This window comes from Aegilops tauschii, chromosome 3 (assembly GCF_002575655.3).
Source record: "Aegilops tauschii subsp. strangulata cultivar AL8/78 chromosome 3, Aet v6.0, whole genome shotgun sequence".
Classification (NCBI taxonomy): domain Eukaryota; kingdom Viridiplantae; phylum Streptophyta; class Magnoliopsida; order Poales; family Poaceae; genus Aegilops; species Aegilops tauschii.
In genome coordinates this window covers 274,658,399-274,730,487 of record NC_053037.3, presented here as the reverse complement: position 1 = coordinate 274,730,487, position 72,089 = coordinate 274,658,399, and the positions used below count along the sequence as shown (strand labels likewise).

Below are 72,089 nucleotides of genomic sequence, written 5' to 3'. Positions count from 1 at the left end.
ACGCAAATCAACTTTGGAGAATATTGTAGAGCCACTCAATTCATCAAGCATATCATCTAGCCTAGGAATAGGATGACGATAACGAATAGTAATATTATTAATGCCTCTACAATCAACACACATACGCGACGTACCATCCTTTTTAGGCACTAGTATAATAGGAACAGCACAAGGACTAAGAGATTCACGTATATAACCTTTGTCGAGCAGCTCCTGTACTTGACGCATAATGTCCTTCAGCTCCTCTGGATTGGTACGGTATGGTGCACGGTTGGGTAGCGATGCACCGGGAATTAAGTCAATTTGGTGCTCAATCCCTCGAATAGGTGGTAATGCCGGTGGCACGTCTTGTGGGAAGACGTCAGCGAACTCCTGCAAAATGTTAGTGACAGCAGGGGGCAAAGAGGAAGGCACGTCCTCGAATGAAAATAATGCCTCTTTGCACACAAAAGCATAGCAAATAGATTTGCTAAAATCTAGCTCATCGATATCAGATTTGGTGGCAAGTAAACATGCACTTTTCAATTTAATTTCAGAAGCAACACTAGATGGTTTATTATTAGGCTTCATTTGTTGCTCAAATTCTTTTGCCACAATCTGATTTTCACTCTTATTTTTCTCCTGTTTTGCTTTATTAGCTCTATTAATATCATCTTTCAAAATGGAATCAGGAGTCATAGGAAGCAAAGTAATATTTTTATCCTTATGAACAAGAGTATACCGATTGTTTCTACCATGGTGTACATAATTATTATCAAATTGCCATGGTCTACCAAGTAATAAGGAACATGCTTGCATAGGTACCACATCACAATCAACATAATCAGCATATGTAGAGATACTAAAATGCACACGAATAGTACGTGTGACCTTAACCTTGCCGCTGTTGTTGAACCATTGGATGTAGTAAGGATGTGGATGTGGTCTTGTGGTAAGAGATAGCTTCTCCACCATCTCCATGCTAGCCAAGTTGTTGCAGCTCCCTCCATCTATGATGACGCGAATAGAACGTTCCTTCACAACTCCCTTTGTATGGAACAAATTATGCCTCTGATTTTGCTCAGCTTGTGTAACCTGCACACTCAAAACACGTTGAGCAACTAAACATTCATACCTGTCAACATCTTCAGCAGCCATGTATTGCGTCTCATGATCAGAATCATCTCCACCGTGTTCTTCATGTGTAATAAGAGCCAAAGTCTCCTCATCATAGTCAGTAGCGGACTCATACCCACCATCCTCAGTAGCAATCATCACACGCTGAGATTTGCATTCTCTCGCAAAATGTCCTCTTCCCTTACAACGACGACAAATAATATCACTTGTGTGCCCTGTTGACGCCATGGAAGAAGAAGAGCTCTGTGCAGGCCCGGTAGGTGTGCTCTTGGTAGATAGTGGTGGTTGTGCCTGCTTTCTTGTATCACGGTTGGAGGTGGCACCTGAAGGAGGTGATGGTGCAGTGGAAGTAGATGATGCATGTGGTGTCCATGATGAAGGTCGACCTGCAGAAAAGTTAGTTCGCGCCAATGCCTGTCGATCCTGCACTTCACGTTCAGCTTTACAAGCAAGATGGAATAAATGAGTGATATTATTATAATCCTTATACTCTAGAATGGTCTGAATCTCTCTATTTAATCCACCCATAAAACGTGCAAGCATAGCTTCATTCTCCTCAACAATACCACATCTAATCAAGCCAGTTTGTAATTCCTGATAATATTCTTCTACAGAATTTTTTCCTTGTCTTAAGCGCTGCAATTTTTGAAGTAATTCACGTTGATAATATGGTGGAACCCAACGAGTACGCATAGCAGTTTTCAAAGCAGCCCAAGTAGCTGGAACAGGATATAATCTACAATGTTCAGACCACCAAACACATGCAAAGCTAGCGAAAGCACAAACAGCAGCAGGAACACGTCTCTCCTCAGGATATTGTAAACATGTAAATCGTTGTTCAGTTTCTAACTCCCAAGTAAGATATATATCAGGAACATATCTACCCTCAAATGGTGGAATATTCAATTTCAGTTTAGGGAGATGGTCATGATCTCGTACCTGAGGGGGAGCCCTAACATTGCCATTATTTGCATGTGGACGACCTGGTGGTTGTGGTGCTGGTGGTTGCATGTAGTTCTGATTTTGATCAACCTCATCCTCGTAATGTCCCGCAGAATCATCCTCCTCCACATCAGCAGCAGGAGCCACAGAAATATTAATAGCAGCACCAGCAGTTTGGCCAGGCTGAAGAGGGACACGGCTCGCTCGGCGGAGGGCTGTTTCCCGACGTGGAGGTAGTCGTTGTTGTTGTTGTTGTTGTTGTTGTTGCAGAGGTGCGACCGGTGGTGGAAGACGCGCAAGCAGTTCATTAAATTTGTTATCAAGCTTTGTTTCGAACGTCTTATCAAGGCCAGTGATCTTCTCCATGGCCTCTTCAAAATTGTTCAGCACATCTTGCACCTGTTCAGTCATCATTTGCTGAAACTTATCATGAAGCTCCATGTTCGTTAAGTTCTCCCAGTCAATCTCGTCGGCTTGTGATCCTGGCATGGTTAGCAGTAATAGAAACACACACAAATATGATCCTATAGACTACTAACAAGTGGTGGTGGTGGTGGGTGTCACAAATCCGTCAAGAAAATCTCAAATTCTTACCAGTTCATACCCAGCAGCAGGCGGTGATCGGCAACCGATGTAATCAAAACTCTCAAAGCTTGGATAGAGCGATTACCAGGGAGAGTCAAACGCACGATGTAGATGTATGTGGAGCTGGGAAGGCTTATAATATGGTAGCAAAAAGGGTCAGCAATAATCAATTCAGAGATGCAATGTTGAATAAACGCTCAACGACGGTACTGTGCTGGTCCTAGGCTAGACCGTGCTAGAGACGCGAGCCTAGAACACTAATAAAATCACGGCGCTGCACATAAACAAGGGAAAAAGCACACTCTGGAAGAAAAAAAATCGCTCTGTTTTTTTTTTGCGCTCCTCTTTTTTTGCGAAAAATCACTATAATGGCGAGTGTCTCAAAACTCTTCCCAGGTTAAACTGACAGGATGGGCATGAAATTTTTTTGACTATTTTTTCGAAAATCAGGGCAGCGACGACGAAAAAGTGCGACAAAAAAATCACTATGATGACGAGTGTCTCAAAAGACTCAGAAAAGCCTAAAAATAGGATAGGGAAAAAATATTTTTGGTCGCCAAATTTTTGGCCTAAAAACTGCCCGGGGGTCTCCAGACTTTTTTTTGGATTTTTCGTGGACTGTAGGTATGAAGAACAGACTCGATCTAAACTACGAAAAACTGTAAAATCTCACCGAGCAACCTGAAAATCTGATACCACTTGATAGAGGCGAGGTGTCTCGTCTTTCGATGAGATGGTGGCTATCGTTTTGGAGGAAGTCGACTTTGACGATCCGACTACGAACGTATGAGGACATCGCGCCTTAGCAATCCCTAAACCAACTCCGAGAGGTTATTGACCACGCCAGAGCACGATCAACCTGACCACGAAGGTCTGTTTCCTGCAGGCAAATGAAGAACAAGCAAGAAACTAAGATTGCAATCTGGATATTGCGAATATAAGAGGAAAGCTTTATTGATCAAGGTGGGGTGCTGTGATGCCTTTGTCTGGTCGTTGAACACAAACGAAGTACGCGAAGTTGCAGCTATGGCGAACTTTTAATCTAAACAAAACCCAAAGTCTAAACGGTGCCCTAAGGGCTGTATATATGGAGGAAGAGGGGGGAATTTCATGGCCCTTGGGGAAGGGGTCCGAAACCAACCCTATCTCTTGTTTCCCCACACATACAGTCTCTAAAAACAGCCTATACTTATGTATTTCGAAATTACATGGGCCTGGCCCAATAATAAGGTGACGCAGCACCTAGAATAGCCTCTGGACGAAATTTATGAAGTGGCATCTTGTATATTTCGTCCAAGGCTTCATTCACTCCTTATGGTGGCTTCAAAGTCCTGAAATCATCACTTGTAACTCCGTTCTTGTTCTCCTTGCGCATGCCATCAACTCCATGCTTGTTCTTGCTCCAATGTTCATCCTTCTCCAAGCTAGGCCCTTCATTTGTAAGCAAAACAAAAGTATCCAATTTAGGCAGCATCATATTCTCATGAACATTAGAATCATTACCAAGAAACGAAAGTACCTGGTAATTTAATTGGCGTGTGCGAGCTCTAGTAATTGGTCCATTATATGTAACAGTAGGGGCTGTGGGTGTAACAATGGTATTGATGTCCTCATTAGGCATGCACATTGATGAAACCATTGAGCACCTGTTCTTCGAATGTCATTTCAGCCAACTTTGCTAGGCCAGCTTGGGTTTGTCGTGGCAGCAAGGAGGGACCAGGCTACAAAATATTGTTACTACCAAGGATAGGTGGGCACGACCGCTGTTTATGGAAGCTTTCCTGCTGGCAGCCTGGAGCATTTGGAAGGAACGTAATAACAAACACTTCAGAGGGATAGCACCATCCAGAGACTCCTGGTTGTAAGATTCAAAGAGGACTATTCGCTCCTAACTTATAGGGTTGAGGAGAAACACAAGCATCTCATCCCCGCTCTATTAGACACCTTGTATTAACCCCCCCCCCCCCCCACAAAAAAATGGGGTGGTTGTAAATCATCATGTAATTTTGAGACTCATATTATATTAATTTAATTGTAGTAGGAGGTGCTCCTACTGTTTCAGGTTCAAAAAAATGAGTTAGTTGCAGGATGATGTATTACGGAACGAGTAAAGAGATTGCCGATAACGAGATTGAACTAGGTATGTAGATACCGACGATCGAATCTCGGGCAAATAACATACCGATGGACAAAGGGAATAACGTATGTTGTCATAACAGTTCGACCGATAAAGATCTTCGTAGAATATGTAGGAGCCAATATGAGCATCCAGGTTCCGCTATTGGTTATTGATCGGAGAGGTGTCTCGGTTATGTCTACATAGTTCTCGAACCCGTAGGGTCCGCACGCTTAACGTTCGATGACGATATTGTATTATATGAGTTATGTGATTTGGTGACCGGATGTTGTTCGTGAAGGAAATATGACCTAGAGGCAATAATAAAGTTATTATTTTATTTCCTTATATCATGATAAATGTTTATTATTCATGCTAGAATTGTATCAACCGGAAACTTGATACATGTGTGAATACATAGACAAAACAAAGTGTCCCTAGTATGCCTCTACTAGACTAGCTCGTTAATCAAAGATGGTTAAGTTTCCTGACCATAGACATGTGTTCGCATTTGATGAGCGAGGTCACATCATTAGGAGAATGATGTGATGGACAAGACCCATCCGTTAGCTTAGCATAAATGATCGTTTAGTTTTATTGCTATTGCTTTCTTCATGACTTATACATGTTCCACTGACTATGAGATTATGCAACTCCCGAATACCGGAGGAACACCTTGTGTGCTATCGAACGTCACAACGTAACTGGGTGATTATAAAGATTCTCTATAGGTGTCTCCGAAGGTGTTTGTTGGGTTGGCATAGATCAAGATTAGAATTTGTCACTCGTGAATCGGAGAGGTGTCTCTGGGCCCTCTCGGTAATGCACATCACTATAAGCCTTGCAAGCAATGTGACTAATGAGTTAGTTACGGGATGATGCATTACGGAACGAGTAAAGAGACTTGCCGGTAACGAGATTGAACTAGGTATGAGGATACCGACGATCGAATCGCGGGCAAGTAACATACCGATGACAAAGGAAACAACGTATGTTGTTATGCGGTTTGATTGATAAAGATCTTCGTAGAATATGTAGGAGCAAATATGAGCATCTAGGTTCCGCTATTGGTTATTGACCAGAGATGTGTCACGGTCATGTCTACATAGTTCTCGAACCCGTAGGGTCCGCACGCTTAACATTCGATGATGATTTGTATTATGAGTTATGTGATTTGATGGCCGAAGTTTGTTCGGAGTCCCGGATGAGATCACGGACATGAGGAGTCTTGAAATGGTCGAGAGGTAAAGATTCATATATTGGAAGGCTATATTTGGATATCGGAAAGGATCCGAGTGATTTGGGTACTTTTCGGAGTACCGGGGAGATACGAGAATTCGCCGGGAAAAGTAATGGGCCTTATTGGGATTTAGTGGAGAGAGGGGAGAAGGGCCAAGAGGTGGCACGCGCCTCCCCCCTGCCCAAATCGAATTGCACAAGGGGTGGGGGCGCAGCCCGCCTTTCCTTCTCCCTCTCCCTCTCTTTCCTTCTCTCCTACTCCGAATAGGAAAGGGAATCCTACTAGGACTTGGGAGTCCTAGTAGGACTCCCTATGCTTGGCGCGCCCCTAGGCCGGTCGCCTCCTCCCTTCCTCCTTTATATATGAGGGAGGGGAGCACCCCAAAGGGACTCAAGATTTTTCTTAGCCGTGTGCGGTGCCCCCCTCCACAGTTACACACCTCGGTCATATCGTCGTAGTGCTTAGGCGAAGCCGTGCGCCGGTAACTTTATCATCACCGTCACCACGCCGTCGTGCTGACGGAACTCTCCCTCGGCCTCAACTAGATCAAGAGCTCGAGGGACGTCATCGAGCTGAACGTGTGCTGACCGCGGAGGTGCCGTACGTTTGGTGCTTGGATCGGTTGGATCGCGAAGACATTCGACTACATCACCTGCGTTACTAAACGCTTCCGCTTTCGGTCTACGAGGGTACGTGGACACACTCTCCCCTCTCGTTGCTATGCATCTCCTAGATAGATCTTGCGTGATCGTTGGAATTTTTTTGAAATTACTGTGTTCCCCAACAGTGGTATCCGAGCCAGGTCTATGCGTAGATGTTATATGCATGAGTAGAACACAAAGAGTTGTGGGCGATAATAGTCATACTGCTTACCAGCATGTCATACTTTGATTCGGCGGTATTGTTGGATGAAGCGGCCCAAACCGACATTACATGACCGCGTTCATGAGACTGGTTCTACCGTCGTGCTTCGCACACAGGTGGCTAGTGGGTGTCTGTTTCTCCAACTTTAGTTGAATCGAATGTGACTACGCCCGGTCCTTGTTGAAGGTTAAAACAGCACACTTGACAAAAAATGGTTGTGGTTTTGATGCGTAGGTAAGAACGGTTCTTACTAAGCCCGTAGCAGCCACGTAAAACTTGAAACAACAAAGTAGAGGACGTCTAACTTGTTTTTGCAGGGATTGATGTGATGTGATATGGTCAAGACGTGATGATATATAAATTGTTGTATGAGATGATCATGTTTTGTAAAAGTTATCGTCAACTAGCAAGAGCCTTATGTTTGTCGCTTTATTGTATGAAATGCAATCGCCATGTAATTGCTTTACTTTATCACTAAGAGGTAGCGATAGTCGTAGAAGCAATTGTTGGCGAGACGACAACGATGCTTCGATGGAAATCAAGGTGTCAAGCCGGTGACGATGGAGATCATGACGGTGCTTTGGAGATGGAGATCAAAGGCACAAGATGATGATGGCCATATCATATCACTTATATTGATTGCATGTGATATTTATCCTTTATGCATCTTATTTTGCTTAGTACGCTGGTAGCATTATAAGATGATCTCTCACTAAATTTCAAGGTATAAGTGTTCTCCCTGAGTATGCACCGTTGCGACAATTCGTCGTGCCGAGACACCACGTGATGATTGGGTGTGATAAGCTCTACGTTCACATACAACGGGTGCAAGCCAGTTTTGCACACGCAGAATACTCGGCTTAAATTTGAGAAGCCTAACATATACAGATATGGCCTTGGAACACTGAGACCGAAAGGTCGAGCGTGAATCATATAGTAGATATGATCAACATAGTGATGTTCACCATTGAAAGCTACTCCATCTCACGTGATGATCGGACATGGTTTAGTTGATATGGATCACGTGATCATTTAGATGACTAGAGGGATGAATATCTAAGTGGTAGTTCTTAAGTAATATGATTAATTGAACTTAAATTTATCATGAACTTAGTCCTGATAGTATTTGCATATCTATGTTGTAGATCAGTTGCTCGCGTATAGCTTCCCCGTTTTATTTATGATATGGTCCTGGAGAAAAATAAGTTGAAAGATGTTAGTAGCAATGATGCGGACTAGCTCCATGATTTGAGGATTATCCTCATTGTTGCACAGAAGAATTATGTCCTTGATGCACCGCTAGGTGACGGACCTATTGCAGGAGCAGATGCAGATGTTATGAACGTTTGACAAAGCTCAGTATGATGACTACTTGATAGTTTAGTGCACCATGCTTTACGGCTTAGAACCGGGACTTCAAAAACATTGTGAACGCCACAGAGCATATGAGATGTTCCAAGAGCTGAAATTGGTATTTCAGACTCATGCCCGAGTCGAGAGGTATGAGACCTCTGACAAGTACTTTGCCTACAAGATGGAGGAGAATAGCTCAACCAGTGAGCATGTGCTCAGGATGTCTGAGTACTACAATCGCTTGAATCAAGTGGGAGTTAATCTTCTAGATAAGATAGTGATTGACAAAGTTCTCTAGTCACTGTCACCAAGTTATTGGAACTTCGAGATGAACTATAATATGCAAGGGATGACGAAAACGATTCCCGAGCTCTTCGTGATGCTGAAATCAGCGAAGGTAGAAATCAATAAAAGCATCAAGTGTTGATGGTTGACAAGACCACTAGTTTCAAGTAAAAGGGCAAGGGAAAAAAGGGAACTTCAAGAAGAATGGCAAGCAAGTTGCCACTCCCATGAAGAAGCCCAAAGCTAGACCCAAGCCTGAAACTGAGTGCTTCTACTGCAAAGGAAATGGTCATTGGAAGTGGAACTGCCCTAGATACTTGGCGGATAAGAAGGATGGCAAAGTGAACAAAGGTATATTTGATATACATGTTATTGATGTGTACTTTACTAGTGTTTATAGCAACCCCTCGGTATTTGATACTGGTTCAGTTGCTAAGAGTAGTAACTCGAAACGAGAGTTGCAAAATAAACAGAGACTAGTTGAGAGCGAGGTGATGATGTGAGTTGGAAGTGATTCCAAGGATGATAAGATCACCATCGCACACTCCCTTTACCTTCGGGATTAATGTTGAACCTAAAATAAATGTTATTTGGTGTTTGCGTTGAGCATGAATATGATTGGATCATGTTTATTGCAATACAATTATTCATTTAAGTCAAAGAAAAATTGTTGTTCTATTTACATGAATAAAACTTGCGAACCATGCCTCATGGGCAAGATGACTAAGACTCCGTTCTCCGGAACAATGGAGCGAGCAACTGACTTATTGGAAATAATACATACTGATGTATGCGGTCCGATGAGTGTTGAGGCTCGCGGCGGGTATCGTTATTTTCTGACCTTCACGGATGATTTGAGCAGATATGGGTATATCTACTTGATGAAACATAAGTCTGAAACATTTGAAAAGTTCAAAGAATTTCAGAGTGAAGTGGAAAATCGCCGTAACAAGAAAATAAAGTTTCTACGATCTGATCGCGGAGACGAATATTTGAGTTACGAGTTTGGTCTTCATTTGAAACAATGTGGAATAGTTTCGCAACTCACGCCACTTGGAACACCACAGCATAATGGTGTGTCCGAACGTCGTAACCGTACTTTATTAGATATAGTGTGATCTATGATGTCTCTTACCAATTTACCACTATCGTTTTGGGGTTATGCATTAGAGACAGCTGCATTCACGTTAAATAGGGCACCATCTAAATCCGTTGAGACGACACCAAATGAACTGTGGTTTGGCAAGAAACCTAAGCTGTCGTTTCTTAAAGTTTGGGGCTGCAATGCTTATGTGAAATAGCTTCAACCTGATAAGCTTGAATCCAAATCGAAGAAATGTGTCTTCATAGGATACCCAAAGGAGATTGTTGGGTACACCTTCTATCACAGATCCGGAGGCAAGACATTCGTTGCTAAGAATGGATCCTTTCTAGAAAAGGAGTTTCTCTTGATAGAATTGAGTGGGAGGAAAGTAGAACTTGATGAGGTAATTGTACCTGCTCCCGAATTGGAAAGTAGTTCTTCACAGAAATCAGTTCCTGTGATTCCTACACCAATTAGTGTGGAAGCTAATGATGATGATCATGAAACTTCAGATCAAGTTACTACCAAACCTCGTAGGTCAAACAGAATATGTTCCGCACCAGAGTGGTACGGTAATCCTATTCTGGGAATCATGTTACTAGACCATGACGAACCTACGAACTATGAGGAAGCGATGATGAGCCCAGATTCCGCGAAATGGTTTGAGGCCATGAAATCCGAGATGGGATCCATGTATGAGAACAAAGTATGGACTTTGATTGACTTTCCCGATGATCGGTGAGCCATTGAGAATAAATGGATCTTCAAGAGGAAGACGGACGCTGATAGTAGTGTTACTATCTACAAAGCTCGAATTGTCGCAAAAGATTTTCGACAATTTTAAGGTGTTGACTACAATGAGATTTTATCACTCGTATCGATGCTTAGAGTCTATCCGAATCATGTTAACAATTGCCGCATTTTATGAAATTTGGCAAATGGAAGTCAAAACTGCATTCCTTAATGGATATCTCAAAGAAGAGTTGTATCTGATGCAACCAGAAGGTTTTGTCGATCCTAAAGGTGCTAACAAAGTGTGCAAGCTCCAGTGATCCATTTACGGACTGGTGCAAGCCTCTCAGAGTTGGAATATACGCTTTGATAGTGTGATCAAAGCATATGGTTTTATACAGACTTGTGGTGAAGCCTGTATTTACAAGAAAGTGAGTGGGAGCACTATAGCCTTTCTGATAAGTATATGTGAATGACATATTGTTGATCGGAAATGATGTAGAATTTTCTGGAAAGCATAAAGGAATGTTTGAAAGGAGTTTTTCAAAGAAAGGCCTCGGTGAAGCTGCTTACATATTGAGCATCAAGATCTATAGAGATAGATCAAGACGCTTGATAAGATTTTTCAATGAATACATACCTTGACAAGATTTTGAAGTAGTTCAAAATGGAACAGTCAAAGGAGTTCTTGCCTGTGTTGCAAGGTGTGAAGTTGAGTAAGACTCAAAATAGAAAGAGAATGAAAGTCATTCCCTATGCCTCAGCCATAGGTACTATAAAGTATGTTATGCTGCGTACCAGACCTATTTTGTACCTTGCCATAAGTTTGGCAAGAGGGTACAATAGTGATCCAGGAGTGGATCACTGGACAGCGGTCAAAATTATCCTTAGTGGAATAAGGATATGTTTCTCGGTTATGGAGGTGATAAAGAGTTCGTCGTAAAGAGCTACGTCGATGCAAGCTTTGACACCGATCTGGATGACTCTGAGTCTCGATCTAGATACATATTGAAAGTGGGAGCAATTAGCTAGAGTAGCTTCGTGCAGAGCATTGTAAACATAGAAATTTGCAAAATACATACGGCTTTGAATGTGGCAGATCCTTTGACTAAATTTATCTCACAAGCAAAACATGATCACACCTTAGTGCTCTTGGGTGTTAATCACATAGCATTGTGAACTAGATTATTGACTCTAGTAAACCCTTTGAGTGTTGGTCACATGGCGATGTAAACTATGGGTGTTAATCACATGGTGATGTGAACTATTGGTGTTAAATCACATGGCGATGTGAACTAGATTATTGACTCTAGTGCAAGTGTGAGACTGAAGGAAATATGCCCTAGAGGCAATAATAAAGTTATTATTTTATTTCCTTATATCATGATAAATGTTTATTATTCATGCTAGAATTGTATCAACCGGAAACTTGATACATGTGTGAATACATAGACAAAACAAAGTGTCCCTAGTATGCCTCTACTAGACTAGCTCGTTAATCAAAGAAGATTAAGTTTCCTGACTATAGACATGTGTTGTCATTTGATGAACGAGGTCACATCATTAGGAGAATGATGTGATGGACAAGACCCATCTATTAGCTTAGCATAAATGATCGTTTAGTTTTATTGCTATTGCTTTCTTCATGACTTATACATGTTCCTCTAACTATGAGATTATGCAACTCCCGAATACCGGCGGAACACCTTGTGTGCTATCAAATGTCACAACATAACTGGGTGATTATAAAGATGCTCTACAGGTGTCTCCGAAGGTGTTTGTTGGGTTGGATAGATCAAGATTAGGATTTGTCACTCCGTGAATCGGAGAGGTATCTCTAGGCCCTCTCGGTAATGCACATCACTATAAGCCTTGCAAGCAATGTGACTAATGAGTTAGTTACAGGATGATGCATTACGGAACGACTAAAGAGACTTGCCGGTAATGAGATTGAACTAGGTATGAGGATACCGATGATCGAATCTCGGACAAGTAACATACCGATGACAAAGGGAACAACATATGTTGTTATGCGGTTTGACTGATAAAGATCTTCGTAGAATATGTATGAACCAATATGAGCATCCAGGTTCCGCTATTGGTTATTGACCAGAGATGTGTCTCGGTCAGGTCTACATAGTTCTCGAACCCGTAGGGTCGGCACGCTTAACGTTCGATGATGATTTGTATTATGAGTTATGTGATTTGATGACCAAAGTTTGTTCGGAGTCCCGGATGAGATCACGGACATGAGGAGTCTTGAAATGGTCGAGAGGTGAAGATTCATATATTGGAAGGCCATATTCGGACATCGGAAAGGTTCCGAGTGACTCGGGTACTTTTCGGAGTACCGGGGAGTTACGGGAATTCACCGGGAGAAGTAATGGGCCTTATTGGGCTTTAGTGGAGAGAGGGGAGAAGGGCCAAGAGGTGGCACGTGCCTCCGCCCTGCCCAAACCGAATTGGACAAGGGGTGGGGGCGCGGCCCCCCTTTCCTTCTCCCTCTCCCTCTCTTTCCTTCTCTCCTACTTCGAATAGGAAAGGGAATCCTACTAGGACTTGGGAGTCCTAGTAGGCCTCCCTATGCTTGGCGCGCCCCCTAGGCCGGCCGCCTCCTCCCTCCCTCCTTTATATACGAGGGAGGGGAGCACCCCAAAGGGACTCAAGATTTGTCTTAGCCGTGTGCGGTGCCCCCTCCACAGTTACACACCTCGGTCATATCGTCATAGTGCTTAGGCGAAGCCCTGCTCCGGTAACTTCATCATCACCGTCACCACGCCGTCGTGCTGACGAAACTCTCCCTTGGCCTCAACTAGAGCAAGAGCTCGAGGGACGTAATCGAGCTGAACGTGTGCTAAACACGGAGGTGCCGTACGTTCGATGCTTGGATCGGTTGGATCGCGAAGACGTTCGACTACATCAACCGCGTTACTAAACGCTTCCGCTTTCGGTCTACGAGGGCACGTGGACACACTCTCCCCTCTCGTTGCTATGCATCTCCTAGATAGATCTTGCGTGATCGTAGGAATTTTTTTGAAATTACTGCGTTCCCCAATAGTTCGGAGTCCCGGATGAGATCACGGACATGACGAGGAGTCTCGAAATGGTCGAGAGGTAAAGATTGATATATAGGATGATAGTATTCGGACACCGGAAGTGTTCCGGAGTGTATCGGGTATTTATCAAAGTACCGGAGGGGTTATCGGAACCCCCGGGGGAAGTATATGGGCCATAAGAGGGGAGCACACCAGCCCACAAGGGGTGGCGCCCCCCCCCTTGGCATGTGGCCGAATTGGAGAAGGAAAAAGGGGGGTTCGGCCCCCTTCCTTTCTCTCTTCCCCCTGCCTTTCTTCTCCGGTGCAAAAAGAAAAGAGGGGGCGCCACTTGCGGAAACCCCAAGTAGGATTCGGATCCTACTTGGGGAGCCCCTGGCTGCCTCTCCTCCCCTCACACCTATATATATGTGGGGAGGGGGCGCCTAGAACACAAAACATCAATTGTTAGCCGTGTGCGGCGCCGCCCTCCACGGTTTACACCCCCGGTCATATTCTCGCGATGCTTAGGCGAAGCCCTGCGCGGATCACTTCACCATCACCGCCACCACGCCGTCGTGCTGACGGAACTCATCTACTACCTTGACACCTTGCTGGATCAAGAAGGTGAGGGACGTCGCCGAGCTGAACCTGTGGAGAACTCGGAGGTGTCGTACGTTTGGTGCTTGATCGGTCGGAGCTAGAAGAAGTTCGACTACATCAACTGCGTTATCAAAACACTTCCGCTTTCGGTCTACGAGGGTATGTAGACACACTCGCCCCTCGTTGCTATGCATCTCCATGGATAGATCATTGCGCGTGCGTAGATTTTTTTTCCATGCAACGTTTCCCAACAATTTGCCCTTCTCAAGTTCATCTTGTCGGTCGCGTGTTTACAAGGTTCAGGGCTAGGATCCGCGATGAAGAGATGGTGTGTGTAGCTCTTGCTTGTTGAATTTGTGGTATAGTTTTCGTTTTATCCGTACCATATTAATCTTCTTAGTCACCGGATGATTATTATAAGACCTCTATTTTACAATTATGCTTCTTTGTAGTAGTATTACTTGGTGAACACTTGTTACTTTTTGTGAAAGGAGAAGAGCAAAGCTAGTGAGAATGCAGAAACCGGCTCATATGCTGTAGGAACCGCAGACCTAAAAGCACAATGTTGTCATGAGGTAATTTTATTTCTGCCTTTTCAACATTATGAATATCAGTTCTAGCACAAGGTTCATTGTAAGTGTGGATGTATTGTAAATTTGTAATATTATGACCTCTCATGGAATTTGTATTGCCTTCACCTTTGATTCCTTGATGATATACCCGCTGTATTTTAATATTCTGACCTCCCATGGAACTTTTATTGCCTTTGCCTTGATACAGATTCAGTATTTCAGTTTTCCTTTGTTGCATTTGCAGCTTCATGGATCTGGAAGTACTGATATTGATGGTTCCAAGAGATGAAAAGGTGCTAAATATTTTTTTTCTCTATATCGTCCGAGCTAAACAAAACTGATTGTTGAACAGTGCTTTGGAAACGACAATTTAGGGAACTTTGCATACCCTTTCTAACTGAGTTACTAATCTGTGAAAACCAAGTGCAACCACATATGAATCTTGGAAGAAATGATATTCACTGAATTTGTATATTCTCGGATTTTTGGCTTCGTAAATATTTGTTGTTTAATTGGACATCTAAATGTATGTTTTGTTGTTTACATTTTTTGTGTATTCTCTTCTGTTGAACTATAATATAGAGAAAATGTAAAAAAAACATTTATATGAGTAGATATATCAGTTCTACCCTTCAAATATTCCTAATGTTTCTCTGAATATTGCTATTTTTTGGGATGCCATGATGTGATCCTTTGCGAAAGAGTAGACCTATGAAGAAAAGGCTGAACACAGTACATTGGAAACCAATCAGATTCCTCTCTTCAGTTGCATACCATTATTTTGGAAAATGGAGCGTACAAGCACAAGCTGCAAGAAAGCGAAATAGTTCAAAGCACTTGAAACAAATGTATATTATAATAGCCAACACACTTCGTATGCTTAACAATCACAAGAGCTCAAAACGCTGAAAATGTATAAGGATTATTTCATATATCTAACAATTATAAGAGCCAAAATAGACGGGCGTGGCAACGCGCGCCATCAACGATCTAGTATCTTTTAGAGCATGGCGGTGGTTGTATTTTAAAGAAATAGTTGCACTCTCTTGCTTCACTTGTATATTTTTTATAGTCTAATAAATAGTAATGGCAATATGCATGCATGGGTTATGAAATTGGTCCTGATATAATAGGTATTCAAGAGGAATATAATAAAAACTTTCGTGTAGATCACTAAATATGACATGTTTGATTCCTTGCAATAGTTTTGCGATATTGAGATGGTAATATGTGGGAGTTACTAGTGGATGATTGTGTTTTAGTAAGAATATTGGTGTTAAGGTTTGTGATTCCCGAAGCATGCACGTGTAGTCTTTACTTATGCTAAGAAGTTGGAGCATGATTTATTATTGAGTGTCTTCCTATGCATGGAGGTCGGGGGGCGCGATGGTTAACTCCTACCAACCTCCCTCCTAGGGGCATGCGTAGTACTACTTTTGTCGGAATCAGGGCTCCGCGGACCCAAAGAAAGGTTCGAACACAGGGGTGTGCGTGAAGAACTTCACTTGGCTATAGCTCGCTACTCGTTGCCTCATGGACGAACTCCGACGTGTTCGCGCAAGCAGGACGAAGAGTTGGACACGGTGATTTACCCAGGTTTGGGCCACCTTGCGGTGTAAAACCCTACTCCTGCTTTGTGGTGGATTGTCTCGCGAGGAGGATGAGTATGAACTAGTACAAGTGTGAGCGGCCTCGTGAGGGCTCAGGAGGGTGGATCACTCTCTCGCGGTCTCGATCCTTCTCTATGGTGAAGACTAACCTATATTTATACTAGCAGCGGTCCTCTTCCCCCAAAGCTTAGGCGGGAAGGGATACCACAATGGCCAATTTTGAAGGGGGACCAGAGTACACCCTATCCTAACTAAAGGTGGTCTTTGCCTGCAAATCTTCTGGTCGTGATGCGCACGTGGGCTAGGTAATGACCTCCATCTTGCCGAGCATGTGGTCTTGGTCTTGTTGCACTGGAACGGCAACCTTTGGGGGATTCCTTGTGAACCCGCGTACGTCCTTGCCTCCTTACCCCGAAGAGGAAACTGTCCTCGCCTGCGCTCGCTGGCGCCCTTCTGGCTCCGTCATCATGGCTCATGTCACCCGCGCCTGGTGAGGTGGGGTGCGTGCCTAGAGATGTCCGCCCCTCGGGAGGCAGCCTCGAGAGGCCGCTCCTTAGGATGTCTTGATGTAGTTTGCCTCGCGAGGGCCTTGCTTGTGAAGTCTTGATGCTGGGCCGCACCGGGCCGTTCGTGAAGCCACGCACTAGGCCGTAGGCAAAAGGGTCTGGGTACCCCCGGTCCCAGAACCCCGACTGTAGCCCCCGAGCCCACGGCACGCTCGGTCTTGCTTCGAGGCGGAGGCGAAGAAGGGAAGGTGAACCAACGTGGGCCCCAACTGCCTGCGGGCTAGGCTCGACGCTTGGCGCACAGCTGGACATGGGACACCCCCACTTCCCCATGTTGCCTCGGCAACTTCCCAGACTGGCATAAAGCCTGGCGCACGCTGTGAGGCCATCATTGCTCCTCCTCGTCTTCATCTTCCTCATCCTGCTGCGATCCCCTTTCTCTCGCGTGAGGCTCCTCCAGATCCAAACAGAGCGCCGCCTTGCCTCCTTCCTCGTCAGTGTCAACGGTTCCGCGAATGGCGCCCCCCGGGAAAGCGAAGCCCGCCGCCCCGGTTGCGAGCTCCTCCTCCCTCACGCCGGTGCTCTCACCCTTCTCCATCTCTAAGGAGGAGGACCTCAATCCGGTGCTCCCGCTGACGGCCGGCGACCGCAATGAATGGGGCGCGACCCAGATCTGGCCCAGCTCCATGGCGCAAAGCAGCCTGGCGGGGTCTGTCTACCCCTTTTTACTCCACAGTGTCTTCGCCAAGTTGGTTCCGCCCTTCTTCGAGTTCTTCTACGCCATCCTCGAGCACTACCAAATCCGTGCCCTTCACCTTCAGCCCAACTCCATTCTCCTCTAGCCTGTCTTCGCCTTCTACTGCAAGGCTTTTGTGGGCGTGAGGCCCTCGGTGTCGCTCTTCCGCCACTTCTTCAACTTGCGGTTCACCGCCCGAACCCAATGATCCACGTGTGTCTCCTTTGTCAACGTGCTCAGCAAAAACACGCTGCTGAAGGCCGGGAAGTAAGTGGAAGGCTTCCGATAGCGCTAGGTCTTCCTGGACGCTTGCAGCACCGACCAACGCCTGGTGCTTCCGGAGGTGCTGCCCGAGCAGTCCCCTGAATGGGGCTCCGCAAAGCTCACTAACCCCCGAGCAAAACCCGTCCTGAAGAAGATAGCTTCGCATATGAAGCTGAAGCTGCTGACAGGGGCGATGATCATGAAGGAGTTCCTGGCGCAGCGCCTCGCGCTGCTCCAATCGCATTCGAAGCCCTTGTGTGAGTACGAAGGCGCGGGGATGCGATGAGGCTGCACGTCGCCGGCCTGACAGGTGAGGAGCTGGACGTGGCCTTGTTCACCTTGCTTGGCCATATTCCAGGGGACATTCCCGAGGCCGCCGCCCCGCTGTACAGCCGCAACTACATGGAGGAGCTGGTCGCGGCCATGCCCACCTTCAATGAGTGGGGGCTTGAGCCGCATGACCACCACGATTCACCCCGTGGTGCTGTCCTCTGGCCATAGTGATGGTGACGAGGAATCGGAGGAAATGAAGGATGACGACCTCGAGAGGGCATCCCCGCCGTCACAGCGCCAACTCCTCCTCGGCCTCGACGATGATGACGATGCTAACGAGCTCCCGGCCGCGGATTCCCCAGGTCCCGTCAGGGCATCCAGGAGGGCAGAGTCTGCTCCCTCGACTGCGCGAGCGTCTGGCGAGGCGGCCCTAGGTGTGGGGGCGGTAGCACCCCCTCCTGAAGGCTCTCCACACCCCATCGGGGAGGTCAAGGAAACGGGCCTTGTGCCGCAAGATGCGTGGCCGACGATCATGCCGACCTCCGCCAAGACGGCCGTAGTTTCACCAGCCAAGGCCCCTCAGGGGGAGGCCATCGCCCCTACGGACGGTGGTGCCGTAGCGGGGCATGCCGGGGGTCACTCCAACGGCCCCCGAAGCAAGGCCAGGGCCACGTCGAGGAAGGATGGGGGCGCATCGTCCTCCGAGGAGGAGAAGAAGAGGAAGTGGGCTACGCCAGACGAGTAAGTATCCTGGCCTTACCTTTTGGTTGCACACTTGTAGCCTGTATGTTCATATAGCCCCTCATCGCGCTGAACAGGGGCGAAGGCGCGGAGAGGAAGAAGAAGAAGAAGAACATCCTTGCGAATGTGCCTTTCGCCCTGAAGGCGGTTTTGGCGCTTGGTCGCAGCTCTGGCGGGCGCGGGGGCGCGCAACACGGACCCGACGCCATTCTCGGGCACACGGGCACCACTGCAACTGGGCGTGCGGGTGCGCCATCTCCTCTTGGCGCTTCACCAGCGCCGCTAGGAGGGCCGGCCAACAAGGATGTGGTGGCTAGTTACACGGCGCCCCTTGTCACGGTCACGGCAGCTCCAGCCATGGCCCGGGGAGAGACGCCTCACCCCCCGCTGGTCGAACTCGACTCAGGGCGCGCCGCGGCGTAACCTCAAGCGGCGCCAACCCCCGGGACTCAGCTGGCCGAGGCTGTAGTCGCCCTGGTCGTGCCACGGACACTAAGCGCGGGGAAGGACCTAGGGCCCCCGGCGCCCAAAGTAGATCGTGTCGAGACCTCGTTGGCCGCGGTCCCAGCTAGCGCGCCGGCGCCGCTCCCTCATCAGGTCCTCGCGCTTGTGAACTGCGGCGCCCTGATCGGGCACGGGCCCCTGGCCGACGCTTACACCTCGCTCGACCGGTTCAGGGCGGATCTCCAAGATGCCGACAGATGCCTCGCTAGGGAGCGTCTTGGACTCGCCTCAGCGTGGCTCCAGATTGAGAGGTGATGGCTCGTGTTCGCGTCAGTATTTTCCCCGAAGAGGAAGGGATGATGCCGCACAACTATGGTAGGTATTTCCCTCATTGATGAGACCAAGGTTATCGAACCAGTAGGAGAACCACGCAACACTATGTAAACGGTACCTGCACACAAAGAACAAATACTTGCAACCCGACGCGTAAGAGGGGTTGTCAATCCTCCCGGGTAAAAAATAGATTGTTTATAGTACATTGGATAAATAGATCTCGCGGAAACGCGAAATAAAATAAATAACAAAAATTTGCAGCAAGGTATTTTTGGGTTTTTGGAATAAAAGATCTGAAAATAAAAGAGGCAAATAATAGATCAGAAAGCAAATATGATAAAGAATAGACCCGGGGGCCGTAGATTTCACTAGTGGCTTCTCTCGAGAAAAATAGCATATGGCGGGTAAACAAATTACTGTTGGGCAATTGATAGAACTTCAAATAATTATGACGATATCCAGGCAATGATCATTATATAGGCATCACGTCCAAGATAAGTAGACCGAATCCTGCCTGCATCTACTACTATTACTCCACACATCGACCGCTATCCAGCATGCATCTAGTGTATTAAGTTCATGGAGAAATGGAGTAATGCAATAAGAACGATGACATGATGTAGACCAGATCTATTCATGTAGGAATAGACCCCATCTTGTTATCCTTAATAGCAACGATACATACTACGGTAAGTAAACGGACTCCAAAAAATCCGCAAAATATTTTTTGTCAGTTTTGGAATATTTAGAAAATTAGGAAAATAAGAAACTTCCAGGAAGCGTACCCTGGTGGGCACAAGACACCAGGGCGCGCATGGCTTGCCAGGCGCACCCAGGTGGGTTGTTCCCACCTCGGGTACCTTCCGGACTTTGTTTTTCTATAGTTTGCTTGTCTCCCAAGATTAAAAAAATCTTTATATACCCCCCGAACCTATTGACCACCGTATCACGGAGAAATCTTCTGTTTTCTTTTCTTGTTGTTTCCCTAATTGATCTAAAAATATGTCATCCCAAGACTCCGAGGGTGAGAGCTATGTTGTTGATTTCATCGCAAACCCCAAGTCTTATGGGGATGTGGAGCACTATAGTTGGACTTCCAAAGAGGATGAGGACGAATCAGTTCCTCCCCGTTTCAAAAACGAAAGCATGGAGGCATTATGCAAGAGGATAATAAAGCTAGATATGGAGAATGATGAGTTGAGGGTAGATAACTTTATCCTCCGGAGTACGCTAGAGGAAAAGAAGGGCAAACCTTTTACTTCTTCATCACCGCCACCATCTTCTTCATCACCAAAATAAAATTGAGTATCGGGTATGGGCACTCCCCTTGGCTTCCGCCAAGCTTGGGGGAGGTGCCCCGGTATCGTATCATCCCCACTATCTTTTGCATTACATATTTTAGTTTGATCTTTTGCTTTAGATGAATAAAAGTTTAGTTCGATCCTTTCTTTTCGAGAGTTTGCTTAGTGATCTATCCTAGTAATCGTGTGCGAGATATATAATAATGTATAGTTTGAGTTTTTGCTTTCTTTACTTTCATGTTGAAATAAAAAGAAAGGAAATAAATAAATAAAAGGAAAGGAAATAAATTAAAAAGATCATATGCTAATCTTATGGTAGGTGATGACACCACATAAGGAAAAGTATAAGTAGAAAATTTTATTAGAGATTAACAAACATAGCATTAGTCAATGACGCAACTCATGAAAGAATTAATAAGGGAAGAGAAGATTCACATATAAATATACTATCCTAGAAATCTTTTGTGGTTGTGAGCCCCCATCAAAATATTATATGCCAAAATTGTTGACGTTGGACAAGGAAGACAACTTAATGATTTATGTTTGTTCATATCCACATAGAAGTCATATTGTCATAGATCCTTTAACGTGTGGTGCTTGCCCCCCATCTTTGCTAGCCAAAAATTCCGCACCAAGTAGAGATACTACTTGTGCATCCAAAAACCCTTAAACCCAAATCTTATTTACAAGAGTCCACCATACCTACCTAGGGATTGAGCAAGATCCCTCAAGTAAGTTGTCATCGGTGCAATAAGGCAATAAAAATTGCTTCTAAAAGTGTGAGATCATTTAGTGTAAGAGAAAATTGAGCATTGTACGAACTTGTGATGGTGAAGAATAAAAGCGACAAACTGCATAATAAAGGTTGCCATCACAAGGGGCAATACAACGTGATGTTCTTTTGCACTAAGGGGTTGAGCATACAAAAAAATAAGTGCATGGCAACCTCTGCTTCCCTCTGCGAAGGGCCTATTTTTTACTTTTATGTATTTACTTTTATGCAAAGAGTCAAAGTTTTCTCTCTATTCCTTTTTATTTTCTCCTTTGGCAAGCACCATGTGGTGAGGAAAGATCTAGGCACATATGTCCAGCTGAATATGGGTAGCATGAGTTATTATTGTTGACATCACCATTGAGGTGAATACGTTGGGAGGCGAAACTATAAGCCCCTATCTTTCTATGTGTCCGGTTGAAACGTTTTGTTCATGTGTATGCGGTGAGTGTTAGCGATCATAGAAGACTATATGATGGTTGAGTGTGTGGACTTGCCTAAAGGCTTCGATACGTGACCCTTCCTGAAAAGATGATGGATTGTAGTTGCAAAGTTGACTGAGAACATAGTTTGTTGGTTTCTAATAGAGTTTTTGCTTTATACTTCAATTGTGTGATGAATTGTCACTTATTCATGAGAAGTCTATGATAAGAGCCTTATGTTTAAGTTTGTTGCTGTTATAATAATCAACATGATGCTTATATGTCTGTATTTTGTTTTTATCGACACCTCTCTCTCTCTCTAAGCATGTGGACATGTTTTCCGATTCCGGTTTTCGCTTGAGGACAAGCGATGTCTAAGCTTGGGGGAGTTGATACGTCCATTTTGCATCATGTTTTCCTACTGATATTTATGATGTTTTTATGCATAATAATGCTTTTTGGAGTAATTCTAATGCCTTTTCTCTCATAATATGCAAGGTACGCACAAAGAGGGAGAATTTCGGCAGCTGGAAATCTGGACCTGGAAAAGCTACGTCAGGCTACCTATTCTGCACAACTCCAAACAAGTTGAAGCTTTACGGAGAATTTTTATGGAATATATGAATAATATTGGAGCAAATAAGTACCAGAGGGGGCCCACCAGGTGGGCACAACCCACCTGGGCGCGCCAAGGAGCCCAGGTGCGCCCTGGTGGGTTGTGCTCACCCAGGCCCACCTTCGGTGCCCATCTTCTGGTATATAAGTCATTTTGACCTAGAAAAAATGAGGAGAGGACTTTCGGGATGGAGCGCCGCCGTCTCGAGGCGGAACTTGGGCAGGAGCACTTTTGCCCTCCAGCGGAGCGATTCCGCCGTGGGAACTTCCCTCCCGAAGGGGGAAATCATCGTCATCATCAACACCAACAACTCTCCCATCTTGGGGAGGGCAATCTCCATCAACATCTTCAACAGCACCATCTCATCTCAAACCCTAGTTCATCTCTTGTGTTCAATCTTGTTACCGGAACTATAGATTGGTGCTTGTGGGTGACTAGTAGTGTTGATTACATCTTGTAGTTGATTACTGTATGGTTTATTTGGTGGAAGATTATATGTTCAGATCCATTATGCTATTTAATACCCCTCTGATCTTGAGCATGATTATCATTTGTGAGTAGTTACTTTTGTTCTTGAGGTCACGGGAGAAATCATGTTGCAAGTAATCATGTGAACTTGATGTGTGTTCGATATTTTGATAGTATGTACGTTGTGATTCCCTTAGTGGTGTCATGTGAACGTCGACTACATGACACTTCACCATATGTGGGCCTAAGGGGATGTATTATGGAGTAGTTAATAGATGATGTGTTGCGAGAGTGACAGAAGCTTAAACCCTAGTTTATGTGCTATTCCGTAAGGGACCGATTAGATCCAAAAGTTTAATGCTATGGTTAGAATTTATTCTTAATACTTTTCTCGTAGTTGCGGATGCTTGCGGGAGGGTTAATGTGATGCCCGGATAATTAAGCTACAGTAAACCCCTGCTAATGGTGCCACGTCATCACATTACTGTTGCTAATCCTCACTTTATCCAGATCACAATTCAAATTCAAATTCAAATTAAAGTCCAATATTCAAATTTCTCAAACATGCAAAATAAAATGCTCAAAGTGTGGCAAATAATTCCTGGATATTTGTCATGTTGGAACCAACCTCATTTGAATTCCAAAAATGCCCTTGGAAATTTATTCAGTGGATCATCAGCCAATTATCTGACCTTTTCAATTTCTAAAAATAGTTGAACACTCCCAAATGCTTTGAAACTTTTGTACCAACACAGAATATTGCGATGTATTATTGTGCCAAGTTTTGTATTAAACAAAACTCATTTAGTAGTTCCATTAAAATGCAAAGTAAGAAAGAAATAAAAGAAACAGAAAAGAAAAATATGAAAGGACCTAAACTACTGGTGGACTGGGCTCTAGGTCAACAGTGGGAGACAAGCCCACCTTGCCACCTCCTCCTTCCTACTGCTCACCAGGAGCGCCGTGTACACGCGCACCCCGTCCATGCCTGCGCCTGGCCACGTGCAGCCATCCCCGCGGCTCCCCCTCGCCTACAAGTCCTGCCCCGAGGATCTGCCCGAACCCTAGCTGCCCCATTCCTCTCCCCCCTCGCCCGTGCTCTCTACCCCTCATATCCGCCCGCCCACGGGTGTGTCCGTGGCCGAGCCGCTGGAGTAACTGCGGCCGCCGTCGTCCCTGTGGCCCTCCGACGCGTCCCCGAGCACCGCCGTGCTCCGCTACATCTTCCCTGGCCCCGAACTCGAGCTCGCCGCCTCTACTTCGACCCCGAATGTCACTGTCTTCCTCCCCGGGCCGCCGCACACCGTCGATGGCTCCGGCCACCTCGAGTCCAGGCCATCCCTGCAATGGCAGTGAGCCCCCGTTCGATTCCCCTCCTCCCCCTCTCGAATCCATTCCGTAGGCCGCCGTAAGCCACTGTCGTCCACCGCGCGCTCACCAACCGTCGCCCGCGCCCCGGGCTCCCCTGTCGCATCCTGACCGCGTCCCGCAGCGCCTAGCCGACCCCCGCGCGCCCGCGTCCTGCACGCGTGGCCGCCCAGGCCGGGCTCACCGCGCCGCCGCTACTGCTTCCCCTGCTGCTGCCTCTTCTGCCCGACGACCGCCGCCGCCGCTTCAGGTCACCGCCGCCGCCGCTAGAGTCATCCCTGGTGCCAGCCGAAGCCACCGTTGGAAGCGCCGCTTCGGCAGCTTTCCAACGGGCCTAGTCGTGCGCCCTCCCGTCGCGTGAGTCGACCGAACGGCCATCGCCGGCGCATTCTGTCATCGCCGCAGTTAGCCGCCGACGTGGCTGGCTTAATTAGCGCTAACCCAGCCCTTAATCCCCATTGACAACCGGGCCCCATGCGTTTTATATTTAGCTAATAAAAAATGTTTTGTTTAATTAAACAACTGACAGGTGGGGCCCAGATTTAACTGTTCAAAAGGATAAGATCTGCTGAGTCAGCATGCTGACTCAGCACCAGGGCCCACCAGTCAGCCTCTGGTTGACTGGTCTATTGACCCAGTCAGTAGGGCCCACCAGTCAGCCCCTGAGTGTGCTTACTGGGTACAATTCTTGATGCGCATAGCAATTTGTCCTTTTTTTAATTTCAAAATAATAATAAATCCAGAAAATGGTTTAATCTTTGAAAATTCATAGAAAATAAACCGTATCTCGGATGAAAATGTTTTATATATGAAAGTTGCTCAGAAAAATACAACGAATCCGAATACGTGGTCCGTTCATCTGTCACATGCCCCTAGCATGCTGAACTTGGAACTTTCCCCCTCTTTTCCTTTGTCCGGAATCCACCTAACGTCGGGAATTCATCCTCGGATGTTTATCCCCTCCGTCTGCAACGTGTAGTACTATGTTAGGTCGACCCTAGTTCTGCTTATCGTCATGTCATGCTTAGCATTGCACCTGTTTGCTTATATTTACTGTTTCTTCCCCCTCTTCTCTCCGGTAGACCCTGAGGCCGATGATGCCCCGGTGATCGACTACGTCGACGACGACCCCTCCTTGCCAGAGCAACCAGGCAAGCCCCCCCTTTGATCATCCCGATATCGCCCATTCCATTCTATCATGCTTGCATTAGATTTTGCTACTGTTATTGTTTGCTCCTATTCTGATGCATAGCCTGTTTATTGTAACCTATTGTTGTTTCCTACCTGCTTATCCTAAATTGTTTAGTATAGGTTGGGTAGAGACCCATCAGAGACCCCCACTTTGTCCCGACTGCCCCGCTGGATTATCAGAAGACCCGATCAACGGGATTGAAGACCAGGCCCCGGCACCGCACATCACTTTCCCCTTAGTTGCTCGACACTACTGGGTTACTATCGAGTGCCGAGGGTGAGACCTCTACGGCACTTCTGATGTTAACCCTATAGTGTAGCTATTCGGTCATGGTCATCGAGGGTGATTCCGCCTTAACCACTTCCGATACGACTCTGTCATGCAACCCCTCAAGTGTGAACCTCGGGGGTGGTTCCTCTTACGTTCACCTTGATGATTACATCGAGTGGAATTCACCGGGGGTGATTCCTCGGGTTTTCCCCTTGATGTTTGGACACACAGATACTTGGACTTTACAACTGCTACTTGGAAAGGCGGGTCGACCCTGAGGGGTACCCGCGAGTGATGTGGAGACGGGTTGACCTGGAGGGTGCCCGCGAGATAATTACGAGGCGTGGCCGGGCATTCCTAGCCCTTGCCGCAAGTCCTCGAGGGTGCCTACTACCACGTGGAGACCGCCGACGACCGGGAGTAGTTAAGAGGCTCCGAGGGAGGAGGCCTTGCCTTTTCGATCGTAGATGCTTTTGTGCTGGCCTTCTTAAGGCAAACTTGTTTAACTTATGTCTGTACTCAGATATTGTTGCTTCCGCTGACTCTTGTGTATTCGAGCCCTCGAGGCCCCTGGCTTGTAATATAAAGCTTGTATTACTTTATTTTGTGTCTAGAGTTGTGTTGTGATATCTTCCCGTGAGTCCTTGATCTTGATCGTACACATTTGTGTGTATGATTAGTGTACGATTGAATCGAGGGCGTCACAGTTAATCATAAGTAGGAGGTTTGTTCAATTAAGAACATCACCTAAGCACCGGTCCACCCACATATCAAATTATCAAAGTAGCAAACACAAATCGAACCAACATGATGAAAGTGACTAGATGAAATTCCCGTGTACCCTCAAGAACGCTTTGCTTATTATAAGAGACTGTTTTGGCCTATCCTTTGCCTCAAAAGGATTGGGCTAGCTACCTTGCTGCACTACTATTATCATTACTTGCTCGTTACAAAATATCTTGCTATCAAACTACTCTGTTACTTGCAATTTCAGCACTTGCAGATATTACCTCGCTGAAAACCACTTGTCATTTCCTTCTGCTCCTCGTTGGGCTTGACACTCTTACTTATCGAAAAGAGCTACAACTGACCCCCTATACTTGTGGGTCATCACTTAGCCACCATTCATCACTATCATACATGTTATGCTAGTATCATTGCACATCCTGGTACACTGCCAGAGGCATCCATATAGAGTCATATGTTTCAGTTTTATCAAGTTGTAATATTGAGTTGTAAGTAAATAGAAGTGTGATGATCATCATTATTAGAGCATTGTCCCAGTGAGGAAATAAAATAAATTTTAAAAAATAAGAAGAAAAGAAATAGGCCAAAAAGATCCCAACAAAAAAACGAGGGAAAAGAGAGAAGGGGCAATGTTACTATCATTTTCCACACTTGTGCTTCAAAGTAGCACCATGTTTTTCATATAAAGAGTCTCCTATGTTGTCACTTTCATATACAGCTCATTTGGCACCCAGGTTTTTATTTCATTTGGTGGAAATGAAATGAAATCCCATTCCTAGAAGGATTTCATTTGGTGGATTTTTAATTCCAAGTTGAATTTTCTTGTTTGGCTGCCAGCGGATTTGTGAAATGAATGTTATATGTTGTTTGGCTGCTATGTTGAATTGTAATCACTATCAAAATGCATATCTCAGCATGTACATTCACACATTTAAAATCTAAAAATGATAATCAACCAAAAAATAACTGTTTATTTTCTTCAATGATCAAGAACAAAAAGTTCTAGACAGCATCATCGTCATTCACACATCCAAATATGTCAAATATAATCATCTAAAATGCAGATGATAATAGTGATAAGATCTTTGAAGGACCATAAAGCAGAAATCGACATATTTAAATTCAATTACAACTACCATGTCCATCTCCATAAAGCACAAAATGTAGTACAACACAAAAAAAACAAAGCTTCATTAAGCTTCAAAGTTTGTAGTAAGCAAGGTTTGGAAGATAAAATACTGCAGCTTATAATCACAAGTGCATTACAACAATAAAAACTAAAAATTTGCATCCAATTAAGGTCATATAGCTTGACTCGAGGACCCGTTTCTTTTCCATTCGACTTGAGCATGATGTCATAGACTGCCAACATGTCATCTTCTAGCTCAAACAATCACCGCTGCCCGCTTTCTTGTCTTTGTCTTCTCACCCATTGAACTAGCAAAATTAGGAGCAAGACATCAATTTGGCATCAATGAAAGGTAATGCATACTCATCAAAGAATAATATATTGTTCATTAAGAAAACTGATGGACAATTACGTGTGCCATTTTAACAGTGTGCATGAGTTAACATTAGAGAACGACATGTCATAAAACAATTATAACATTTTAGCATATGAAGTTTCAGAACCTGAAAATAACCCTGTTGGATAGCTTGTTTCCTTCCAGAATTATTGTTGCTGCTGCGACAGAATATGGTCTATCATGGTAGTCTATTGTTGAGTGAATTTCTTTATAAATTCTAGCTTCAGCGGCAATAGCAAGTACATGCAGAAGAGTCAGTTGTGACCAACAGTTTTTGTGGAATAGCTCGACTGATTGATGTCCATAGAGAGAATCCGGAAAAAATAAAAAACTAACGAATATGGCTTTGGCAATGTGCATGGTGTTATGTTAAAAGTTGTTAACCATTCTGGAGAAAGAAGGCCAACAGTAAATAATTTTTGTGTGGTCAAATATCCTTCTTTCTGCTGTTGTGAGCAATATGAGGTGTCCACTGAAGTCAGCTATCTGATATGTGTGCAGTCCTAGAAAGGTTATTCACACACACCAACTGGCTCCACTTACTTGTTACAAAGGTTATTCACAAACACCAACAAAGAGTGCATCAACCAATGGTCTAATAGCACTCCAATATCACTATGAAGAATTAATATGTCATGGAATTACTAGTACTCACCAACGCACATAGGTTACTTCAGGACACTACTCGAGTGAGTGCATCAACCAATTGCTTGCTCGACTTACTTGTTGCTTATCTCCAACATCATCTGATGTAATTAGCAAAAAAGAAAAAATAAACTATTAAATACCCTCAATAGACTGAGAGGCAAAGACTTGAAGATACAAACAAGAAACTGAGTTAAGAACTTAAGCAGGCACGCTGTTCATTATACAATGTTGGCAAAGCTTCATAGGGAGTGGCATTAGGTTAAAGAGTATACTATTACCTGCCCTTCACTACATATAATGTTGTTGGCAAGACTTAGATTACACCGCCAAATTTGTCATAACTATAAGTACAAATTGGTCAATAGCTTTTTCTTCCATAGATTTAGCACTAGTAATTTGTAAATTGTTAGGTTAAATTTGTAAGGTTGTCATCCTATTTTTAATTGCATCAGGTTCCATACATTATACGTACAACCTGAGTAAACAAAAAGCTATACATCAGGTTAAGGATTATACTGTACACGTGCAAATTACAACAAGAACGCGCTCATTAATTGTTTCTATATCCAATAGCATTAATTAAGCAGCCACGCCATGGATGGAGCTTACTCGCCGAAGGTGGATGAAGTTCATGGCTTGGACATCAGGATCCGACAAGGGGTGGATGGATCCGGCAATGGATGAGAGCAGATGGACGAGGATGACGTCCTGCCGTCGATCGAGTGGACTGGGTTAGGGCTGTGAGATGCAATAGAAGATAGTGGGAAGAAGAGGCAGAGGAGAAGCATACCGACGGCGAGAGGGATAGGTTACAAGTTACCTTGACATCGGGGTGTCCTTGCGACCTTGCCCGAGGGGTACGGTGGGACATGGGCGGAGGAGAGGGAGCAGGAGGGGGCGACCTTGACGGCGGAGAGGGAGCAGGATGGGGCGACCGTGCCGGAGGAGAGGGAGCAGGCCGTGGTGACCTTGCCAGAGGAGAGGAAACGGGGCGGGGTGACCTTGCCGGAGGAGAGGGTGGCGGCGAGGTGGAGTCATTGGCGTCGGGGGATAGGGATCGGGAGAGGAGGGCTCCGTCGAATCCATGCAAATGACAATGTCCCAGGAGGGATTTCGGTCCAGGCAAGGTTCCTATTCGCTGGAATTAATAAATGAATTCCAAGCTCCAATTCCATGACAGCAAAACAAGTTGGGGTCGGAATTAAGAAATGAAATCCGCGAATTCCGACCCAAATGAAAGGAGCCAAACGAGCTGTTATAGAACTTGGCTTGTATATTCTGATGATGGGTTTCCTCAAATGCCTGACGTCTTCATGAGCAAGCAAGTTGGATGCACACCCACTTAGTTTTCAAATTGAGCTCTCATACACTTATAGCTCTTAGTGCATCCATTGCATGGCAATCCCTACTCCTCGCATTGACATCAATTGATGAGCAACTCCATAGCCTCGTTGATTAGTCGTGCCAACGTGAAACTATCTTCCTTTTTGCCTTCCCCATATTAACCTCTATCACCGTATTCTATTCCACCCATAGTGCTATGTCCATGGCTTACGCTCATGTATTGCATGGGGGTTGAAAAAGCTGAAGTGCGTTAAAAAGTATGAAACAATTACTCGGCTGAGGGTTGTACATGATTTATATTTCGTGTTAAGAAGATGGGGCATGGCAAGGTTAAATGATTTTGTAGGGATAGCATTCTTTAGCATTTTTATTTTGAAAGGCATGATTGTTTGTTGGTATGCCTGAGTATTGATGTCTTCATATCAAATATAGACTATTGCTTTGAATCATTCGGATCTTAATATTCATACCGTAAAAGAAAGATTACATGATTAACATGTTAGGTAGTATTCCACATCAAAAATGTTGTTTTTACCATTTACCTACTCGAGGACGAGCAGGAATTAAGCTTGGGGATGCTTGACACGTCTCCAATATATCTATAATTTTTTATCATTCCATGCTATTATAGTATCAATCTTGGATGTTTTATATGCAATTATATGTTATTTTATATCATTTTTTGGGACTAACCTATTAAGCCTAGTGCCAGGTGCTGCTTTTTTGCATGTTTTTGTTTTTTCGGGAAATTAGTACCAAACGGAGTCCAAACGCTACGAAACTTTTTGACGGTTTTTTTCTGGACAAGAGAGACCCTAGAAGCTTCAGGAGGAGACCAAACGGCAACCGAGGAGATGACAAGCCAACAGGGCGCACCCAGGGGGTAGGCGCGCTCTATCTTGTGGGCCCCATAGGCCTGACCTAATTCCACCTCTATAAATACTCTAAAATCGGGAAACCAATAGAGAGCCACGCAAAACACATTCTTTGCCGCCCCAAGTTTCTGTTCTTCCTTGGTCCCATTTGGAGGCCTTTTCTGGCACTCTGCTGGAGGGGGAATCAATCACGGAGGGCTTCTGCATCATCCATCCTTGCTACCCTCCGATGATGCGTGAGTAGTTCACTACAGACCTACGGGTCCATAGCTAGTAGCTAGATGGCTTCTTCTCTCTCTCTCTCTTTGATCTTCAATACAATGTTCTCGTCGATGTTCTTGGAGTTCTATTCGATGTAATCTTCTTTTGCGGTGTGTTTGTTGGGATCCAAAGAATTAGGGGTTTATGATCTGAATAATTGTGAATATTAATGGAGTCTTTTCTAAAATTTATTATGCATGATTGTTATAGCTTTGTATTTCTCCTCGATCTATCCGTTTGGTTTGGCCAACTAGATTGATTTATCTTTAGCGGGAGAGGTGCTTTGTAATGGGTTCAATCTTGCGGTGCTCTATATCCCAGTGATAGAAAGGGATAAACACGTATTTGTATTGTTGCCACTAAGGATAAAACGGCGGGGTTTATTAATATTGATTGGGTTTACTTTGTTCGCGTCATGTCATCTTGCTCAAGTGTTACTCTGATTTATACTTAATACCCTAGATGCATGTTGGATACCGGTCGATGGGTGGAGTAATAGTAGTAGATGAAGGCAGGAGTCAGTCTACTTGTCTCAGATGTGATGCTTGTATACATGATCATTGCCTTGAATATTGTCATAACTATGCGCTTTTCTATCAATTGCCAAAAGTAATTGTTCACCCATGGTATGCTATGTGTTCGAGAGAGAAGCCTCTAGTGAAAACAATAGCCAACGGGTCTACTTTTATCATATATAAAAACATAAAAATACTCTGCTGTAATTTTCTATTTTATTTTATCTTTATAATTTATCTATCTACAACTATGAGCTTTAATCCTTGCAAGTAACCGCCGAGGGGATTGACAAAGCCCTTGTTTGCGTTGGGTGCAAATATTTGCTTTTGTGTGTGCAGGTGTTGTTCACGAGGCTTTGCGTGATTCTCCTACTGGATTGACAACCTTGGTTCTTAACTGAGGGAAATACTTATCTCTACTGTATTGCATCATCCTCTTCTTTTCGGGGAAATCCCAGCGCAACTCACAAGTAGCACCCGTTGATGGAAATGCATGAAAATCATTCAACGTAAAACATAAAAGATTTGTTGCAGATCCCCATAAATTGAGTTTAGGATTTGCAACTTATGGATTCAATCCCTTTGGATACATGAGCAGTGCATACAGTATGTGGCCTGTTTTTGTCATTCCATACAACTTCCCACCCTGGATGTGCATGGACTAATCCAGTTTCATGATGGCATTGTTGATCCCTAGAAAATACTCACCAGGAAAGGATTTTCATATGTTGTGGGATGGTGTGGAAACGATGGACGTATGCATGCCAAAACCTTTCAATCTGCGTGCGATGCTTATTTGGTCCATTTATGATTATCCTGCATATGGCACTACCTCAGGTCGAAGCACAAAGGGTTATTTGCCATGGCCATTGGGCCGCCATCCTCAAAACTTTGAAGAGTGACTCAGTTCATTCACCTAATCGATTATGATTACCATCTTCCCCATGCGACCAACACGGTTGCTTCCTAATAACCCTAGCCGGCTCCACCCTTGACAATGGCTTAAACATAGCCTTTGGCGTGCCACCCTATGCCTCCTCATTGTCCAACGATCCGTCGACAACTTGTCTGGACGACCCCTCTTTGATGACATGGACGTGAGACATATGACCATGATGTAATAAAAGAATTGTGAGCGTGAAGAGAAGAGCCAAACAAATGCAAAACTCAACTGCACAAGGAACAACTTGGTGGCTCGCAACTTCGTCCTCCACTTGTGATAAGAAAAACATGAGCATTTAATATGATCACCGACAGTACATCCCATGCACAGGGATTGGGTTAGGGAGATGGGAAAATAAATTAGGGTCGTCGGCCATCGGGAGCGCATCCTTTTATGCAGCCACCAAAGCGACACAACCACCTTAAGAAAAGATAAAAAAGTCCATGGAATCGGGTCGGTCTGTCAGCGTCTTCGCCCCCCGGGTGGCTGGTTTAGTCGCGCCATCCAGGTGCGTCCGTGCGTGCTTGTCAGTTGTTTGCCGTTTTGCTATGGAACTTGGGTCGTTGGGCTCACACCACGCGTGTTGCTTTCGCGTACCCAGTTGGGCCCAACGAAACAAACCGAAACAGGCCACCACGAGGCGAATGACCCTTACTGGCTACACCACACGCGAGCCCGCGCTGCGGGCGCGACGAAGGACCCAACTGGTGCGAGCGAACCAGCTCGACAAAGGGTAAATGATCCTAATAGGCCGGACCCAAGCGTGCAGCGGTGCAATCGGGCCTGGAGCCCGTCCCGCTTGTTGCAACCAAACCAGCTCGACAGGTGCGACGCAGAGCAAGCGACGTCGACATGTGCGTCCAGCATCCCCTTCACGCGTGAGCGACCTCGCGAGGCACCGCATGCGGGCACCACCGACACCGTCGCATGACAGTGGCCCATGCGCGTCCACGGTCCACCCGTCATAGATCCCCGAGGCTGGTCGCCCGGATACATGATATGTCTCAAATGTATCAATATTGTTTGATTGTTTCACGCTATTATATTATCATTTTTATATACTTTTATTATTATTTTATATTATTTTTCTGGACTAACCTATTAATTTAGTGCCCAATGCCAGTTTTTTTTTCTGTTTACTTTTTGTTTCGTAGAAAACCAATATCTATGGAGGTCAAAATACGTTGTCGATTTAACATGATTATTTTGGGCAATGGGAAACACAGGAAGCTTCAGGAGAGATTGAGAAGAGCCATGAGGGGGCCCACAAGGGCAGGTGGCGCGACCATGAGGGTGGCCGCACCCCTGAGCTTTTGGGCCCCACAGAACCGACTTAACCTGATTCCACCGCCATGAAATCCTGTAAATCCCAAAACCATTCGTCATACCTCCAAAAGAGTTTTATTGCCGCAACAAGCTCTGTTCCGAATAGGCCTCATCTGGAGCCCTTTCCAGAGCTCTACCGGAGGGGGAGGCCATTGGAGGGGCCATATTCATCAACCTTGCTGCCTCCATGATGATGTGTGAGTAGTTCCTTTATGACATGGAGCATCCTTCGGTCACCCAAGGCACCAGATGGACCGATGACAAGGGCTCGTGCAAGAGCTATTGAAACCAAGGTAAACTCCCTTCTCGCTCAACTTCCTTTCGAATCACATGACTACTACCTCAAGCGGAGACACTTTGCATACTCAGGTACCAAGGAACCAACCATGGAGAAGCTAAGGAGCAAGGCCGGGTGATGGAAGAATAAGATCATGAAGACACATAGCAAACGGTGCAAGACAACACCTACCCGATGATCCGAACCTCCTCTCGGATCACCCGAACGATGCTCGGACGGTCCGGCTAAAGCGCCTGAAGGCAACAACAGCCTCTCCACGAAGTCGGATCATCCAGATGAAGTCGGATCATCTGGGACTCCTCCCAGATCATCCGGACGGAGTGTAGACAACCGAACGAGGTCCCGGACATCCGGACCAGCCACAACATCAGCGACATAGTCGGACCATCCGAGTGACCACCCGGATCATCCGGACATTGCACGGATCATCTGGGCCAAACCACAGATCATCTGGCCTTTGCCTGCGTGCATGACTCGGGCCGAGGCCCATGTATCCCTTCCCTCACCACACTATATATACTCGTCCCCTACCTCCGTTTTAGGGTTAGCAAAGTGATATCTCATAGTCACATCTGGAGATTGAGTTTTGTTCATCCACTACCTCTCCCATGGAGATCAAGACCTCCATATGAGAAGCTCCCCTAGTGGAATCAAGACCCCTCCTAGGCAAGATCCTCTTGGATATCAAGCCCTCAATTCCTCTAATGATTGTTATGAACTAGTTCCTCTTTTTCCTGCTTTGTTGGATTTGGACCCTTGTATCTCTTTATGTGTACGTGGATGCACCACATGTGTGATTGGATCTTTGTCAATTGAGTGTTCATCTTGTGTTCTTCTCTTGATTTGCTCCTTTACCCACCTCCAAGTGTGAAAAGACTATGAACTAGGGTTCCACCCTACACAACTTTAGGACCTACGGGTCCATAGTAGTAGGGAGGTGGTTCTTTCTCTCCCATTTGGATCTTTAATACCAGTTCCCCACTCCCTTGTGTAATTGGGCTCAATCTGATGTAATTTCTATGGTGTGTTTGTCGGGATCCGGTGAATTGTGGATTTATGACCAGATGGTTCATTGAATATTATTGAATATTTCGGAGTTTCTTTGTTGTATAATTGAGTAGCTATGTATACTTTTCTATCTATTTCGTCTTCTCTGGCCAAGATGGGTGGGTAGTTCTTCATAGGAAGTGGTGCATAGTAGCGGGTTTAATCTTGCGGTGTTCTATATCCCAGTGACAGAATGGAGACAAGACACTCATTTGTACTGTTGCCACTAAGGATAAAACGACAAGGTTTAATCTTATTTGCTAGATTTCTTTCTGTCTACATTATGTCATCTTACTTGTTGTGTTGCTTTGTTTCTAGTAAACTTAATACCTTGAGATGCATGCCGGTTAGCAGTTTCGGGATGGAGTAATAGTAGTAGATGCAGTTGGATAACGCTCTACTTATCACGGATGAATGTCTATAGGGCCAGTTCTTTTGGGCGGCTTAAAAAAAGCTACCTCTTCCCAGTTTTAAAAATAAGCCGCTCCCTAAATTTGTTGAGACTTCTACATTAGTTATCTCATAACTAGTTTAGAAGCCCCAATGAATAAGAAGGATGGTTTATAGGAGAGACTGGGGGTGGAGGCGGCTTATTTTTTAAGCTGCCAAAAGAACTGACGCTATACCATATGAATGATCATAGTTATAAATACTACTTTTCTATTAATTGTCCAACAATAATTTATCCACCTGCCATTTGTTGCTTTCGAGAGAGATACCCCTAGTGAACCTATGCCCCCAGGTCCATTCTTCATAAATACTTTCTGCTACTAAAATGGCTCTTTTAGTTTATTTATCGTATCACTTTATCACTATATATCTATTTGTTTTTAACCTTGTCACTGGCGAGTACAAGGGGAATGACAACCCTCTTGTCGTGTTGGGTGCAAGTATTTTATTTTGTTTGTGTGAAGGTGCTGCTTATCTTTGTAGTCTAGAAGCTCCTAATAGTTTGATAAATCTTGTTTTTTAACCGAGGAAAAACTTTGCTGCTATCTACATCACCCTTCCTCTTTGGGAAATCCAACAACTCCTGCGGGAGTAGCAATGCGCGCTGTCTGGGTGGATCGGGTGGCGCTAAGATTCCCCGAGAGGCCCCGTGACACGCCACCGGGAAATGGGCGACGCGGAGGGTACTCTCGCTCGCGAAGCACTCAGACGACATGTACTGCAACATCAGTTATACTAGATGATACCCCGTGTTTTGTTGCGGGAATTTGTAGCATCATATAGAAGGAGGGTTTATGAAGCACGACATGATGAAACCATTGAAATAATATAAATGCAGGTTTATTTGAACCTTTGGTGGAATGATATTGAAATTTTAAAAAAGCATATTGAAGAGTATCTCCATGTTTGTGTAATTAGAATGCATCGCTGACATAAAAGGGAACTCATAATAATTCAAGATAATATAATATGGTTATCTATTAGAAGTGCATTAGAGTAAGAAACAAAGAGACTTCATGCTAATTTGAGAGCTTTTTGCGGTGTTAATGCATTGAAATAGGTATTATCTTGCATTGCTCACCATAATCCATTTTTAGCGTGCAGCAGGGGAAGGACAAACAATATAAATCACATAATTGAATCACTCCAGTATTAGATCGACCCCATAACAATCATAGCAGAATAAACTGCGAGGGAACAACGCACCTGAAAAAGAACTTGAATATGCCATATGCTCTTATTCTAGAAAATAATTTTAGAAAAAACCATACTAAATTAACATGAGAGAGGGAGAGATTTAGGATTGTACTTGTGCATAGTTATTGGTACCGAACATGACTGTAGTTATTCGTAGGCAACTAACCTGAATGGTAGATAGACTGGCTTGAGATAGAATAAAGTTTCGTACTACTAAAAGTAGCCTTACTGCAACACATAAATCCGATCTTCCAACCAATCTACTAAATAAAAAAACTCGTTCATATTCAAGGAGATAGAAGGGAAGGTGAGTCCCCACCTCTGGCGTAGGTAATGTTGCAGGAGGATGCTGGCAGTGGCAAGTGTGGAACTGTGGATCGTCATGAGCCTGATTTGACGCCGGGATGTGGGGCTTCGCCCATCCGAGCCCCTCATGGTGGCTGCCACGGGGCCTGGATCAACAACAGTCCGGATCTTTGGTGGCGAGGGCCCGTGAAGGCTTGGCTGTCGATGGCGCAGTATTGAGAGCAAGAAACACGATCTTCTTCTGCTCTGACGCCATTAGCACCATCGCCACCGACAGTGAGGTATTTTTTTGCTATTCTTTGTAGCGGCTAATGCAATGGTAGTTCCGTCGCATTGTCATGGCTTGTTTGAGGGAAGATGAAGGAAACCATAGAGGACGACACATGACTTCTGGCAGAAGGAAATCCATCGAATCATCGGAATTTCTTTACGTGAGCGGTACCAAGCAGATGAAGAGAGAGGACAATAGTGGAAGATCCATGGCCTGGATTTGTGGCGACGTGTTGAAGCATGACGTCAGCAACTACAAGCCTCGCCATCGGCCTTTGTCTTTTTGCTGTGTATGTGGTGGATTGGCATGCTTGGGGGGTTGTCAACGAGGAGGCTACTGCAGCGGGGAGGCTGCCGGAGTGGCGTGAGATGGGATCCCAACCGTCGAGTCTGGCTATATAGAGGGGAAAAGGGAATTTGATGAGTTCAGTTGAATCGAGGGAGGGAGACATCCGTCCTGTATGCTTGTCTCGTTGTGGTCGGTCCCTCTGTTGGTAACCGATCACTGAGGTGGTTGTTCTCTACGCTACTGAATTTTGGTTGGTCCCACCTATAAGCCGGTTGTAGAAAGATGATGTGGCTGACTTGCTGATGTGCATAGGTTGCATGTCAATAGAAATAAAATAGCGGGACAAACTATTTAGGTATTATAGATTATAGATTATACTCCCTATGTAGTATATATTGAAATTTCTAAAATGACTTATACTTATGAATCGGAGGGAGTAGATGAGTAATTATACAATTGAGGTTTGAATAAAAAACCCTGTTTCATTTCATCACGTGAAAAGCCAAAATTAGTTTCTATTTTTCGGGCACAAGACAGGCTGTACTTTTTCCCAGGCATGGAGCCGGGCAGAGGGGGAAAATATCTGGTGCACCGGAGCTTGTGGTACTACCGGTGCACCGAACTCACATTGTGTTTTTAAAATTTCAAAAAATTCTGAAAAAAATTTAGCACACTCACACAACATTAATGTAGGTTCTCACAAAATTTTGAGTCAAAATTCGAAACATAACTCGAAAAACAAAAATGACAAATTTCAACCCTGAATAGTACATAATATAATTTGGGCTTTAGATTTGGCCCAGTATCATACTGATGTCAACTTTATCTTTTTGTATCTCAAAAAATATTTCAAATTTTTATACGAAATTTTGTGACATCGTACATTGATATTGTGTTAACATGCTAATTTTTTTTTCAGATTTTTTTAAATATTCTATGGCATCCGGTGCACCGGTAGCACCACAAATCCGGGTGCACAGGATACATTCCCCGGGCAGAGGACTCTACCCAAACTGCTGCTCTTTCTCCCCGGCCCGTGGGACTTGGGAGTGCGTGAGAGTGAGGGACTCAGCAAAACCCTAATTTTCACCCCAATTCGCCCCTTCCAAACCCTAACCCTAATACGCTCGATGTTGTAATCCCGCCGCGTTTGCCATGGCTCTAGAGGGGCCCGCGGAGCGACGGGACGAGGGCCAGCAGGGAGGTATGGCGAACGGGAATGGCGTGGCTCCGCCGCCGTCGCGCATGGCCGGCCGGCCGTTGGGGGCGGCTGCGTACTCTGACAGGCGGCTGCGCCTCAATCCGAACACGGAGCACAAGCCGCAGGACTACACCGACGTGCGCGGCGAGTACGCGCCAGCCGTGTACAGCGCCCTGGAGCGGCACCTCCCACCTAGCCTCCTTGAGGCCGACCGTGATGTCAAGCTACACTTCATGCGGGACATACTCGCGCGCTATTGGCCCCATGGCGAGCGAAACAAGGTCGAGCTCTCGATCCCTCTTTAGCTACTGATTTATGTGTATATGGGACATATGGACATACTGTTTAGCAGCGGTCGACAGTATCATTCGGCAGTGGGGCCTTGTGGAGGAGAGTTGGCCATGAGAGGAAGTCCGGGGTAATATTGGCACCACTGGTCGCTGGAGGCGGTGGGCGAACTAAGGGTATCTCCAACACGGATCCTCGAAACGCCTGCATACATCCGGACTGAGCTGCCCGGAAGCACTTTGCCATCCAACGCGGATCCGTATTTGTCCGTCCGCAAACCGGAAGCAAACCAGGGGCTTTGCGGGAGTCCGGACATTTGGCGGAAGCATTGCTAAAGAAGGTGATTAGTTAGCATGTAATCTACTGATATGCATTAGAAAATGACCATTACTCCACTCAAGAATCAACATTAGGCATATTCTTTTTTAAGTTAAGTGTCAGACATTTGAGGTATAGAGTTGGATGGCAGGCTCCCGTATCGTGTCCGTGGAAGCATCCGGACGCGGTCTGCAGACGGATAGTGTGTCCGTTTTGGGGGATAGCGTTCGAGGTGCCCTAACTGCTGCAACTTGCAGAGCAGAAAGCAAGCAGATGCGATGGAAGATAGCAGTCCCGCCAATGGCATCTTTGGGTGATGGGGCAGGTGGGACTTGGTGAGGAAAAAAGATTTGCGGTTGGTAGGAGTGTCAACTGATGAATTGGATGCATATTTGTCAAGGGGCACTCATGAATTTGAATAGGATGTTCTAGCAAGTGCAATAATACATATCTATTCAATTTGGTTGTATTCTATTCCTCTGTGAATAAATATAAGATGTTTTAGATCACCAAAGTAGTGATCTAAAATGTTTTATGCACGTTTACAGAGGGAGTACTATTTAGATACCCCTATAACTTAGGTGATGACACGCAACACGTTCCTTATAGCTCACCTTGTTAGTACAATTTATTTCTATCACCTAAAGGAATATGGCATAACATTGAGCTAAAAGATACCATCCAGATATGTATATTGCTTTATCAAATTTGAAGATGGACATGAATAGTTTTAAAAAGACAATTTAGATTAGGAATGTTCAGATCTTGCATCGTACTATATTTCCATTCATAATTTTATGCAATTTCAAACACAACTATAAATCTGGAAAAAATTGTTAATCGGATGGGAAAATAACAACCATATTTGTATTCTCTCAAAAGGGTAGTTGAATATTACAGGTATTTTGTATCCATTTGGCAGCCCTATGAGTGGGTACTAACATGGAAGCAGTCTAGTGGCTAGAAAATTACATGACTTGTTTTGTAGAAAGGTTATATGTGGTCCAGACAATCCTTTGTTTCCTTTTGCGTGTTAAATTAAATTTTGCAAAATGTTTGTTTAGCTATTGGTTTTGCTTGATTTTAAGGGAGCGATAGTCTGTCATCTACCAGTGGCAACTGAATGTGATAAGGCTGTCTCTTATCTGAGTAACAGTCTCTCATCTACCAGTGGCAACTGAATTTGTTTAATGAGAGTTATTGCAAACGCCATTCTCATAAGCCATTAATTCTTGTGCACATATAATTTACATGCATCCATGAATAACTTGTGGTAATTTTTTTTGAGTTGTGTAATCGAGTGCTTTATACTTTATTTATTGTTCCATCTGTCATAAATAAGTCACATTCATACGTGGATCTAGTATGACTACTGTTCAGTTTTTACCCAGTCGATTGATTCTCTTCAATGAGTCAACTACATGCATGTGAAGACATAATATTTTTCTCCTGAATGCATCTACCACATTCAAGCTTTTTAAGCTGAGTAATCTAGCTGTGTGGTGATGTGGTTTTATAACTGATTGATCAAACCTTATGAGAAATTATGTTCATGATATGAACAAGCTTTGGTAGATTTAAGATTATATACCGGTAAGCTCTTTTTAAAAGCAACATCATTAGGATTTATTGGGGTTAGTTTGACATGCTAACATTGTTTTGTCCCACACACATAATTAGCTACATTGTTTTGTCCAGGACATTTTAGCTACAACCGGGTGTAGTTACCCCCTACCTATTTGCTTGCCATGTGACCCATATTCTTCCACCCAAACGGGTTAGAGGATAGGTGGAAAATCCAATAGAGTTAGCACACATGCAACTGACCGGATATCTTATTTATTCTTTCAGAAAAAAAATCTAAACAACCTGCCGGGTATCATATATAGGGCATGCTAGCGTGACAAGCTTATACTCTCTAAAAGTTACAGTATATATACTCCACACTTCCTAATACTAAGGTTGTACTATATTATCTAAGCTCTCTGCAGAATCCTAATATCCTCCATACTTTTACTCAATTACCCAATCATGTCTACATACTCCATATTCTCCAGAACATATCTTGGTATATACTCCATACTTCAATTCTCCAAACACAATGGGAGTATATGTATTGTCATCTGGGCCCAGAAAGCAAATTTTCAATGGTATTTCTTAACCTGGCCCGTATTGGCCCTCCCAGAAAAGTGACTGTAGCTTCGCCACTGCACAGGTACAGCCTGATTCAACAAGAGCGATATAGAAAATCAATCTACATGTCATATAGATGCCTCTAAATGGAAGACCATGGTGCATACCTTTTTTCTGTTGATGTCGTTTTGATCTGGTTGGAAGGGAGGAGTTGTTTGGATTGCATGCGTCATCTAGATCGAATCTTCTTTAAATACTACGTATAAGATAAGAGACAACCTAACCGGTTGGTTGAGCCAAGAAAATCGGAAGCTCAACAAACCACCAAAGAGGGTGCAAATAAATCGACCTTTTCTCCACCCATGGCCCGTTAAGGTAAGCTCCGATCTTGGTGCAATCGGATGGTGGCGGAAGTGAAGGTAACTACACCTGGTAGTAGTATGTATTTTCCTTATATATATATATATATACTCCCTCCGTTTCAAAATAAGTGAAGGTAACTTCATCAGTACAAAGTTGTAAAAGTTGTACTAAACTTGAGACACTAATTTTGGGGCAGAGGGAGTATATATTATTCCTAAACAACGTATATTATGATGCGCGTGATATATACTTATCTAGCATAGCAATAAGCACAAGTACAAAAGAGAAGTAATTCAAGTTTTTACTACAATTTTTAATTTTAGTTATCACGGACATACTACTATTTTCCTTCACTTGTAAGTTGTAACATCAGTTTTTTTCTAAATCTAGGTTTTCTTAGATTTAACGATTTGATTAGGTTGGGTACTTGGGAATTTTTTTTTTTGGGAATGAAACGTAATTCCGAGAAGGGGAGCCTTGGTGCAGCGGTAAAGCTGTTACCTTGTGACCATGAGGTCACGGGTTCAAGTCCTGGAAACAACCTCTTGCAGCAATGAAGGGAAAGGCTGCGTACTATAGACCCAAAGTAGTCGGACCCTTCCCCGGACCCTGCGCAAGCGGGAGCTACGTGCATCGGGCTGCCCTTTAATGAAACGTCATTCTGAACACTTGGGTAGTAGGAGTAGAAGTTGCAGGTAAAAATAATGTCCTTTTAACTTGTGATATTACTTGTACCTGCAATATCGGTATGGACTGGCAAGTGGCAACACAGCTAGCCATACAACGACAGTTTTGTTTGCCAGGTCCAATATTTAATCAACTAAGCTGTAGAAATGTGGGGCTATATTTATTACTTAGCAGCAGTAGGATTTGTTAGTACATATTTAGGCAATTTAGACGGAGTTGTTGCTTAGAGATACTAGATTAGAACAACAATATTGCATCCTTCATACTCGAGCTCAGTTTTCATTACAAAGTCTGATTGTTACACTGGAAGTGAGCTTTGTTCTTTGTAATTGGTGTTGATTCCTTTGTTGCATGTTTAAACCTTCATCAGTGTATATTCACAACTGGATTATGAAAATGTCAAAGCAAAACAGTGTAGGGAGTGTTTGGTTCCATTGCTTAGTTGGGCAATAGCTCGGCTAGCTCATCTAGCAGCTTTCACTTTGATAACCTTGCTTGGTCAAGTCATTTGGTTCTTTTCCTTTACCAGCCTTATCGTGAAAACTATTGTCAGGAATGGGTCATAGACTTTTCCGCGAGAAGTTCGCCGTTGGAAGCGAGCCGATTTGGCTCTCCTGAGCAAGCAAGGTTTTCCTAGCCCACCTAAGTCAGCTGGCCCACAAAAGCTAAGATATTTAAATAGTCCCAAACACTTAACCTTGCCCGGCAAGGCTATAAGTACTCTTGCCAAGGATCTAAACGCTCCCATTGTAGTTGAATTTAGCTTTGGCTTGCTTCCAGCATTTTAACCTTGCTTCTTGTTGTGTCCTGTTACTTAAGTGAGCTTACTCATATGATGTATTATTTCTGGTGTAGGTTCATAGGCACAAAGAATACAGGCAGAAGATAGTCCACCTCTATAAGGTTTGCAATTTAGCATCGACTTACATTCTAAATATTTTGAGATGGATAACTGCCAATTTTATTCTCGTGTGCACATACACTTGCAATTAGAAATATCCAACATGCATATAAGTATACCATTTGGTTTACAATTTTTGTTTTTTTAATGAATTGTGCGACAACAAATGTGTATGGCGCAACGTGTTTGTCTTGTACAACCTGCCGTATGTTAGAATCGACACGTGTTTTGCAAAGTTTGTTGTTTGTTCTGTGGGCTGGATTGGATAGAAGCCTGTCTAGTGCGTAGGGTGTTTGAATTTTCATAGTTAAAAAGTTACAATCCATCATGCCATGTGAATTTCATACTTATAAATGTTCTTATCGAGCATGCCATATATGTGGAGATCCTTTTAGTTAGGCACATGCATATAGAAGTAAAGATGAGTTGAATTACATGCAACTTAGTCATAGATGTAAGTATTTTAGTGTAAGCATTAAGTTGACAATATTATTTATCTCAGTACAATATCTCGACAAGGCATAGCTATTAGAACCCCCATGCATGTAGATGGGCACAAACACTTTCTAATTGTAGTTAAGGCCTCAATTTGCTAACTAAGTAGAAGAGAACTATCGAACGTGGAGTATCTGCTCCTGAGCTCAAATGCTCCCTGATTAACAGTAAAATTGAAAAAAATAGTAAAAATTTCAAAAAATTATGAGTTTTTTTTGGTAAACTTCGACAAATGTTTTGTATGCTTGCAAAATTTCAGCACGAAATGACATTGATGGAAGTCGTGGCAAAAGAAAAACAAAATTGATGTCCCAATAAATGCTAGATTTGAGAACATTTTGGAGTGCTGATTTTGTTTTATATAGATAATGTTGTAACAAGTGTTCGAACAAGTGACGGCGACACTGATGACTTCCCGATTAAAATAGGACTGCACCAGGGGTCAGCTTTGAGCCCTTATCTTTTTTGCTTCGGTGATGGATGATGTCACAAGGGATATACAAGGAGATATCCCATGATGTATGCTCTTTGCGGATGATGTGGTGCTAGTCGACAATAGTCGGACGGAGGTCAATAGGAAGTTAAAGACAAACATTGGAATCGAAAGGTTTAGGCTTAGTAGAACTAAAACCGAGTACATGAGGTGCGGTTTCAGTACTACTAGGCATGAGGAGGAGGTTAGCCTTGATCTCAAGTGGTGCCTCAGGACACCTTTCGATATTTGGGGTCAATGTTGCAGAAGGATGGGGGTATTGAAGATGTGAACCATCGAATCAAAGCCGGATGGATGAAGTGGCGCCAAGCTTCTGGTATTCTCTGTGACAAGAGAGTGGTGACAAGAGAGTGCCACAAAAGCTAAAAGGCAAGTTCTATAGGACGGTGGTTCGACCCGCAATGTTGTATGGTGCCGAGTGTTGGCCGACTAAAAGGCGACATGTTCAACAGTTAGGTGTGGCGGAGATGCGCATGTTAAGATGGATGTGTGGCCACACGAGGAAGGACCGAGTTCGGAATGATGATATCAGAGATAGAGTTGGGGTAGCACCGATTGAAGAGAAGCTTGTCCAACATCGTTTGAGATGGTTTGGGCATATTCGGCGCACAGAAGCTCCAGTGCATAGCGGACGGCTAACGCGTGCTGATAATTCAAGAGAGGTCGGGGTAGACCCAACTTGACATGGGAGGAGTCCGTAAAGAGAGATATGAAGGATTGGAATATCACCAAAGAACTAGCCATGGACAGGGGTGCGTGGAAGCTTGCTATCCATGTGTCAGAACCATGAGTTGGTCGCGAGATCTTATGGGTTTCACCTCTAGCCTACCCCAACTTGTTTGGGACTAAAGGCTTTGTTGTTGTCGACTTCACGAATTTCATTTCATGCTGAAATTTGGTAAGCATGCAGAACATTTGTCAAAGTTTACCACAATTTTTTTTTCAGATTTTTTGTTTTTTTAACTATTTTTTGGATTTTACTGTTGATCAGGGTGCATTTGAGCTCGGGAGAACAGAACTTTCGAGGACTACACAGTTAATTTGAGGAAAACTGTCTGAAAACCGAGATTGCAACATGGCCAAAGACAGGGCAACCTTGGCCCACATGGCCACCAATGTAGAGTTGACATACACTACGAAGGAACCAACCGGTTGAGGCTGTCCGCATCATTGCCATTACCTATCACTCTTGATCTGGCCATTTTGACTTTGCGATGGACAACCATCAACACACCAATCATCATGGGAAACTATCAATGTTTCGGGGAGAAGTCCTTTGGAACGAACAATGCATAATTATGGCTCGCCCAACACAAGTATCATCATAGGCATGTACTACCTCCGTCCGGGTTTAAAAGACCCTGAAGCCAAATCATCAATACCAAGACGCGTCGTACCCGAGATTCCTCAAAACTCACTCTTGGTCCAACCAACCAGAGCGCTTCGCTTCCCATTAATTCCCCGCTTGGTAACCTCCCACCATTAGCAGCAGCGCGTACCTCACCGTTGCATGGCAAAAGGTTACCCATGCATTGACTGCCTTTTGACCGTGGCTGCTTGATTTGGCTCGAAAGTAGGAACGGCCGCTGCATGTCTCAGTTGGAATTAACTGCCCAAGGCATGGAACAATGCGAACGAGCGAGACTAACATAAGCGGCCTAGTAATTACGAACGGGGCTTTGTGGCTTTCGGGCCCAATAAACCCGGACGGAGGTAGTAACAAACATGGAACATGGCAATAATAAATATCTCCACCAAGCTTGCAAACATACATAGAAGAAATATAAGGATGGGTCATGTATAATGCAAAGCATGGGTCACAAGTGCATGCCCGTATGATATAGGAATGATCATGACATGCAAAATGAACATGGTAAGGTAGGCACAAAGTGTGAAATGAACAATACCCCATAACCATGCGAGTGCCATGTAGAATAAGGTCCCGAAGTCGCGTTGCAAAAAGGAATGGAGGATAAATACTCCGTGGTAGAGCACATCTTGGTTGCTCTCAAGAGCTCGTTTCGTCAACTCGTGTGCTTGCGAGGTTGACGAATAAGCGTGGGTGCCTACACAACATTGAAAAAGAAACAATGTGTGCGTGTGATGTATGTACACATCATCTATCATGGTGTGTATGTGTACGTTGGGTGTTAGCACAAGATATGCAATGCTCAAATAAGTTTGATGCATGATATAGAAATACGACATCCATCATGAAATGATTGTTGTTATGCATAGCACAATGGGGATTCAAAGTGTAGCAACCATAGTGCATCAATATCAACACGGGTATTCGTATTCATGATAAGCATATCGTGCACACAATGATGGGAATCATGCAACACATAAGGTCAGTCAAATTCTCCTAACATGTTTGAGGAAACTATGGGGGCTTCTTCATGAGTAAGTGTAAGCATGTTGCAAGCAAGACAAGTACTAGAAGCAAACACGTGGAGAAATTGGATTGACATATAAAGTAATGCATGTTCAAAGCAAAGTGGTCATGGCATGGCATATGACAAATAGTATTTGTAGGATGCAAAGCATGCAGTATGTTCACACTTAACAAGTCATGCAAATGCCATTAACCACAAATTTGTCATCCATGCCATATTTGCAAATTAAATTGCATTTTATGGGATAGGCATAGTTACTATGATAAGATGTCAATGATGTAAGTCAACAATCTTATCCATAGCATATGACAAAGCAAGAGGATTATCAAACATGATGTGACCTAATGAATTCTCATAAGATATCCTATGCAACATAGGATAACAACTAATAGACTCCACATGATATTATCATACTGATCATAAATGGGTAACAAGTCATCACATGAGAAAGTCAAACTAGCATGAGGCATGACAATAGGGAGACCATCATAATGCAAGCAATCAATATCATGATAGTCCACTAGTGGGACAAGAGCATCACCATTACCTGTAGTGTTACCTTTGAAGATCCACTCATGTGGTGTATTTGTGGTGGAAAGGACCATCTTGTGGTCATCTACATCATCTTGATGGAACCATGTGTGTGTGTGTGTGTTGGGGGGGGGGGGGGGTCTCTTCTTTCACCATGGCCATTGTCTTGTCCAAAGGAGGAGCGAAGTTGTTGAGGATCAGGGCGTCATCGTCCACGAGACCTAGCATTAGAAGACACAATAAAGGTAGAGGCTAAGTTGTTAGAATGAGGGATGGCCTCACATGACCTATCAACTACTTCACTCTCTCAATATGGTGGCTCACTCCCTCCCTCAAGGTTGGTGCACTCAGTCACATATGGTGGAGTCACACATCTAACTCATGTGATGGTGGTAGCTCTCACATGGAAACTGGAGCATCTAATCAAACATAGGGGTGGTAGTGAACTCTATTGCTCTCTCAAAGTGGAATGCACTCAATCTCACATATGGTGGAATGGCTCTCATCCTCACATGGGATTTGGTCCATCTTGTAGAACTTGGAGCTTGGAGTAGCATTGGCGCACACGTCTCCATAGTCATCATACACTGCCGTGGTTGAAGGGAAATTCCGATGCTCAACCATCTCATCACCTTAACCCATAGATGAAGGCCATGTGGTGTGGCTCATCATCATTTGCCTCCATGACCGAAGGGAATATCCCATGGGCGGCCATCTGGGCACTTCCGAAGATGGAATGGTCACCCTTGTAGTTGGTGGTCGACGTGATGTAGTCGTCGGAGCTTCTTGTAGGTGATTGTGTCGATGTCGGTGTGATCTTGAAGAGGATGGTAGCTCAGAAGCATGCGCACTTGAGCATCGTCATGAAGATGATGTTGAAGATGTGGACGACTTGCATTTGTTGAGCATGTTTTTGATGAGCTCAATTTGTGCGTCCATCTTGGCGCCGATGTAATCCCACATGGCATCGAAGTGGTTCTTGTTGGTGTAGATTGGAGGTGATGTGCCTTCCCTATCCATATTAACACACTAGCTAGGTATGAATGGAAGAAATGAACAATACCAAAGTTACCTCTTTTCGATATTGTATATGGGTCAAGGGATCTCACAATTGACAATATGAAATGAGTGCACTTGGTAATGGACCTTGTCCAATCTCACGCCTACACAATAGGCTTATAGTGGAGCTTGGTAGGGATTAGTGGCACGAAATCAAGCAATTTGAAGTCCCAAGATATGTAAAAGTTGGAAGAAAACCACAACGAACTCAAAATGCTATGCAAGTTTTCACAAAAGATATAGAGGCAAAAGGAAGCTCACACGCCAAGATAATGGGGCTTGTGTAGCCAAAGAAATGAGCATACAAGATTTACCTAACAAAGATTAAGCTCGTGTTGGACAAACACAAGGAGACGATAGCTTGGTTGTGCGATAGAACTTGGCACCAAATCCTACAAGACAAGTGTAACATTTTCCTATCAAATGTATCCTTGGTACAAGTATCTTTGTTGCACAACTCTTTTGCTTATAAGCTCTTTCGTGACTATTGCTCTTTTTTTGCCCCTTTTCTTCCTTCCACCACTTCCATTGGGCCTTCACCAAATATGCACGACAAGTATCACAATATGATGCATGAGAGTCACTAAGGTGCTCAAGTTCACCAGGCCCGACAACACTTGGATAGCTAGTCTCAATGGGTGTAAAGGTATGCTCAACTAATGGTGGGGCTATCAAGGGTAATGGCAGGGGAAGATAAGTATGTGTTACAATGGATACCTTTGTCAACGCAATACCTTCGTCAAGGCTTGAGGTTAACTGACCTTGCTTCCATTGTTGGTGTCAAAAGTATGGATGGTTGAAGTCGTTGGTGAGCTTGTTGGTTCCTTTACTCGATGGAGAGGTACCAGCTTTCCTTGGTGAGGATCCCCAAGGTCGAAACCGACGAAGATGCACGATTTTGAGTCATCATGGTCGAAGGCCTAGGCGAAGATGCCAATCTGCCAACAATTGGTTCGAAGCAAATGATGTGGAAACCTAAATGATGACCTTGGGCACATGGATAGCTTCAAAACGAGCCCAAGACCGCTCAAATCGAAGTCCAGAATCAACACTGGCAAGTGTGACCGCACAATGCCACACCGGCAAGAACCACAACCAATAGTGCAAAGAGAGTCAAGCTGGGGCCAGATAGCAAAGCTTTGTGTGTAGAACTCATCAATAGTGGAGTCACCTCGCTGAGGAGCATGCTCTTGGCGAACCACAAACATGTATAAGGCATCACCAAAAGGCTTATAGCGCTGGCAAAGAGAGCCCACATTTCAAAGACGTAATAAGGCCCATAAAATCAGAAGCAAACTGAGGCAACACACTAGATGTGAGAACATCCGCAGCACGAGCATCATCATCTTGAGTGTAACTGTGTAAGAAGACAGAGCATCCTACTAACTACTAAGTGGGAAGAACCTCCTCATAGGCCAAGACTTGCTGTTCATAAGCATGAATTGCAGCATCATTAACAACCTTAGCTGCATCCTCATTAGTAGCCTGAGAAGCATCTGCAACAAGAGCCGGTGGTGTCGGCGGGGTAGCAGCAACAGGAGGAACCGGTTGTGGTGGCTAGGGGACCTCGCCGGACAGAATGCCCCGAAGACGAATGCCACGCATATGAATGTGCATAAAGGCAATGGACTCGATGTAATTAGTACCATAAAAAAATCACCGGGCATCGAGGAATGGCGACATAGCCCGATGACGAAGACATTGGATCTTTTTTTATCTTATTTTTTCTTTTCACGGAGAACCGACACCCAAGTCAATATAGGCAACCAAACCGTGTCCCAAATCAACCGCTCGATCCGGCGACGGACCAACTTGGGCAGGGTCCAGACCAGCGGGTCAGCGCAGGATGCTGCTAGGCGGGCGGACCAATCGGGCGGCAACGCGATCGAGTCAAACAGGACGGGTGCCTGCGTCAACGAATCGAGGTAGGGAAGGGAGCCGGGTGGCTGATCCAGCGGGCGTTGGTGTGCTTCAGCTGATCCAACAAGAAGACGTGGGCGAGCTAAGCAAGTTAGGCGGGTGTTGACCGCAAGCCTATCTAGTGGGCGCCATGCGGCAGTCGTGTTGATGGGCGGCGGTTGAAGGTCGAGATACGACGGCCTTCACGGGAAACGGCGGTGGGGAGACGTGGTGGGTGAAGTGGGCAACAACAGCCGTAACCGCAATGGTGGGGAAGTGGAAGGAGCGAAGATCGGCAAGAGATGACGACGGCGTGATGGAAGATTCAAGCATGAGTTGTGCGTGCACAAAAATTAACGTAGGCTCTAATACCATGTTAGGAAATATGTAACTTGTATTTCCTGGGGGTCAACAACTTTCATCGTACTCTGCTCTTCAAAGAGCAACTCTTCTCAAAATCTCAAGAAAAAAGGTGCTGACTTGGATTCCCATTCTAAGGATTCTTGTGGTTCCGGGAATCCGGTTACAGTAGAACCATGAATGGGGAGCTCTCCCCTTTTTCCGCCAAAATTAAAATTTGCTCCTGCTACTCAGCCTAGAGCCTTGAGCATTATACAAGGACGTGCTGTCGGAGGAACTGCCACGACATGGGCATTCTTCTTAGAGAGAATTATTGCAGTAGGATAGTGGTTAGGTATATTTCTAGGTTTTCACAGTTTTGGCCTGTACTTTCATAATGATACCATGTGTGCTTTAGACCGTCCACAAGATATGTTTTCGGATGTCTATAGGGTAAATACATCCTACCACCCGGTGGTAGTTACCCCACATGTCTCATATACTATCATGTAGTAGTATATATACTACTTTATCATTCTACATATATTAATATACTATATCTAAGATATTTCAAAGCAAGTTACACGAAAAAATTGCATATGAGCCCATAGGTTTTGTTATATTTGTGAAATACCTACATATTTGTACGTGAAAAAGAGTATGCTCAAAATATGGTACATACTACCTAAAAAGTAGTATATATACTACCTAAACATTGTTATATACTACATACTACACGTATATACTCTCGGTTTTGACAGATAATACATACACGGGCGTAGAGTGCTAGCCCTTCGTTACTGTAGCAAACAGTGCCACACTGTAGCTACAGTGTTCACTGTACTGACGAAGCTGGGCCTGGGTCGTGGGGAAATCCTAGCTACAGCACTGACTACATAGAACATACAAAACACAAGTGGTGGTAACTACCACTGGTGGTAGGAAACATTTGTCATACATACATACATACATACATACATACATACATACATACATATATATATATATATATAGAGAGAGAGAGAGAGAGAGAGACACACACACACACGGATAGGCGGTAAATATGCAGAAAACCCCTTACAATGGGGAAAATATACAGGCTGAGCATGATATAACTCTAAAAGTATTGGCTATCATGTGCCACAGGAGTCAGGACTCAACATCACCATTTTGTCGGATCTTTTAAAATACTTTAGATAGAAGTGTGGCTAGTAACTGGCCATGGTTTTATTTTTTGGAGGACTATTTCTTTCCTGTTTGCTTGCTTGTAATTCACTTTTTTGCCAACTTACAGCCACTTCATCAAGAATTATACAGCATGCATCCTTCGGCTTTCTTCTTACCAACATTCCTTGAAGCAGTAAGAACCAATACAGAAGAAAGCATTGCAAGTATAATGACTGAACCAATTCCTGGTGTTTTTTCATTTGCTATGTTACAGCCCAACTTTTGTGACATGCTATTGGAGGAGGTATGGTAAAGTAATTAACACCCAATTTAGCTCTTATGAAGGCTTTTGCTACAATGTGAAAGCAATTATTTACACCTTTGTAGGTAGAGAACTTTGAAAAGTGGGTTCATGCAATGAAATTTAAGATAATGAGGCCTAATACAATGAATAAGTATGGTGCTGTCCTTGATGATTTTGGCCTGGAAGCTATGCTGAATCAGTTCATGGAGGAGTTCATAGCTCCAATTTCTAAAGGTTATTTGATTTATTGCTGTACTGTTGTAGATAGGAAGAATCACTATTGGTTTAATTGTTTCAGCATACCTTCCCTTCCACATTAATATTATGTTCTTTGTGTCAACCTTCAGTTTTTTACCCTGAGGTTGGTGGAGGAACATTGGACTCTCATCATGCTTTTGTTGTTGAATATGGGAAAGACAGAGATGTTGAACTAGGTAAAGTTACCATTGTTTTTTTCCAAGGATGCCGCCAGAAAATTTTGAAGTTCTCTGTTCTTGAATTGTGCATGTCTGGATGGGTGCCTTTTAGAGGGATACTCGTGCTGTAAAATAAGTAGGGTTACTATCTGTGCCCGCCCCCGCCCCCCGCTCTTTATATTGAGGATAGCACATGCGGCAACCTCTTGGGCCTTCTTTCAACTCATATATCTGTTTGAACAAAGTAAAGCCACATATTAGATCTATATGTGGAAGACACTCATAGTGGGACGCGGCTAATCTGCACCCGAGCTCAAATGAGCTCGGGTGAACAGTAAAATCGAAAAAAATTCGAAAAGATTCAAAAAATTCCAAATTTTTTTTGAGAGAAACATTGACAAAAGTTCTAAGTGCCTGCAAAAATTTGTCATGAAATCACATTCCTATAAGGCGTGGCAAAAAAAACAAAAACAGTACTCTGAAAAAGCTACTTTCAAACGCATTTTGAAGCACTGAATTTGTTTTTTTTGCCACGCCTTACAGGAATGTGATTTCATGATGAATTTTTGCAGGCACTTAGAACTTTTGTCAATGTTTCTCTCAAAAAAATTTGGAATTTTTTGAATTTTTTTCGATTTTACTGTTCATGCGGGAGCATATGAGCTCGGGTGCAGAATGGACTTTTCGCTCATAGTGGCTCTTTCTACCAAACGTGAAGGACATAGCTTATTTGGTTAATGTGGACTGATACAATCTTGCTGTGGTACTATTGATTTTTAGTTTTACCATCGTGATGATCATGGTCTGCAAGAAGTGTATATATCCACTATAAAAACTGGTGCTCTTAAACTGGCCATAGCTGTCTTGTGATTTTCTGTTTCCTGCCTAGTGTACCAGTGACTCTCATTTGTCTTAGAATAGAAGCTCGTTTTCATGTCAACTCCATATTCCACACCCTAAGTGTGTCTTTTTTCATCTCCCTCTCTTATATTATAGTGGTGATGTTCTAGTATTTGTTTCATATTTTTTGAGAACTTTTGAACTGTCGAAACTTTATCAAGCCTTAACGGGTTTTCCAGACAACATTGATACACACAATTGTACATATATAGGAGGATTTTCTATCAATAGTTACCACATAACCTGTTTAAGAATTCAAGATTGTAGAAGTTCCCAAAATCATGACAAAAATACTATGACACTAGGACTATAATGTAAGATGATCTAATGGATTGATTGAAAAACCACGACTTCCTGTGACCTGGACAGAAAAACAAAAACAAATAGTTGAGTTCATATATATGTCGAACTGAGCTGAAATGATTGTAATTTTTGCCGAGGGCACATAAAGTCATATTTTCCCAATCACTCCGTTGGATCATCTTATATCATAATGGTGATGTTCTAGCCTTAACGGGTTCTGCAGACAACATTGATACACACAATTTTACCTTGTAGTATGCCTTGTATGATCCAACATTATGGCAAGGTGACCTTTTTTGTTTGATAATTTTCAAATCAATTAGTATGCTCTGTTATTCTGTGCTCGTTTCTTTGAAAATATATGATGTACTTTTGGTTCACAAGCATAGCTGCCTGCATAATTGCATAGGGTGTATCTGATATTCTAGCGCAAAATAAGTGCGTTGGTCCCTCTATACCCCACTATATTTCCTACATGCATCTTCGAATACAACACTTAAGATATAATAATTAGGGGTATTGGGTCACTTTCAACGTTCTCTTGGTTTATGCGCAAGAGAAAATATGCCCTGATTTTTGGAAAGGAGAGCTGTAATTACCAGAACTTTCATTCCTTCTATTTTTCTCTACTTACATTTTTTTTGGTCACTTCTCGTGTGACACTTTCTGCAAGACAAGTCCATCTGCTTTGCCACCTCTTTAGTGCCTAGAGATACCATCTAAGCAAGTCAAATATTTGTTTCTCTGTTGGCTTAAACTGGCTTACGAAGCCTTTTATCCCAAACAAGTTGGGGTAGGCTAGATATGAATCCCTTTCACGAGGACTTCCCAGGAGGTCACCCATCCTAGTACTACTCTCGTCCAAATGGGTTTCATACCCAAAAGACTGGCTAGTTTTTACGTTGGCTCGCCAAGCCTATCACAACCCTTAGATATGAAACCCTTTCACGAGGACTTCCCAGGAGGTCACCCATCCTAGTACTACTCTCGCTCAAATGGGTTTCATACCTATGGGACTGGCTAGTTTTTACGTTGGCTCGCCAAGCCTATCACAACCCTCCTCCTTTACCCGGGCTTGGGACCGGCTATGCCTAGAAGACATAGGCGGAGTTATTTGTTTCTCTGTTGTAAGCTATTAATACTCGGACTTGCAGGTTTCCATGTTGATGATTCTGAGGTCACATTAAATGTTTGCCTTGGCAAGCAATTCTCAGGCGGTGAATTATACTTTCGTGGCATTCGTTGCGAGAATCATGTGAACTCAGAAACACAGCACGAGGTACATGGTGTTTGGTAACTACTGTGAACTAACACAATTATTGTATTTCTTCTTTTAAGATTTATATGGTTCTCATTTGTTTGTCCATGTGCCCATGCATGCTGGGTTTTGCCATCTTTGTTGATACTGATTAACTTGAATGCATTACTTCTAAAATTCTCGCGCATGGAATTTGACATCAGCTGTTGGCAAGATAGGGATGTTGAGCTGTTCACATCAGTTATACAGTACCTGCAAATCAATATAGTTCATACTTTACCTTTTTTCAAAGAAATAATTATCAAGTATAGGAGGAAGCAATTTCAACCAAGTATTCCCATGCCTGATCTTGGCTGCAGGAAATGTATGATTACTCTCATGTTCCTGGACGAGCTGTACTTCACCGTGGCCGTCATAGACATGGTGCTAGACCGACATCATCAGGGCTCAGAATGAATCTGCTTTTGTGGTGCAGAAGGTATTCAAATCTCTCCTTGCAATTTCAATTTTGTCCCAAGATTTCTCAGTGGCCTATTTTTGCATCCGGACATGTCCACTCTCTCTAGCCTTCATCGCCATAGTTAAATAATTTGCCATACATGCATTTATATACTGTGTTATTATCGTACTTCCCCACTATGATATTTTTTTAATGTTCATATCTTAATGGTTTTGTGGGTTACTTATATTTTTTATTCCTTTTTGTATTTATGTTGCTTGTATTTGAGTTATGCAACTTTCCGTTGTTGCCAAGAGTTCATAGCCGTAAGACTTGAGCATTTATTTGGTTAAAGCAATTTCATTATTAGGATTTGTGCGCTAATCTCAAGCCTCTTTAACAAGCCTAATATTGAAATAGCAACTTAACATATTCCATGGCCTCTAGCCAATATAGCATGTACATGAGAAGTAGTAAGATAGGAAACCGTATTGAATAGGAAATACATAAGAGAGCATACAAGACTACCTTCAACTGAAACTAATGTTGAAAAAGTGGATAGACAAAAAAATCTGGAGAAGCTCCAGGGAAAGACCGAGCATAGAAGGGACATGGTTCATCAAAAAGAATATACCCTCAGAAACCGACATCTATAGGCCAACATGACAATAACAATGATATTCCTTATGCTCAGTACTGTAGCATATACAAACACTCTCAACAGACTGAGTGGTCAGCATAGTGTGCTCACAGGGTGCTACAATCACATGCATAGCACACACAATCAAAGAGCTGAAGCCTAGACTAAACAGGTACGCTGCTACAAAGATTCTTAGAGCAGGAGAAGGCTGAATATTAGTCAAGTTGGCAGTAGAAATGGCCCAAGCCCCAGTCTGAAAAAGAGGTGGAACAGCAGAAGCAACCATTAGAGCAAGAAGATGACGCGTACCTGAGCATGAGGACCAGGGCAAGGAACTGAGAAAGGGTGCCCTGCACAGAATGACAGCGACAAAGTGGTCTACGTAAATTGCATCCTCCAGAATCAACAAGAAAAGCAGGAATAGTGGCAATTTTTAATCGTGTACGGATCATTGTGGTGGAACTCCTGTAGATAGATAATATCTCACTAGGGAAGACATGAACACACACACACGCACACACACACACATGGTGAGAAAAATCGTCTGAGTATATACAAAGCAGAAGTGAAGTAGCACCAAATTTAGATAATAAGGGAAGCAGATGCTTTTAGGTCATTAATAGGATGTAAAACAAAATTGGTTCCATTTGACCCTGTGGCATGTCGTATAACTGTTGCATGTCTACCGCGTGCTCAGATGGTTGTTGAAATGAGAACCCAGCAGCTTTCCGTGTATGCATGAAGTATTTTAACATTGCTGTTACTTTTAGGACGTGTTTCGGAGTTTTTCATCCGTCATCTGATTACAGCGTCAATGCATACCGATACATCTGTTTGGCAAACATTGTCTTGTAAACAATACCCTGTAAACTGATCCGGCACTATTCACGGGCTATTCTGCCCGAGCACCCCCCCCCCCCCCCCCCCCCCCCCCATCGGTTCCCGTTACCGCAACGAAGCTCTCTCTCTCCCTGCAGATTTCCAGCGAGTGCTCCCTCCCCCGTCCCATCTGCCCCGATCTTCTCCGTTGACCCTCCTACTCTCCTGTGGCGAGCAGCAGCGTCTTCTTCTACCCGAATCTCCTCTGCAATCTGCTTACTCCATGGATCCCCTCTGCCGCCGATCTTCTCTGTCGACCCTCCTCCAATGAGGAGCAGCACGAGCACCCGCACTGTTCTCCGTTTTTGTCACTCGAAGTGCTTGTTGCGAGCAGCCCAGCCATGCGAGGACCAACCAGCGGCCCGCCTGTTCCCTGCAGCCCCATGGGCCTTCCGTGCGCCATTACCGATACATGTGTCGAGCCAAACAGATTTCAGTTTTTACCAATACAGTTAACAGTGCCGCTGTAATCTGATTACCTTTACGTTTACATTACCTTTTCCCAACCAAACACATCCTTAGTTATTACAATTTAATGTTACTAACAGGAGTCTACACAGCTGAATTATTGCTTCTTTTGTTCAGCTCCGTGTTCAGGGAGATGAAGAAATACCAGATGGATTTTTCTAGCTGGTGCGGTGAGTGCCAGCGTGAAAAGAGAGAGAGGCAGATTCAGTGCGTCAAAGCGACCAAGTTGGTAAACTACTCTTTAGAACACTCGTACGCTGTCCATTTGGCAGCTAACATTCTGTTATTAGCTTCTAACACATTTCTGCTTTACTTCCGAACAGGCATTTCTTAGGGGTGCTGGAGGGGCAATGATTTAAGTCATATTTACTGCATGTATTTTATGCAATCCTGTATTATATTAAACATCCTTTGATCATTTGGAAACATCTAGTATAATTGTTGTCAAATTTCCAGCTCGTATGTTTGTCAGTGTCATTGCATCTTATGTAAATCTGAACTTTCCTGCTGCATTGCCACATAAGCAATGGGTTTAACTTTTATAGTGTTTCAGTTTTACTGGTGTATAAAGCATGAGTAATGCTAGAGTTACAGAACCCCCTTCTATGTATTCTACGGATTCTAGTTAGGTGTCTGTTTCATATTTGGAGATTAAAGGGGAGGAGGGGCCACCCCCCCTTTAATATCCTCATATATACGTAATACGTCTAGGATTATTGGTAAATCATCTATAGCAACAAGATAAAAAATATCTATGGGTCGGATACAAAGCAAGGTGTGTACTCGTGTGAGGAATTGTTTGTTTCCACTGTAGCTGTGACAAAATGACTTCTGTGATGAAGGTTGGTTATTTGGTAACGTAGGTATGGGAGTGTCGAGATCGTTGTAAAAAGAGAGCAAATTTACTTTGTAGTCATATCTTCAGTCCATATAATTAGAGTGGTGGTACAATCTAAAGAGACATATAACTAAATAAAGAGAACAAAAGGATTTGGTAGTAGTATTCTGTATGTATAATTAAATTTTTATACATATATCCTTTTATATATATATATACATATACAATTCTATCTAGTTTGCCGTGAGGTCATATAAGAGCATCTTCAACCACTTCCCTATTTTAGGGCATAACCGCTGTTTAGGGATCCTATCACGTGTAATGCTTTTCTTCAAAAACGGCATGACGTGTGCCAAATCAAATAGCTTAGACGAGTTTATGGAACAACTTATTGGTCCAAAAACTCTTTTGACATGTCCCAAATCACATAGCCCGCGTTGAATAGCATAGATGTGATTATGAAACAGCATATTTGTCCAAAACCTCCATGACATGTCCTAAATCACATAGTACGTGCTAAATAGCATAGACGTGATGCTTTCATCCAAAACAGTGTTTTTGTCCAAGACCATGACATGTCCCAGATGTCTTTTAGGGCTCATTCGGTTTGGAGGAAATCAAAATGTAGGAACTAGGAGTAGTATAGGAATTTGATATCGTTTCTACGCGTAAAATGAGTTTTGAGTGGATGTGTAATTTCCTTCAAAAACATAGGAAATGATTAGTATTCCTACGAAATTCCTGTACGCATTTCCTACAAACCGAATGCATATATAGGAAATTTTCCTCCGGAATCTTTGTTACTATGTTTTTTCTACAAAAATCCTCCAAACCGAATGAGGCCTTAGAAAAGGAGGATCACCTCGTCCCTCTTCATCATGACATGTCCCCCTCCTAGATAACATGGCTCATGCTTTTCTGCGAAGAAGACATCTTCCATGCACGCATGTGGTAGTAGCTTTAAGAGGGAGTCTTTTGTGTTTGGTATATAAGCACTGAAGCTTTGTTGGATGGCAAATGAGCCATTGCAGATGTTGTCGATGGTATAGAAGCAATTTTCTCTACTATCTTCATAGTGGGTAGTGTTATATGTGTAATAACACGGAAAGCTTGATTTATTACTTTGTAGAGCCATTTTACATTGGGAACCGTTGTGTGATGGTAACATATTGTGTTACTTGATCTACATCTCTCATTAATTACTTGTCACATCATATTTTTTGCCTACATGGTATGCATTGTACTACTTATGTTGCTCCTACTATGAGGAGACTTATTCTCCTCTTAGAGAGGTGCAATCATGAATAAAGTTAGCCGTACAAGAATCATCATTCAAATCAACATGAGGGACGGAAGTAAGAGCCTTAACGGTAGTAGTTTTAAGTTGAGCATAAGATTCGGTGAGAGCAATGAGATCACGTTTGAATACCTTGTGATGTAGGTGGAAACCCGCGGGCCAATCTTTCACGAAATGGAGTGGGTCCTACGAAGAACATGAAGAACATGAGGGGAAACACGAGGGAAAACACGAGCGGAAACACTCAAATCAACGAGAACAATCACACATGTGCTAGATCCATGAACATAAAGAGTGATAAAGATCCAAACGCAACAAAGGGCGATACACGAGGCGGTAGTTCTTCTCCGTGAGGAGGTCTTGAGGGGTCTTCCCGTGAGGGGTCTTGAATCCACTTGGGGGATCTTCTCTGTAGAGGTCGTGAACTCCGATGGAGAAGGTATCAAGCGGATGAGCAAAGCTCTATCTCTCAAATGAGCTAATCCTTTTGCTAACCCTAGAAGGAGGGAGGATGAGTATATATAGTCTAAGTGGACGAAGGGATACATGGGCCTCGGCCCAACACGCGGTGCACGCACAGTGATGAGGACATGACTACCTTGGATACGACCAAAAATATTGCATACATGCATATTTATCAGGTGATTTGTAGTGCAAACTATTCAATAATCTATTTATGTTATTCAGAACAAAAATACTTCACACACTTTTGTGTTTTGTCTAATTGCAGGTGTATGGGATATTTGTACAATCCACATATGAAGATAGGGGAAAAGGAGAAGTTTAGGTTCTGTTCAAAAAGACCTCTCACGTCACTTTTGGGCCAAGAGAAGATAAAGTCAAGTCTCTCACGTTCTGGATTCAGATTCGGACTGCACAGACATACCTGACTCAAAACGCCAACAACTTTTTCATACGGACTCCGAATTGGGTGATTCTTTTTTGTTGGAAAGTAGATTTCGTCCTCTTTCCAACCCAATTGGATTCACCTTTAAATTCGTCCGGAGCGTTGAGATATGGACGAAACAATCTGACGCTGCAGCAGAATCCGAGTCAAACAACAAGTCCAAAGGTGTTGCATCACCTCCACTTGGGCCCATGAGCCTTGTACGACCTAGGGTTGGTTTTAGGCTGCCTTGGGACGTCCTCCCACCTCCTTGGCCGCCACCCCTTGCTCCTATATAAGTAGATCCATCTAGTAGCTTTTTCCTTGGGATTTGTTTAGTTAAAAGTTAGCCATTGCAACTTCGTGTACTTCGTTTGTGTCCAACGACCAGACCAAGACCGCTTACGGATCCCCACCTTTATCAATACTTCATCTATATTCGCAATATTCAGATTGCATTATCATATTCTTGTTTGTTCTTCGATTGCGTGCAGGAATAGACCTTCGTGGTCAGGCTGATCGTGCTTCCGGCATCGTCAGTAACCTCAGGAGATTGGTTTAGCAATTGCTAAGGCGCAACGTCGTGCACGTTTGTAGTCGGATCGTCAAAGTTGTCTCCACCAAATCGATAGTTATCATCTCATCGAAAGATCGGGACACCCTCGCCTTTATCAAGTGGTATCAGTTTTCAGGTTGCTCGGTGAGAATTTCCAGTTATCCCTAAATTAGATTTATTTTCTTACCTATTGTCCAAGAAAAAGCCATAAAAAAGTTAGATCTATTCATCATTTGTCCTAGCCAGTCTGAGCCTTTGCAATTTTCTTTTCATTGTTTGCATTATTGAATTATCGGTTGCATCGTCGTGTCGAGTTGTTGGTCTTAGTGTCTAGTTCGTTTAGAGTTTCGAGTTCTGTTCACATAAGTCACGTCGCCGCTGCATCGTTATCCCTTCCGCTGTCCACCATCCATCCATCAATTTCCACCACGTGCTACCCATCGTTCATTGTCATAATCATAGTTCAGATCGTTCACATCTTTGCTTGATCCAATCTGCATCTTATCTAGTTTGTTTTGGAAAGAGGGAGAGAGAAAAAAAAGAGACAGAAAAAAAGAGAAAAAAGTAAAAAAAAAGAGTCAGAGAAAAAAAGGAGAAAGGAAAAGTGTCAGGAAAAAAAAGAGAAGAAAAAAACAAAATTCGAATCTATCTAGACTCAATCTCGTAGTTGAATTCGGATTGGAATCTGTTTTGTACACTGATCAGTAAAACAGGCGTAACTTCCTCATACGAAGTCCGTTTTGGCTCCGCGAGTACTCAAATGAAAGCTAGCGACAAGCCGCATCTAAATAGTTACAAAAGTTAGTTCAATATTAGAAACCTCAAAATCGGCTTCTAAATAGGTGTTTTTGCCCTCCGAAGTTCACGAACAGAGCTTGTTTCAGTTTTTCAAGCCAGTTTCAATTTTTTTTGACTCCTCGTATCAACTCGGAATTGAGCGATTCTTTTTGCATTGGAAAGCTTGAGTTAGTAGCATTCTTTGAAAAAAGTTATCAAAAAATTGGCTCAAACTTTTCAAGAGGAAAGTTGGAGAGAGAGTTGTTGTATATCCTGCTTGGCAGTTGTTTTTCATCATTATCTTTACTGCCGTTGTGATCTTCACTTATATCTTGCTGTCCAGAGCTACTTAGTATCCTTCATTGATGCTAGTTGTGCTACGCCGTGATCTCATTAGTGTTCTAGGCTCGCGTCTCTAGTCCGGTCTAGCCTAGGACCAACACAGTACCGTCGTTGAGCGTTTATTCAACATTGCATCTTTGAATTGATTATTGTTAATCTTTTGCTACCATATATAGCCAACCCAGCTCCACATATTTCTATACTGTGTATACGTACGTTCCCCTGGCAATCGCTTTACACAATCTTCGGAGTTATTTGACACCGCTGGTTGCCTGTCACCACCTGCCGCATGGTAAGAACTTGTAAGATATTGATATTTGCTTTACTGTGAGCACTTTACAACCACATCCTAGTAGTTCATAGGAACATTATTCTCAAATTTTGTTTCTTGTTTCTACTAATCATGACAGGTTCCTAAGGTAGAAGTTCTTGGACGACGGACACATCATCACCATCACGAGAGTTGGGACAACACACACAAGCACATGGTCAGGTTATCTCTTTATCGTCATTTGAGGGTAGATTTAATCCTGCTATTTATCTAGATTGGGAGCTTGAAGTAGAACAAGTTTTTAGTCACCATGACTTTTCTGAACTTGAGCGAGTACGAGCTGCCACTAGAGCATTTACTGGTTTTGCTTCTGTTTGGTGGAGTGTGCATTGTAAGAAAAACATTGATAACCAACCCACAACTTGGAAAGATTTGAAAGATGTAATGAGACCACAATTTTTCCCTCCTTACTATCGTCGTGAATTGCTTGGCAAATTTGAACAATTTAAACAAGGCAACAACACTGTTCATGCTTACTACCAAGAGTTCAAATCTTATATGCATCATTGTGACATAGAAGAATCTGAGGATGATACAATGAATAGATTTTTTGGTGGTTTGAACCATGATATTCAGGCACGATTTCAGTATATTCCTCGTTGCATTACTGGTATGTATGTTCGTGCTTGTACCTTTGAGAGACAATTACAGGAGGATGCATTGGGTGACTACAACAACTACTATTCTAGTTCATGCTCACCACCACCGCTTGGTTCCTCCACCGTTGCACCTACTAGAGCAGCCACACCTCAGATTATGAGCGCGACATCATCTCAAGAGTATGGTACATTGCCATCATCCGTACCTACATCAGCTACATCTTTGCGACAAGGTAACTGTAAAGGTATTGATGATATAACTTCACATGAGAATGATGCATGCCTAGTTAACTTGAATACATCATGTGTTGAGTTACCTGTTGATTTGAGCGCATCACCTATTTTAGAGAATCATGTTACTGTCATGAATGCGTCATGTGATCAAACAACTGAAATACCAACAATTTTGAGTGCACCCAATGAATTAACTGTTGATGCAAAAGAACCAATGTTTAATTATTTCGATATGACCTCTAATCTTGGTGATGATTATGTGTCAAATGACTTATTGCATGTTTGCTTATTTAAGCATGTGGTAGCATGTAAATTTGATTCAAGTAAGGTTTATTCACCAATGTTGGGATGGTTTAATGATGAATATTGTCAATCTTTTCATATGAATAAGAGCTTCACTTATATGTGTAAACTGAGTTGCAATACTTTCATGCCTTCTACTTCTTGTGATAATATTTTGGCTTTATATTTTATTAACTATGAAAGTTACTCATGTATACATGTGTCATATGTGCAAAATCCACGGGAAGTAAAAAGGGATGACATATACATATACAACATGTACACCTTGTCTATTTTGTTAGCCACATTTCAGATTAAGCAACGCCGAGGACGGCTTTATTTTCAAGAAGGGGAGGATGATGAGGACATGACTACCTTGGATACGACCAAAAATATTGCATACATGCATATTTATCAGGTGATTTCTAGTGCAAACTATTCAATAATCTATTTATGTTATCCAGAACAAAAATACTTCACACACTTTTGTGTTTTGTCTAATTGCAGGTGTATGGGACATTTGTACAATCCACATATGAAGATAGGGGAAAAGGAGAAGTTTAGGTTCTGTTCAAAAAGACCTCTCACGTCACTTTTGGGCCAAGAGAAGATAGAGTCCAAGTCTCTCACGTTCTGGATTCAGATTCGGACTGCACAGACATACCTGACTCAAAACGCCAACAACTTTTTCATACGGACTCCGAATTGGGTGATTCTTTTTTTTGGAAAGTAGATTTCGTCCTATTTCCAACCCAATTGGATTCACCTTTAAATTCGTCCGCAGCGTTGAGATATGGACGAAACAATCTGACGCTGCAGCAGAATCCGAGTCAAACAACAAGTCCAAAGGTGTTGCATCACCTCCACTTGGGCCCATGAGCCTTGTACGACCTAGGGTTGGTTTTAGGCTGCCTTGGGACGTCCTCCCACCTCCTTGGCCGCCACCCCTTGCTCCTATATAAGTAGATCCATCTAGTAGCTTTTTCCTTGGGATTTGTTTAGTTAAAAGTTAGCCATTGCAACTTCGTGTACTTCGTTTGTGTCCAACGACCAGACCAAGACCGCTTACGGATCCCCACCTTTATCAATACTTCATCTATATTCACAATATTCAGATTGCATTATCATATTCTTGTTTGTTCTTCGATTGCATGCAGGAATAGACCTTCGTGGTCAGGCTGATCGTGCTTCCGGCATCGTCAGTAACCTCAGGAGATTGGTTTAGCGATTGCTAAGGCGCAACGTCGTGCACGTTTGTAGTCGGATCGTCAAAGTCGTCTCCACCAAATCGATAGTTATCATCTCATCGAAAGACCGGGACACCCTCGCCTCTATCACACAGGTGTCGGACATCCGACAACTACCGGACGTCCGGTGGCTCGTGAGGGTCCGGACGTCCGGTACTTGTCGGAAGTCCGACATTTTGGCTCGGGATGATCGGCGTTGGATTTCTGGCCCGATGTCGGACGTCCTGGCGTCGGTTGTCCGGTATGCCTCGAGCTTCCGACGTTTTGGCTCGGACGCGCCTATGTCGGATTTCCGAAGGAGGTCGGTCGTCCGGTGGCTGGAGGGCGTCGGACGTCCGGTCCTTGTCGGTCGTCCATCCGCTGTAGCGTTCGCAGGTTGGGACTTTGGCTGGCTGGAGCTTCAGGTGTCGAACGTCCGACAAGTCTCGGTCGTCCGGTGGCTGGAGATTTTCTGGCAGCTTCTCTTCTTGTTCCTTGTACTTGGTGTCCTCACTGTCTTGTCCATTGGATGTAGTTGCTCCATGGCTATCCTCTAAGTACCTGATCATGCATAGGGTTTCCGCTTGAGGTAGTAACCATGTCTCATGTGAAGAAAGTGGTAGTTCGGAGAGGAGCGAGTTCACCTTATCTTCGATAGCCTTTGCTCGAGCTCTTGTCATTGGTCCAAGTGATGTCGTGGGAGACGCAGGTAGGTCCATGGGAATGACCAAAGGATGCTTCGCATTATCTCCCTCCCTGGAAAAGATCCGACCTCGGATCAAAATCCTCATCACCATGGTAGGGAGAGAGATCTTTGACGTTGAAGATATCGCTCACGGAGTACTTGTCACGTGGTAAGTCGATCTTGTACGCATTGTTGTTGTAGCGCTCGAGCACCTTGAAGGGTCCTTCGGCTCGTGGTCGTAGCTTGGACTTGCGTTCGTTGGGGAAGCGTTCCTTGCGAATGTGTAGCCATACAAGATCTCCAATGTTGAATATCATGGGTTGCTTGTTGATGTTTAGCTTGGTTGCGAGTCGTTGTACTTGACGCTCGATGGTGTGCCTTGTATCTTCATGCATCTTCTTGAGATAGTTCACTCGTGCACTCGCGTCCATGTTGATGCACTCTTGTAGTGGAAGAGGTAGAATGTCCAATGGGGACAACGGGTTGAAGCCGTAGACGACCTCGAAGGGGGGACTTGTCGGTAGTAGAGTGTCGTGCTCGATTGTAGGCGTACTCGGCGATGGGTAAACACTCTTCCCACTCCTTGATGTTCTTCTTGATCAACATGCATAGGAGGGTAGATAGCGTCCGGTTCGTGACCTCTGTTTGGCCGTCAGTTTGAGGATGGTATGCCGAAGAGAACAAAAGCTTGATTCCGAGCTTGGCGCATAAGGTCTTCCAAAAGTAGCTTAGGAACTTGACGTCGCGGTCCGAGACAATCATCTTTGGCACTTCGTGTAGGCGCAAGATTTCCCTACAAAAAAGATTCGCAACATGTGAAGCATCGTCTATCTTGTTGCATGGGATGAAATGAGCCATCTTAGAGAATCGGTCCACAACAACAAACACGAAATCTTTGCCATTTCGAGTTCTAGGCAAACCAAGTACAAAGTCCAAACTAATATCTTCCCATGGGTGATACGGAATAGGAAGTGGCATATAGAGACCATGGGATTGAGCTTTAGACTTAGCTTTGAGACATCTAGAGCATCGGTTGGTGAAGCGTGAGACGTCGCGGAACATATTGGGCCAAAAGTAGTTTTTGGAGAGCGTGGCAAATGTCTTGTCACGTCCTAAGTGTCCCATAAGTCCTCCATGAGATTCTTGCAAAAGTAACAAACGAAGAGAAGACTCGGGGATACATAGTTTGTTAGCTCTCATAAGAATACAAGATAATCATCTTTGATGTAATAGCGTTCCCAAGATGTATGTGTCAAACATTTGTCATATGGAATAGCAAAAGTAGGATCATGCGCATACAAGTCTTTTATGTGCTCAAAGCCAATGACATTCAATTCAAGTTAGGTAACAAGCATGCATCTATGGGAAAGCGCATCCGCCACAACGTTCTCTTTGCCTTTGATGTACTGGATGACATAAGGAAATGACTCAATGAATTCACTCCACTTAGGGTGATGCTTGTTCAACTTAGTTTGACCCTTAAGATACTTAAGTGTTTCATGATCGGTGTGGAGAATGAACTCATGAGGGCAGAGATATGCTCCCAAACATGCAAGACTCTAACTAAAGCATATAGTTCTTTGTCATAGATGGGGTAATTGAGTTGTGCTCCAGAAAGTTTTTCACTAAAGTAAGCTATGGGGCGCTTCTCTTGCATCAACACACCTCCTATGCCATAACCGCTAGCATCGCAATGTATTTCAAATGGTTTATCAAAGTTGGGTAATGCAAGCAAAGGGGCATGTGTAAGCAAATTCTTAAGCTCATTAAATGCGATATCTTGGGATGGTCCCCAAACAAATGGTGCATTTTTCTTACTCAAAGCATGTAAAGGGCATGGAATAGTGCTAAAGTCCTTAACGAATCTACGATAGAAGCCGGCTAAGCCAAGGAAACTTCGCACTTGTTGCAGGTTGGTTGGTTGAGGCCAAGTTTTAATAGCATTGATCTTAGATTCATCTACACGAACACCCTTAGAAGACACAACAAAACCAAGAAAACAAGCTTATCAACACCAAAAAGGAATTTGTCCATATTAGCATAAAGGCGCTCTTTTCTAAGAGTTTGCAAAACGGTCCTAAGATGGGTGACATGATCTTTGAGAGAGAATATCGTCAAAAGAGACCACAAGAAATACGCCAATGTAAGGGCGAAGAACAAAATGCATCACACGCATAAAGGTGCCGGGTGCTTCGGATAAACCCATTGGCATGACCAACCATTCATACAAGCCAAACTTGGTTTTAAAAGCGGTTTTCCATTCATCACATTCTTGGATGCGTACTTGATAGTATGCACTTTTAAGATCAATTTTAAAGAAAATTGTGGCTCCGCTAAGCTCATCTAGCATTTCGTCTAAGCATGGAATGGGGTAGCGATATCTAACAGTGATAGAATTGATAGGACGACAATCGGAACACATGCGATATGTACCATCTTTCTTGGGAACAAGGATTACCGGGACGACACAAGGGCTCAAGCTTTCTCGTACATGGCCATTGTCGATGAGTTGTTGTACTTGCCATTGAATCTCCCTGGTTTCCTCGGGATTGACGCGGTAGGGAGCGTTGTTAGGAAGGGGTGCTCCGGGTATGAGGTCGATGTGGTGTTCAATGCCTCGTAGTGGAGGTAGGCCCGGAGGTAACTTGTCGACGAATACATCTTGGAATTCCTGCAATAGAGAAGATAACACTAAAGGTGGATTGTGAGAGGTGTTAGTTTTAGGTGCCTCGTCCTTGCACAATGGGACATAGTGCATAACACTTGATTGGTTCTCACACACTTCTCTCAGCTCAGTTTTGGTAGCGAATAGCACTAGGTTTTTCTTGTCACTCATCGTGGAGACACTCAATTTTGGCTTTTGGCGCTCACTCTCTTTTTGGTGGTTCGCTCTCTCACTATTTTCTCCATGATGGTTGGTAGCTTGCTTGTCGGCGATCACTTGGCTTGGAGACATAGGTCGTAGCACGTACTGCTTCCCTTTCATCTTGAAGCTATAGTGATTGGTTCGCCCGTTGTGGATGATGCCGCAGTCAAATTGCCAAGGTCGTCCAAGTAGGAGGTCGCAAACGGACATAGGAACAACATCACACTCCAAAGTGTCTTCATATGCTCTGATCTTGAAGGAGACTTGGACCATGTGTTCCACTTGAATTGTGCTGGGGTCGCTAAGCCATTGGACCTTATAGGGATGCTGGTGCTTCATCTTGACCAATTGGAGCTTGGAGCATAGTTCTTCACTTGCCAAGTTATGGAAACTTCCTCCGTCGATGATGATCTTCACGAATCTTCCATTGATGCCCGCCTTTGTGTGGAAGATATGGCATCTTTGGTCTTGGTCTTGTTAATGTTGAAGAGTCAAGACCTTGGAGACAACAAGAGCGGGGCTCAAATCTTCGTCACAAAAAATTGGTCATCTTCATCTTCATTCACTTGCCGGTGCATAGCCACATTCTCAAGGGCTTCTGTTTCTCCTTCACTCATGGAGTCGTATGTACCGTCGTCGTTGAGAATCATGGTACGCTTGTTGGTACACTCGAAGGACTTGTAGCCTCGGCCGCCGCATGTGAAGCATTTGATGGAACTTGACTTGATGGTCTCATCCAATGGAGTTGTAGATGATGAAGCTCTCGGCTTGAAGTTGCTTGTAGTAGGAGGACGACTTGAGGTTGTCAAAGTTTTCTTGTAACTTGACTTGTCGCCGTTGCTTGTACAAGGTTTGGTTGAGGTTGAAGGTGTTGTAGCCATTGAAGCTCGATTGTATGAGCCATATGTCTTGGAAGAGTAGTTGACATACTTGAAGTCATCTTGCACTTGTTGCTCCACTTTAGTAGCTTGATGCACTAGCTCGATGAGGTTTGAGTAAGGTTAGAAGTCGGCGATTTTCTTGATAGGGTGATTGAGTCCATTCAAGGAACGTGCCATAGTTTGCTCATCATATTCCGTGCATTAGCTTGTATCATGGCAATCTCCATTTCCTTGTAGTACTCTTCAACGGTCTTTGTTCCTTGCTTGAGGAGTTGTAGTCGCTTGAAGAGGTCCCGGTTATAGTATGTTGGCACAAAGCACGCTCTCATGACATCCTTCATTTGATCCCAAGTTGTTATTGGTGGTTCACCTCTTGCTTCTCGACGCTCAATGACTTGCTCCCACCAAATGTGGACATAGTCTTGGAACTCAAGGGATGCCATGGCGATTTTCTTCTCTTCCTCATAGTTGTGCAAACGAAAGATCTTTTCAACCTTCAATGCCCATGAAAGGTACTCTTCGGGATCATTGCTTCCGGTGAACTTGAGTTTGCCATAGCGTTGCTCTTCATTGTGTTGGAGTCGAGGGTGATGACGTCCTTGACATGGAGGATTTTCGCCCTCAACTTGCTCTTGATGTGGAGGATTCCCATTGTCTTGTTGCTCTTGGCGAACTTATGGTTCTTATCGAGCTTGTGGAACTTGTCGGTGCAATCGTGCTTGATAGTTCCTCTCTTGAATTTCATCGCGAAGTGCTTCTTCTTGCTCGCGAGTATGTCGGTTGTGTGCGGCGACGACACGACTTGTGTCTTGGAGGGCACGTTGCACCTCAAGTGCTTGAGCTTCTTGTCGTTGTTGTTGTTGACGAAGAGCTTCAGCATCTTGCTTGTCTTGGTGTTGGTGTGCTCGCTCTTCCTCTTGTTGGCGTAGGCGTTGCCATTCTTGTGCTTGCGCAAAGGTAGCTTGATTTTGACGATGTCGATGTTCTTGCGCTAGAAGTTGTTCTTGAGGATCGGTGTCGTGTAGAGGATTGCGGTTTGCTTGACGGTCTGACTGAAGGAAATATGCCCTAGAGGCAATAATAAAGTATTATTTATTTCCTTATATCATGATAAATGTTTATTATTCATGCTAGAATTGTATTAACCGGAAACATAATACATGTGTGAATACATAGACAAACAGAGTGTCACTAGTATGCCTCTACTTGACTAGCTCGTTAATCAAAGATGGTTATGTTTCCTAGCCATAGACATGAGTTGTCATTTGATTAACGAGATCACCTCATTAGGAGAATGACGTGATTGACTTGACCCATTCCGTTAGCTTAGCACCCGATCGTTTAGTATGTTGCTATTGCTTTCTTCATGACTTATACATGTTCCTATGACTATGAGATTATGCAACTCCCGTTTACCGGAGGAACACTTTGTGTGCTACCAAACGTCACAACGTAAATGGGTGATTATAAAGGTGCTCTACATGTGTCTCCAAAGGTACTTGTTGGGTTGGCGTATTTCGAGATTAGGATTTGTCACTCCGATTGTCGGAGAGGTATCTCTGGGCCCACTCGGTAATGCACATCACTATAAGCCTTGCAAGCATTGTGACTAATAAGTTAGTTGCGGGATGATGTGTTACGGAACGAGTAAAGAGACTTGCCGGTAACGAGATTGAACTAGGTATCGAGATACCGACGATCGAATCTCAGGCAAGTAACATACTGATGACAAAGGGAACAACATATGTTGTTATGCGGTCTGACCGATAAAGATCTTCGTAGAATATGTGGGAGCCAATATGGGCATCCAGGTCCCGCTATTGGTTATTGACCGGAGACGTGTCTCGGTCATGTCTATATAGTTCTCGAACCCGTAGGGTCCGCACGCTTAAAGTTACGATGACAGTTTTATTATGAGTTTATGTATGTTGATGTACCGAAGGAGTTTGGAGTCCCGGATGAGATTGGGGACATGACGAGGAGTCTCGAAATGGTCGAGACATAAAGATCGATATATTGGACGGCTATATTCGGACTTCGGAAAGGTTCCGAGTGATTCGGGTATTTTTCGGACTACCGGAGAGTTACGGGAATACGTATTGAGCCTTATTGGGCCATACGGGAAAGAAGAAAAAGGGCCTCAAGGGTGGCCGCACCCCTCCCCTTGGTCTGGTCCGAATTGGACTAGGGAAGGGGGGCGCCCCCTTCCTTCCTTCTCTTTTTCCCTTCCTCTTTTCCTATTCCATATGGGAGGTGGAATCCTACTAGGACTAGGGAGTCCTAGTAGGACTCCACACTTGGTGCGCCTCCTCCTAGGGCCGGCCTCCTCCTCCCTTGCTCCTTTATATACGGGGGCAGGGGGGCACCTCAGAGACACAACAATTGATCCTTGAGATCTCTTAGCCGTGTGCGGTGCCCCCCTCCACCATATCACACCTCGATAATACCGTTGCGGAGCTTAGGCGAAGCCCTGCGTCGGTGGAACATCATCATCGTCACCACGCCGTCGTGCTGACGAAACTCTCCCTCA

General features: G+C 43.9%; 1 protein-coding gene and 1 long non-coding RNA gene across 7 annotated transcripts; one reads left to right on the top strand and one right to left on the bottom strand.

Moving 5' to 3' along the window:
* Nucleotides 1-27,671: 27,671 nt before the first annotated feature.
* LOC109752381 (uncharacterized) lies at nucleotides 27,672-29,876 on the bottom strand. The gene is made up of 4 exons (XR_002230288.4): nucleotides 29,582-29,876; nucleotides 29,371-29,469; nucleotides 28,769-28,859; nucleotides 27,672-28,024 (listed from the first exon to the last, which is right to left on the bottom strand). It is a non-coding gene; the product is annotated as an uncharacterized lncRNA (long non-coding RNA).
* Nucleotides 29,877-38,838: 8,962 nt separating this feature from the next.
* Nucleotides 38,839-58,355, top strand: LOC109752385 (2-oxoglutarate and iron-dependent oxygenase domain-containing protein CP2). Of its 6 annotated transcripts, none has more exons than XM_020311279.4 (9): nucleotides 38,839-39,364; nucleotides 43,728-43,775; nucleotides 52,280-52,456; nucleotides 52,540-52,690; nucleotides 52,804-52,890; nucleotides 55,230-55,354; nucleotides 55,693-55,811; nucleotides 57,877-57,984; nucleotides 58,083-58,355. In XM_020311279.4, the coding sequence occupies exons 1-9, from the start codon at nucleotides 39,038-39,040 to the stop codon at nucleotides 58,111-58,113; spliced, it is 1,173 nt and encodes a 390-aa protein (XP_020166868.1). In that variant the 5' UTR covers nucleotides 38,839-39,037; the 3' UTR covers nucleotides 58,114-58,355. The 6 variants fall into 6 exon arrangements, 4 of the variants coding, with proteins under 4 accessions (XP_020166868.1, XP_020166867.1, XP_073366508.1 ...); XR_005772804.3 differs by having other exon boundaries at nucleotides 38,880-39,364; nucleotides 55,230-55,368; XR_005772803.3 differs by having other exon boundaries at nucleotides 38,880-39,364; nucleotides 55,230-55,368; nucleotides 57,877-57,988.
* The last annotated feature ends 13,734 nt before the right edge of the window (nucleotides 58,356-72,089 follow it).

Coding starts and splice junctions, on each gene's coding strand:
- LOC109752385 (XM_020311278.4), top strand. CDS start 39,038: ATGGCTCTAGAGGGGCCCGCGGAGCGACGGGACGAGGGCCAGCAGGGA. Junction 55,812..57,876: donor CTGCTTTTGTGGTGCAGAAG/GTATTCAAATCT, acceptor TCTTTTGTTCAG/CTCCGTGTTCAGGGAGATGA. Junction 57,989..58,082: donor GCGTCAAAGCGACCAAGTTG/GTAAACTACTCT, acceptor ACTTCCGAACAG/GCATTTCTTAGGGGTGCTGG.